This window comes from Lissotriton vulgaris, chromosome 4_1 (assembly GCF_964263255.1).
Source record: "Lissotriton vulgaris chromosome 4_1, aLisVul1.2, whole genome shotgun sequence".
Classification (NCBI taxonomy): Eukaryota; Metazoa; Chordata; class Amphibia; order Caudata; family Salamandridae; genus Lissotriton; species Lissotriton vulgaris.
The window spans coordinates 263,031,032-263,103,120 of record NC_141691.1 but is presented as its reverse complement, the minus strand read 5'-3'; positions in this window follow the sequence as shown (position 1 = coordinate 263,103,120).

Genomic DNA, 72,089 nt, shown 5'->3' with positions numbered 1-72,089 from the left:
ATTCACAGAAATGCTTCCTGACAGTGATGGATAGTTTCAGAGAACGCATATTTCCAGGGGAATGCCCTTCAGAGGTAAGGCAACGACCTGATATTTTCTGTTGATTTTGAAAGATGGATTGCACCGCATGTAAATATCTAATAAATGAATTAGCTCCACACAGAAAGTTAGCAGCAGTGCTTAAATCATTACGGGTGCACAGGCAAAGGAAGACTCAAAAACAAAAACAAAATGGAAACAAATTCAAATCAGGATGAGAAAAATAGGGAATTTCCATTTCTCCAATTATCATGCTGTATCATATCCTCAATAAGGCATGCATACAGAGAGGAAATTAAACATTTCAATGCACGGTATGTGCATACATGCTTATCAGTCAGGTGCTCAAGAAGCATTCAAACTACAGGAATGCACAATGTCATTTTCGTTGCATCTAGGGGTGTGATGCACTGCTCCGTGGGGTTTCCACACTGCTTTCTCTATTAGATTTATTTCAACTGGCTGTGCACGATATGCTTCTGGAAATGGACCGAGATGCCCCCATAGCATATTTGTGCAAGGAGACCAATCTGCAGGTAGTTTTATGAGAGTACAAACTTAATAAACAATTGAAGGATGCTGTTGAACCACAATCTGGTACCCGTTTAAAAAAAAAAAACCTCAGCTGTTTCATTGAGTTTATAGTCAAAGCCAACCCACCTCTATAGCAGTAGTTGTTTCAGTGAAATACATTTTCATGGCAACGTAGCGGGACTGCCGGAATTTTGTCATACCTCCTGCCATGTGAGAATCTTCGACTATGATGGGCAGTCTTTCAGGAAGAGAGCAGAGGTCATGCCGTTTGCTGAACTCACAGGCCAGCCCTTTGTATGAAAAAGTATACATAAAGTACCTACCTACTCACAAAGAGTTGTAAGAACATTAATAAAGAAAACTAGAAATAACAGCTCTTTTTTATTACATTTTCCAACTAGTCTTCAGTCTTCATTTGTACTCACGAAGAATATGGGTAGTAGTGTTCCCCTAGGGGGAAATGTCAGCACAGTCGTAACAAAAATGTCTCTGAAATCTACTAACCACGTCAAATAAAACTCTTAAACAATATATTGGCCACAAAAAAAGGGTGCTCAAATAGCCCTCTTGACACCCACCACCCAAGGGTGTTACCTAGCACAAACAATGTGCAACAAATTGCTATAAACAAAGAAGAAGGCTAGGCCGGCACTCCTCTAGTGGACTTAGCTATAAAGTATCTAGACAGTTCTAGAACTCCAGGTGGTACAAATTTCCACCTATAATATCACACACCACCTAATGCAAAGTCCATAACAATAATGGCGCTCAATGTAGAGACAATGATCCAGTGCAAAAAGCAGTCTTCAAATTCTTTATTTCAAATATTCATCATGTATAAAAACTTCACATCTCACACCGCCAACACATGTTTCGTCTCAATCCTGAGACTTTTTCAAGGCTGGAAGTGTTAAACAAATACAATAGTGAGTAATGCATTCCAAAGTTGATTGAAAACCCACCATTATTAAACATGTATATCATGACACAAAGAAAAAGCTCATAAATAGATAAAAACCTCCATATCAGAATTTAACGCTAGAACAAACATCTTATAAAATACATAATGGCTAAATAAACATTAAATACACATAAAACATACAGTTATATACTTAGATACAGTGATTTGGAGCTCCGTACTGTATAACAACAGAACTCATGTCATAAAAACATATCTAATAGGGGGAATATGTCTAGTTGAGGAGGGAAAAAACACCACATGGGCAGAATGATTAAGGAGAAACAACAGACATTTGGTCAAATATATTGACCTAATATAACAACATAGTTCGACTGCATTCCAACTGTCAGATGTTATAAGATACTTATTAGATGGTCTTTCACAGCAACAGAACACGTTCAATGATACCGGCCAGTATATTAACACACAAATCAACTGCACATACCATATAATGTATTGTGAATCTTCTGTATCTAAGTCTAGTCAGTCTATCTGTCGATAGGATCAGTATAACTGTTGATAGGATACATCTTCCCAGGATAGTGGACTCTATATGTCTTTATGATCACACAAACTACCTGGGGAGTATTCAAAAAAGAGATACATGAAGTGCAATAATTAGAATGTCGATGAAAACAGTAAAAAATATATACAGTGATGTCCATGGTCAAGAACATAAGTATCCTCCGAGATACAGCTGTTTAGAACACCAAGAAGCAAAATGGATTATAAATATGCATATATCATGTTACGATCAAGGTGTTATTCAGAGCCTGTCCACAGCCTGTCCACATTTGTATACACTTCATGAATGGGACTAATTTTCCCCCATAATTTTCATAGAACACTCCTCACTTCTTAAGACCCAGCAAAAAAGGGGGGTCCATCAAGTGTATTGCAATTATCAGAACCTGCAAAGATTTAGATATACAGGTCCATATCCTATAGCTGATTCAGCTCCTCATTATACAATAAGCCTGCCATACATATAAGTAACAAAATGGCCAACAGTACCAGAAAATCTCACCTCCAGAAATAAGGTGAGATAATATGAAGTAGATCTGATTTAACTGGGGTAGTCACTTTTTCAGCTTTAACAAGGCTGTTGACCTGTAACCTGTTAGGAATGGCAATGCGCATTTTTTTAATAAAGAAATGTACATCATATCCCTGTTTCCTGCACAAAACCATCAACAGTTAACGAAAACACGACTTACCGTGTAATAACACGGTGCCCCTATTGGAGAGCTCCTTCTTCTCCACTAAACTAGGTAGCCGTCCCTAAATAGTATGAAGAGTATGGATCAATTGCCTGTTGGAAATCACGATAGAAGTGGTAATAATAAGACACCAGTGTCTAGTGCATTGTAACCAAAATAAAGCTCTGGATATAATTGACCACATATTAACAAGTTGTCATACTTAGTACATACCGTCTTCTCCTAGTATCTGGAGTGACGGTCCCCGTGCTTTCAATAGTTTCCCTTCAAGACCATAGTAAGTCTGTATGCTAGTCTGCAACAATGACATTCAACAGAAAAAGGGAGCGTATCAAATATATTGCAAACACTATATTTGTGGACAGAATCCTGATTTATAGTGACATACATCGTACACGTCTTTTCTCCTACGAAAAAGTTGCAAGCTGACTACATCATGTAACTATGCTTCATGTATATAAAATAACAAGTCCCCGCGGCTTCGTCCTAACAATAGTAAAACAGATACATATACCATACATTCCAGATCAACCCATTTCCTTCCCTTGTTGGCCACTTAGGAAACCACCTTGCCATGCAAACGGACACTCACCGTAGCGCTTTGTATTAGCACTTAGGGACAGTAGTAGTGTAGCACGCTGCCTCGGTGGAGTCTTCATTTAGAGTGCTGCAGGAGGACCTGCAAGTAAGTTAAATCAATTCTTACAGTTTACACTGACGTTCACCTGGCAGTGGCAATATGCATACCAAATCAATGTACATTCTACTCAATGTTAATTACTGAATAACAAAATGCCGTAGTGATACTATGTTAGAATTAAATTTCTGTTCTGGGCATCCGCACCGCACTTAGCAACCACCTTTAAATGAGGACAACTGTATAAAAATAGGTATTTTGTGAAAGAGAAGGGTTGGGTGCAAAGTAAACATTTAACAAAGTTACTTTTAAATCTAAATTTATGTAGGTCAATTTTACTATACAGAGGAGCCTTAAGTTGAATCCAAAGAAAGCTTCACCGGAAGTGTTTGAAGAACAGGAAACTGCTCCCAGTAGGAGAAGATGCCTTACTATTACTGATGCTACATAGCATGGCTTTGGGTTCACTGGAGATGTCTCTCAGTCTGTTCCTCCTACGAGGAGTTGCTTGGGCTTGGGCTTGGGCCTGGAGCTGAGCAAGAATAGGCGTCCTGACCGTTGATTCAATATTGTTAAAATACATGGAGGACAGGATTTGTGGAACTTAAAAATTTCAGTCAGGAACAAAAGGCTCAAGATATGTGGGAGCTTTACTTGGGCATTGTGCTTTGCCTCAATCTTCCTACAGATGTTCTAACAAGTTTCAGAGGGATAGATGTACAAAGAATTTTTGAGGTCGCAAATGGCCCGATTGACAGAAGCGGGCTGTTTGCAACTGAAAAAATTGCTTTTTGGGATGTACAAAACTCAAATTGCAATTCAGCCATTTTTACCAAATCGTAAGTTCAGGTTTTAAGATTCGGTATTTGAAAGGGCCATGTTGATGGCGTCCTTTCCAACTATTGAATTGGAATTGTATGTACGAATGTTTGCGACCAAAATGCAGTCGCAAAACATTCACAATTTTCTACCAATTTAAAGTTAGTGGTAACCCATTCGCAAATGGGAAGTGTTCCCCAAGGGACCCCTCACCCTATGAGAATAGTTAGTAAAATATATTTTCAGAGTAGGCAGTGGCCCCACGGACCACTGCCTACTATTAAAAAATGTAATTTCCATATTAATTTTTTTTCTTTTTAAATATATACTGTTTTCCATGAGGGAATACTGGCTGCATTTTAAAATGCTTTATTTAAAAGCAATTACAGACATGGTGGTCTATTGACCCCAGCAGGCCAAAAGTCCTGGGATGGCTTAGATTCATAATGGGTTCCAAATTCCGACCTCCCTCATTCATTTTCAAGAGGTAGGTCTATTGATGACCCACTAGGACTCGTTAATGAAAATCAAAAGAGTTTCATACAGCTTGAATAGAGATTTCCTAATTGCGCTTCACAGGAAATCGCAATTAGGAAATCGCTATTTATGACTTTCATATGCCTGGACCAAAGTTCTGTACATTGGCTTTTCTCTGCAGGGCCCAGAATCCTGCATATCAGGGGTACCTACTAAATATTGAAGTCAGAATATCAGTGGTGCTACCTATCGGGGCCTATTTACGAGGTGGTCTGATTCGCTCTTGCACCACACAACATTGTGCAAAAGTGACACAAAACTCAAGTCCGATTTGTGAAACCATGCAAGGCCACTTTCCATAAATCTGGAGTAACGCTTTGCAGTCAAATTGCTATGTTACCTTACTCTGCCCTGTGAATGCATTCCATAGGTATTTTCCTACATAAATTCCATTCTATATTTTTTCTTCCTAACTCCACATATATGTACGTACATGCTCATATATCTTTAAGGTGCATAAATGTAGGGCTAGGAATAGTAAATATATACTTTCCTATGTGCACTTACCTATCAGTATTTTGGGCCATATGTATCAAGCTAATTAGCATTCGCAAAGGCCGAAATTCTGCGAATTTCGGCCTTTGCGAATGCTAATTACCTAAATGGTATGTATCAAACATTTTTGCATCAAAATAAGGAATCGCAAAATTTGCTATTCCTTATTTTGCAATTGCACTTAAGGAATCGCAAATTTTGCGATTCCCTAAATGCAATGTATCAAAGAAAAAAAATGCAAAAAATGCCATTAAGGAATCGCAAATTACCACCAACTCCTAGTTGGTGGTAAGTTGCGAATTCTTTTAATAATGCTTTTTTCCAAAAAAACAAAGGTGCCATATGACGCCCATTCATGCCCTTAGGGCATGTATGTGCGCCATATGCCCCCAAATGTCTTTTTCAGGGGTGCAGCAGGGTGTTCTTGAGACACCCCTGCACCCTTGAAAAAATTCCTAATTTGCGAGTAGCAATTTGCTAATCGCAAATTAGGAATGGTAAGGAATCGCTATAAAATAGCGATTTTGTTCATACATATCATTTTGTATTTCCTAAATAGCGATTCCTTACAATTCGCTATTTAGGAAATGTAAAATGTTTTGATGATACATATGGGCCGTAGTCTCTCCTAAATCTTGCGTTTCTTGTTCTTCATGTCGATATTCAGTAGTACAATCTGCTAATCAGAAATAAATCTTTAGTCTATTTTCTTTTTTTACCATGACTTAGTACAAAGCGATGATATTGGGTTTCAGAGTTTTTTGTACTCTTTCTCCTTCTGTACACAGCCATGACTTCCTCTACATGTCACCCTGCCTTCTCAGATCTGTGTAGCTCCAGAGCTACCAGGTTGTCATGATTCTTGGCACTTAAGGCCTCAGAGCAGATTGATGCAATGGGAACAGCTGGCAATGAAGCATACTATCACTGGGAGTAGTCTGCCCTCCTGTTGTGAATGCAATATTTCCTGACAAGAGTTTGGTGCAAGAGAGAACAATTCTCATGGGATCTTGATCTAAGAATTCTGAGACATTCTTCCATTGAATATTGTGCTGCAGGTTTGCAGCCATAGCATGTAAAAAAAAGTGGAAATTCTAAACATATAAATGCAATCTTACAGCCTTTGAGACTTTGACTCTAGATTATGGTAACATGCCAAACTCCAAATAGATTCTCAAGCCATACATTTCCTCCCACCAAAAAGAGCAATCAAGTATCTGCTTCCTGCAAAGAGTCACTTACCCTCCCTTTCTTACATTAAATAAAAGCCTGGCTGCCATTCACTAAAGAGTGAGATAAAATCCCATTGAACCAATAGCCAGTGGTTACATCTACTTCCTTCCTTTGAGTACAACACCCCTGGCAATTGCTAATGTGTTGCTTTATGTCCTATGTTGTGCTGCATTCTACAGTACACATAGAAAGAGAAAAAAAATCGCCTCCCAAGGATTGTTTTTGTACAGGAAGGTGCCCCCTCCTGCACAAAAACTGTGGTTGTATCCAAATTCAGAGTTCAGGTCATTGTGAAGCTGGTGGTTGCTGTGGTGGTCACTGAGGAATTAGTTGATTAGTTTCTCTAAGACCTTTACCGGGTATGCTAGGAGGGTGACGTATCTGTAGTTAGACTGCATGGCTGGGTCAGCAGGTGGTTTCTTGAGCAGAGACATGATAGTGGCATGTTACCAAATGTCCAACAATGTGGTTGAGATGATTGTAGGCATTGAGAATGGGTGTTGGTGTTTCACTGATCGGTAGGAGTGTTTGGCTAAATATGTGTTAGGGACAAAGGCCGGATGGAACCCCTGAGTGGATGGTTTTCATGGTAGCAGCAATTTTGGTAGTGGTGACCGCAGGCCACAGGGTCAGTCTTGGCAGCAATGTGAAATTGCAATGGTAACGGGGTCTGGTTGAATATTGAAGTTGCTGAGTATGCATGAGATTTTGTTACAGAAATGTTCAGTGAGCATGTTGAAAAGGTGTTGTGAGGGGGTAATGTTGCTGGAGGTGGCAGGAGGTACATTGAATCTTTGATGTGGCCAAAGACTTCCTTGCCGCTGGCAATGAAGTGGTCTGCAAGAGCTGTGTGTTTGGTGCTTCAAATCTGTAGGTGGAAGCATCTTAGAGCTGATTTGAAGATGCTTTTATCTGTGGTGTTGTGACGTATTCTTCATTTGTGCTCCAGTTACTTGCAGTGGCTTTTCGTCGGCCTGAGTTCCTCTGTATTGAGGTTCCTGTAGTGGGTTCTACCCTTTGAGTTGTGCTGGAGGGGAGCAAAGGTGCTGGCATGTGTGATGATCCAGCTGTTGATGTTTTTGATGGCTTTCAGAAAGTTACTAGTGTGCTTGTGCCACCCTCATCTTCTGCGATGCTTTTCAATCTGCAGTAGACTGTTCTGGTAGTCAAAGGACTTTGAAGGTGCAGGATGGGTAAACTAACCTGACGAGGGTGTGATCTGTCCAGGTCATAGTTGCTAGTTTGTTGGCTGAGATCTTGTTGATCGAGTGGAAAATCAGACCCATTAGGTGTCCAGTGGTGTAGGTGGGTTCAATAAAGTACTGGGTGAGGCCAAGGGGTCTGAAATATAACTAGCAGAAGATATACAATTTTCTTTGAAACTTGACAGAATATTCTAAAAGAAATAGAAAGTACTCTGAGGTAAGATTTCTTCACATTCTGAAGAGAACAGGATAAAGACATTGGTAAATTCCTGACTAAGAATGTAATGAGAAAAGACAATGTAGTATCAAGGTGAATGCATTGAATAAGCTTCTCTAGGGTGTAAATTGCATGCACGTGTCATAAAGAAGATTTGGTGTTGCAAATCGTTCTCTCTGTTCCAGAAAGGTGTAGCCTAAATAAGCCTTCCATTCACCTTTAATCCTTATCCAATAACCTCTGTTGGGACATGGCCGTGTCCTAAAGTTCTCAGCTGTAATTTACCATTGAATTCTACCTAAGGTAGGCAGAAGACAAGCTGAGAAATCAACTTATTCTGTCAACAGCATCTACTGCCTGATATCCACATCCATAAATTCCTTCCCCCACATCCTGGGCACAGTTCACCTGTGATATTCAATTATTGGCTGCTAATAAGAGGTGAGGGCGTATCGTTTTCGTTCTGTTCCCAAGTAACTATGTAGTATCTGATAACATCTAATTTGCATTAATGTTTGGGGATGCTGCGAATTAGGAGTAATGGATGAGAGAAAGTAAAACTGAAAAGTGTACAAATATGGCTAGTGTGCTAGGTAAACAGTTTTTACAAAAAAAAGAGCAAGAATAAAAATGCTGGGTCATTATTCATCAGTCCATCTGATATCTGTACCCAGGGCAGATAGCGTAGTTGCCATTGCATACTTCCTTTATTTCAAACCCCGTTAATGGTTTAAGCAGCAGATGCTTTGGCTAACATTGAATCTAACTTACATTGGGTCATATTTTTCTACCCCTTTTGTATGACTAACTAGAAACCTGTCATCTTGGTAAGGATCTTTTGTATGGTAAATTACAACAATGCAACAGAAAATATGCGTACCTGATTACTTTGAATGTTATCTCAAACAGAAATGGCAGTGTTTCTTCCTCTCTATAAATCAATCATTCAATCAATCAGGTTTTTTTTTAGTGTGGTACTCACCCGTGAGGGTCTCAAGGCACTGGGGGGGGGGGGGGGTGCAAGCAGTTCCAATTGTCCTTTAAAGAGCTAGGTCTTGAGGTCCTTTCTAAACTGGTCAAGTGTCGTGCTACATCGGATGTGAGGGGGGAGTGTGTTCCAGGTCTTGGCTGCAAGGTAGGAGAAGGATCCGTGGCTAAGGCAAGGTCGGCATAGCAGAGGTTTCTCTTGAGCGTTTGGATGGAGACTCGTTCATTGATTTATTAGGGTCCGGTGTTATGGACGGCTTTGTAGGCATGTGTGAGGGGTTTGAAGGTTATTCTTCTTTTAATGGGGAGCCAGTGGAGGTCGCAGAGGTGTTGCATGATATGGTCATGTCGTGGGATGTCGAGGATAAGTTTTGCTCTATCATTCTTGACGGTCTGGAGTTTGTGGTTTCGTTTTTTGTTGATTCCGTAGTCCAGTCTGCTGGTGATAAGTGTGTGGGTGACGGTGTTCCTGGAGTTGAGGGGATCATTTTGAAGGCCTTGCGAAGTATGCAGAGGGTGTTGAAGCATGTGGAGGACATTGTGTTGATCTGGTGGTTCATGGTAAGTGAAGAGCCGAGCAGGATGCTGAGGTTGCGTGTGTGGTCCTTTGGGCTGGGTGGGTTTCCAAGAGAGGGGGACACCAGGTGTTGTCTCATGCAGAGGGGGTAGAGCCGTGCATGAGGACTTCTGTTTTCTCAGAGTGAGCTTCAGGCAGCTGTTGCTCCTCTATGTTGCAACATCTTTCATCCCTTCTTGGAAATTGCACATGGTGATTCTGGGCTCCTTGGTGAGGGAAAGGATGAACTGGTTGTCATCGGCATATGAGACTTGTTGAGGCCATGGTTTTTGATGTAGTGTGTGAGGCTGAGGGAAGATCCTTGTGGTACTGATCTCTGTCGGTTCGGAGAGGAAGAACAGGAGTCTTATTCTTTGTGCTCTGCCTGACAGGAAAGATCAAATCCAGTCTTAGTCTGTGCCTTGGATGCTGGCGTCATGAAGCCTGGAGGCTAGTGTGTGGTGGGAAATGGGGCCGAAGACAGCTGAAAGATTCAGGGTATGAGGGCTGCTGTGTGGCCTTGGTGAGGAGGACGCAGATTTCATTGGTGGGGGTTTCGAGGGTAGTCTCAGTGCTGTGGTTGCTGTAGAATCCAGATTGAGAGGTGTCTAGGATGTTTTTGGTTTCTATGAAGTATGCTAGCTGGGCTTTTCCGATGACTTTGGAGGCACAAGGGAGCAGTGAGATGGGCCTGAAGTTCTTCAGATCCGTCGGGTCTGTGGAGGACTTCTTCAGAACGGGGGTGACTTCAGCCCATTTCCAGTCATAAGGGAATGTGGTGGTATTGATGGAGCAGTTGATAGTTCAGCGTAGTTCGGAAGCGATGGCAGTAGTGGCCCTGTGAAAGATATGCAGCGGGCAAGGGTGGGTAGGTGTTCAGGAGTGGATGCTTTTCAGTGTCTTTATGGTGTCTTCTGTGGTGAGAGGGGTCCAGGTGGGGAGGGTCTGTTGGATAGTGTCAGTGGGGGTGGTAGTTGGGGCAGTGCTGTGGTCTTGGTCATCGAAATTGTTGTAGAGCATCTTGACGTGAAAGAAGGAGCTGAGTTTGTTGCAGCGATGGGATGTCTGGTGTTTCGCTGTTGGGTATGGTGAATTCTTGTATGATGGCAAAAAGTTCCTTGGAATTGTGGGAGTTGGATCAGATTCTGTCTTGGATGAAGTTTCTCTTTGTTGATTCGATGAGTTGGCTGCCTTGTAGGTGGAGCTTGCTTCCGGGGGCTTGCTGTTTCTCCACATCTTCTCCAATCATCGGCACGTGCGCTTGGATTCTTGGAAGTCTGTGGTGAACCAGTTGGCTTTCTTGGTCAGTTGTCTCGTGGTGTTCTGGAGGCGGGTTAGAGCGTTGGCACAGTTGGCGATCCATAAGTGGAGGTTGCTCGCCACTGTGTTGGCATGTGTCGTAGTTGGGGTAAGGGTGCAGTTAGGGGGGGAGGTGAGGTGTTCTTCAGAGACTTTGTTCCAGCTTCTGTGTGGGTGTGGGGTGTGCGCTTATGTGTGGCGTGTTTCGAGGAGAAGCAATGGATGCAGTGGTGGACTGTCCAGAGTGGTTCTGTGGTGTGGCTGAAGCGAATGTTGTTTCCTCTGGTGAAGATATGGTCAAGTTTGTGTCCTGCTGTGTGAGTGGGGGTGTAGACAAGTTGCTTAAGTCCTATGTTGGTGAGGTTCTCCAGGAGGGCGGTGGTGTTGGGATTGCTGTGGTTTCTAGGTGGAAGTTCAGGTCTCTGTGTAGTATTTAGTCTGTGAAGGTGAGTGCATGGGCAGCGATGTGATTTGCGATGATGTTGGTGAAGTGGTTGAGGGTCTGAGAGGTCTGTAGGGGAGTGTTCAATGGAGCATCGTTCTAGGGTTGTGCTGGGTCTGGAACTGGATGTGTTGAATGAGGGGTGAGGTGTCGCCTGAGAGGGTGGTTGTTAGTTGGATGGAGCTTTCATGGACGAAGGTGAGGCCTCCTCCTGGGCTGTTGGGGTGGGCTCTCCTCAGGATCTTATATCCGTCGGGGATGGTGGTTGCGATATCGGGTGCAGAGCTGACATTGGTCCAGGTCAATGTGAGGAAGGCAACATCGGGCGGGTCAGTGTTGAGGAGGTCCCAGATTTTCACAACATGTCTGTGCAGGGAGCGTACGTTAATGAGGATGTAGTTCATTGGCTTGTGTGTGGTGGTGTCCAGTGGTTTGGGGTTGGCTGCCTTGGTCCGGTGGTGGGTAATAGTGCGGCACCAGGGTCAGCACGAGTTCAGGGCCTGGGTGTTGCTCGGTATCAAGAGCTGGCAGTTGTTGTTGCATCCGGGGTTGAGGGCATGGAGAGTGCTGGGGTTCTGGTGGTAGGGGGTCAGGGGACTCGGGTTCCTGGCACTGATCGTGGACGGGTGCAGGTGGTCTTTTCCTTGGCTTGTCTTCGACATGCCAGCGGCACGGCTGCCATTAAGTTGGGGGTCAGTGGAGGGTGAGCAGCTGGGGGGTTGGAAGCGGGAACATGCATGGGGAGGGGCCATGGGGGCAGCAGCGGCAGGGAAAAAAGAGAAAGGCAAAACCAAAAAAGGCAAGAAAGAGAAAGGCAGGACAGAAAAAGGCAAACCAGAAAAGGCAAAAACAGAGAAGGCAGGAACAGAAAAAGCAAAAACAGAAAAGGCAAAACAGAAAAAGATGACAGACACAGAGTGGACTAGCAGAAGAGCAGGCTCTTCCACTAGACCACCAGGGAGGAGGTGCCAGCTGGAGCCTGCGGGTGGAAGTTGGCTTCGAACACCTGCCTGAAGCTGAAGACGTCGCTAGTGGTGGTGCTCTAAAGGTGGAGCTGTGCAGGGGAGAGCAGTGACTCCGATCAGGTGATCGGTGGATTTCTCATACTTTTCCCAGACCCCAAAGTCAACTTTACGCCTGTGATGTAGGCATTGTTTAAAAGTATTTTAGTTGCTGCTTTACCTTTGCAATAGCACCTCTAGGTCGAGACTCTGCAACTCACTTTGTGTAATTTCATATCTACTTAGACACATTTAAATATGCTTAGAGCATGTGGTTTTGGACCTTGTTTCTTTAAATGGTATTTGTTGATAAGGTTATTTGTCTCATTGTGTTTTCTTCTGACCCCGTAGAAAAGAGGCCATTAGTAGCTTTTTACCATATTGAGTTGCAGTCCTGGCCAGCCTCTAAAGATCAGATGGCAGTAGATTTTAGGAGGCTGTGGCATTGTTCAAAACAAAATGTAAGTCTTCTGATTGAAATGGTGATAATACATTGGACCGAAATTTCAGCTCCATACCATATAGTACACCCTACTTTGGCTTGAAGTATTTCATTTAAGGAAGCAAAAATTGAATACCCACCGGGGTTGCGAAGTGGAGAATTTTCTTGGTTGTGGTCTCTGCCTTGAAAGACTCCTTTTCCATATGATGTTTCCAGAAAAGAGTGTTAGTGATAGCCACCCTAAGATATTTGAATATATTTTATTTTGTGATTGTTTGGCCTCCTAGGAGAAGTGGCATGGTTAAAGTCAAACAAGTTACAACAAAAGTTGTTTGAGAATAAACTCTGCACAGAAAGGCTAATACATGCCCCTACTCTCACTTTCATGTTAAAGATTCTGGGCCTCATTTATGAGGTTTTGACGTAGGACAGCACCTCAAGGTATCTTGATGCGCTGCCCTCAATCAAAGGAAAAAGACATGAATACAACATATCTAGGTGACACGACGTATTCCTGTCCTTTTCTCCAGTGCCGGCGCATAATGGGCTGCTGTGTACCAATACAGGCACCCTTGGACCATGGTGTAAAGGGTGCCTGTGTTGTGCGGCTTATTGATTTTGTGCAGGAAGAGCACCTTTGTGCACAAAATCAATCAATTCAGGCGATTTCCTTTTTCTGTGTGTCCTGCACTGAAAAAGGAAAACATGAGGAAAAATTAAAACATTGCTCCTCGTTGTACCTCCCTAACGCCACTCCTGGGGTGGCATTAGGTTCTGATGCATTCCCAGTTTTATGATTTCTCGTAAATCTGGTAATGTGTCTGGTTCCATGGGTGTTGCTTGGGAACACCCACAGCAACATCCACGGAGCACCCCTTTCACACATTTTCCTGCATGAAAGGGGAACATATTTATAAGGCCTTGAAAAGCCACGTAAAATGCCCTTATAAATATGCAGTGGAACGTTAAAAAATTGTCATTCTGGCAGTGCTAACCTGCCGGCAGGGCCTGATAAATGAGGCCCGCTATATCATGAGTTTGTTAACCTCACCATCAAAATAGAAAAATCGGGATAAACCCTTCAATTAGCATAGGACATTCTAAGCTTGTGTTCTACAGTTACATTACTCTATAGAGGCCAGTGCTTAATTTGTGCTTTCAGGTGCTCAGCACCTGCACAACTTTCACATGGCCGGGCTTCAATTTCTGAACTTGCAGGTGGTGGTCTCAATATTAATTGTTCAATTCAAAATAAAAAGAATAACAAACATTGCATGGTGACTGGCTGGTAAATGTTCCTAGGCAGGCCAGCATACGCCTGTCCAGGCAGGCATGATTTTGTATCACCATGTTAGTGATGATGTCATCACGCTAATCACAAATCCAAGAAGTCATCGACACACTATGGCTTGCATTCGATTCCCCTAGTTTGCTGCACCCTGCCACTGCCTGAGCCTAAACGTCCCATTGAAATTGTAACTGGGGTCTGGCTCATGACAGAGTTGAGGCAAGGAAGCTGCAAGAGCGCATTTGGAACTAGGGAGTGAGGGCTCTTGAGAAAGAATACATTAAATTAAGTATGAACTTTCCACTTATTGCGTAGCCAGAGTAGCATATTCCACAGCCCTACATTGCTGCTATCCTCGATGTGCTTGATGCGGCTGTGGCCCAACACAACCTTTGTGCGCCATGGCGTCACCAGTAGAATCTGTGCACTACAACCCAGCATGGTAATTGCTGAGCGTGAGTGAGTCCAGTAGACACCACAGCCATACTTACCTGCATTGGCAGCATTACTGCTAGGGACAATGCCTGTGCTGTAGCAGGCAGGATCACAGCAAGCTGAGCAGTGGATGTCGATGCCAACGCCATCGCTGGACCTACTAATTACAGGCAGTACTAGCAGTGACATGACCTGCTGTGCTCAAGCAGCCGCCTGTTCCGCAAATAAACCCAGTCATACGACACTGATTAATATATGCAGAAAAGCATTTTCATTTTGTTTTTGCACTCAGTGTAGGTAAGAAAGTAAAACACGTCATCTTCCGCTTCATTAGGAATGACTTTCACCAAAATCGGGGGTTTGCCCTGATAATCCGTCTGCATCTGTGCAAGAAAGACCAAGAAAAAGCAAAAACAATGCAGGGGAAAAGATACAACGACAATTATTTCAAAAAATGATGGAGAACTGAAGTAGTCCTTCAATGAGAAACCATTCTCTAGCCAGCCAATTATCTTAGTTAACAAGTAAATTCACACTGGGTTGTAGATCCGATGTGAGTCGTTATACATCCATTTCTTTTATTTTCTTTCCACGATTCCCGGTTGGGTTGAAAAGCAGTCTTTGGGCGGTCCGAGTTTGGATACCGAGACTCCAAACAATTATTTCAGCGATCTTTTCTTATATCAAAAGATACTCGGACACCTTCCTTCTGCAAAAAACGATTTATTGCGGCAAACAAACAAGGCGTTTCGGCGGTTAAGCCTTGATCAGGTTCGAGAGCCTCAGTGCACGTAATCAATTTAAATAAAACAGTGTACACAAATATCGACATAAACATAGGACTCTTGGAAAGGTGCTGTGCTGTGTAAGAGTAAACATGTCGGCCATTTTAGAAAGGTCAAATACTCGTTTAACCCAGTAATAATAATACCAGTGGTACATTACTTGTGTCTAGATTGAGTCGTACAGTTGAAATACAATCATTTCAGTCTTCAGTCCATGCACTTATATGGGCTATTGTTTTTAAATAATGTAAGCCCCAAAATTTTCACATTTAATAGCGTTCTACCACTCCTATCGTCCCTTCAATAATGTGAAGACCTCCTACGTTTGCAGCTGTCATGTTTCATAGCAAGTATCAATACATTTCATGTCTTAATGGCTGCATGTTCATAATGAGTCACAAAGAAGGATGGTTTAGTGACATTCATCCAAAATTTAATTCAGCCCAAGTGGGCTATGCATACGTAAAGCTTCATATACATTGTTGTACCGACATATGCACTGGTAATGTGCAAGCAAGCTTGTTATTTCAAAAAAGACAACATCACATATATGCAGTCCAATAGTTCCGCCCCTGTGGGCTTGATCGAAATATTGCCAAGAAACTTTGTTGATAGTGGAAACATGTCAAACAAAATGGAGCTTCACCATCCGTCTGCATAATCAATGGCCATAATATTCTACTCCCTACAGCACCTATAAGAGTAAAAGATTTAAAATTATTGGATACTCTGACTGGGATATTGTTTCAAATACAGCTCATAACGTTCAAATCAATGGAGATGTACTGCCAATTCCTCCGTTACATTCAAACCATAAGGAACAATACTGTTAAATTCGATAATGTACAATGATTCCAGATTACGTAACTACAATTCTTGATCACCACCCCTGATGCCCAGGTCAACAGAGTCAATTACAACCCTCCGTAATCCATTTGCATCCTGGTAGTGGTGTGAACAAAAATGTCTAGCTATTGGATAAAGTGTGTTATTATTGACAATAGCTCGACGTTGTTCAAGAATCTTTTTCTTAGCCTGATGTTTGGTACTCCCCACGTACCATTTGTTGCAGGGGCAGATCAATAAATATACACAGTGTGTAGTGTTGCAAGTCAGATGCTTCCTAATAGTAAACTCCCTGTTAGTATTTGGAATTGACAGTTTTTTACAATTGGCACTGTTTTTACAGGCTTTGCATCTGTTGCAACATTTAAACCCTATCTGAGTTTGTTGGATGTTACTGTTTAGCTGTGTTATATAGTTATGGCTTAGCTCATCTTTAAGTGATCTGCTTTTTCGGAAAGTTATTTGGGGGTTACTGCCAAGGTCAGTTTTCAAATGGTCATCACTTAAAAGTACATGCCAATGTTTTTTAAAAATTTGCTGTATTTTATGGGCTTGTCCACAATATGTGGTGATGAACCTCACTGTCTCTTGTGTTTCAGTGTCTTTTGTGGGAAAGAGCAGATCATTCCTCTCGATTACACCAACCCTTTTACAGGCTTCACTTCCATTTCTTTTATGTATATATTTTTCATCACATGTACACTAAACAATTACTTACAAAAACATAAAAATATACATACAAACAATACAATTATGTATCTGAAAACAGAACCCTTGGGACCCTAATGTAGGTTGTGCTGCGAAACAGACTATAAGGAGCAAAAATAGGCTGGAGACCCCCAAGCGGATGCCATAGCAGGCATTCCGGCAAGGTTTCCTTTGGCCCACAGTCCTGATGAGGCCCAAATTAAACGGGCTGAAACGCATCGACCAGACATAAAAAGAAGACCTTTATTAGTCGAACTCATGTGTAAAATAAATAATTGTAACACCTGTTAACACCTTGGATGCTCATGACGAGCTCACGGTGCTCCGGTGCTCATGACGAGCTCAGCTCGTCATGGTCGTGGAATGCTCAGGTGCGGGGAGAATTCCCCCGCTGTGCTGAGCGTTCCACGGGAGGCAATACACCTGTGACGAGCTGAGCTCGTCAGGAGCACAGGAGCCCCGTAGCTCATGACGAGCTCAGCTCGTCATGAGCATGGGGTCGCTGTGCACGCCCCCCTTCCCCCAGCACAGCGGGGGATTAACCCCCGCAGCAAAGGGGTTAATAGTGTAATAGGGTGTAGAGACATATACCCTAAGAGGTGATGGCACAAGGGCGATCTTGATTAATGTGACCTGCGAATACCATTTTTATTCCTTTTAGAGAGGAGAGAGATAAAACGGAGCAAAGTAGAAGAAAAGGAGCAGAGCAAATCAGATACAAAGAGAAAGCAGCCATGATGTGAAGAAGAGAGCATTAAGAATAGAGAAGATAGAATGAATGGATGTGGAGTACAGGACAGAGGAAAAAAAGTAGATAAATGATAAAATGGAGACACAGGTAATCACTGCTAGAGAGTGATAGTAAAGAGCCAAGATCGAGGGGAGAGAGAGCAGAGCATGAATAAAAGTGAAGAGAAAAAAGGGCGTGGCTAAAATGAATAGAGGGCAAATCAGAAATACATTGTTTGACAAAGGTGATAGAAAACAATTAGAGATGTGAGAGGATAGACTCTTAGAGCAAAGACTTAGGGGACAGACAACAGAACAAGGTTAGAAGATAGAGACTGAGGCAGTGCGAGTGAAGATAGAGACTGAGGCAGTGACAGTGTTGAAAGTGGGGCTCACCTGAGGAAGACGTGAGCGGTGGACTCCTTGGCAAAATTTTCAGCACCTGCACTTCTTTTTTTACAAATTAAGCACCGATAGAGACATTTGAATCATCTTAGAAGAGGTGATGTTCCCTCTTCATCTGCATTAATAATCTCATTGGTCTGCTCTTACTCTTACATTGTGATATGTGTGCCTAATTTATCCGGAGTAGGGCCTTCATTTAGAAAGTGCTAGGGCGTCGAATGACCTACCAGATCAGTGAATGATATAGTCATCACTCTCCTGCTGGAAGATTTAAAGATCCTCACCTGCCTCTAAGTTTTCCGGGCAACCACAGTTGCAGCAGTCGCTCTGAATGCTGGAGAGTTTGCCAGATGGGTATAATGTTTGCTGTTTCCACTGAGCAAACGTGTTTTGTTTTTCAAGAATAAACTCCTAAAGCAGAAGTTTATTCTTGCGAAAGAAATCAATGGCCCTGACATGATGCAAAATGTTTCTCTATACATCGGGCCATTCTCTGATTTACCTTTCCTGACGTTTTTAAGTAAATATAAAAGCTTGCTGCTACTAAATATAGTGGTGAGAGTTGTCAGAGTTAGATGATTTTTGTGCCATTGTATGAGTTTATGTACATTTTTCAGCCAGTTTACCAATCATCTTGGTTCTTCAAGAGTGTTCACTTAGCTTATAATTTCTAGGGCAGAACTATAAATTGCTGCAAAAAGTCTAGGCAGTCCTTTAGGCAGGCATGATAACTAGCAAGTGCATAACAGCAGATATGAAGCAGTTACATTTATATATGATAAAGATTTACATTTGCCATAGTTTTTAAAAATAAATTAAACTTCTTGTGTTGCTCTCATATTGGAGAGTGTGATGTGCTATTGCCAAGGCATCCAAGGTGTCACCTTCTTAAAGATAAATTCGATTCATGCATAATATAAAGTTAACAGGTATCTTGGCAGAGCAAACCTTTAATTTCTGGAGAGACCTAGGGTTGATGTAGGTAATTAGTATTTACCGATTCGTAAATACCGAATTTTACCGATTCGGTATTTACAAATCGGTAAATGCTATGTAGGTATTTTAACCGAATTATTTAACGAATCTGTAACATTCGGTAATTACCGATTCGGTATTTACTGATTCGGTAATTGCCATTGAATCCTATGGGCCTTGAGGCCCATAGGAACCAATGGCAATTACCGAATCAGTAAATACTGATTCGGTAAAATTACCGAATTGACAAGGGGGACAGGGTGTCACTTTGACACCCTGTTGCACCCCTGATTCAGGCTTGTGTGCCATGTGGCACACATACATGCCCTAATGGCATGTATGTGTGCCACATGGCACAGGTGTACATGCACAGATGTGCATGTACACAGGAATTCGTTATTTACCATCAAATAGTATTTGATGGTAAATAACAAATTCTGAAGGGTCTGTGGCACTGTTTTCAGTGCCACCTACATCACAAATTACAGATTCGGTAAATGTACAGATTAGGTAATTTAGGTAATTTACGGAATCTGTAAATTTACCGAATCAGTAATTTTAAGGCCCCCTACATCTGGAACTCCAAATACCGGTCGGTAATGGCCGAAATCGGCCGTTACCGACCGGTATTTGACCACCTACATCTAACTAATATGACTAATCAGTGCCAATGTATATACTAAACACAACACACAAAACACAACACACAAAATTCAAGCATACAACAAAATTATAAGAGTGTAATTATTGTTGGAAATATTATTAAATGCCAGCCATAAATATTCGTCAAACTGCATGGTAGGTGAGGCACCACTTGTACAAAAACTAAATGACATTGGAATTATCTTGCTGTAATTTCAAGAAATGTCTGGTGACATAGTACCCCTTAATAAAAAAGTATTCTCTATTTTAAGGTAGAAGATGAATGTAGCATCATACCTAGAGGCATTGTAGACTTTTCAAGAGTTATTAGACGTAATAAATATATTGAGAGTAAGAGTGGCTTAAATAGATTCCTCCAAACATGAGACTCTTGTATTTAAAATTAGTAGTAAGTTGTTTTGATGAATATATATAGCTAATGAAAACAAAATTGAATGATTGTATAATGTTTATGACTATTTTGAAAATATCTTAAAATGTTAGCCTCAATAATACGTTTTACATATAGAACAATATTTATTTAGAAAATGCATTGGTATATGTGTTTTAGCATAAATCAAATAACGATGAAATGTCAGTGTGACATTTTTAATAAAAAGGATATCCTTGTTTATGTCTTTGTCGGCCTAAAGGACTACCTAACACAAATAACCAGGTGTATAGGCTAAGCCCACCTGGAGTTATCTGTGATCAGTCCTCCGACCAGTCACGAAACGTTCAGACCTGGCTCTAGTACCACTAGGTACCCATCTTGCTTCTCAGTCTCCTTCTCACTATCTCTCTCTCACATTCTCACACTGTCTTTGACTCTCTGTGACCTCTTGTGCCTATTTTCGTTTCTGTGGCTTCTTTGTGCAGGTATTCCCCTTTCTTCGTGACCTTATGTGACCTCTTTGTGCCATTTCATCCCTTTCCTTTTCACCTCTCTGTCCCGTCTTTCACTGTGTCTGACCGATGTTTAAGCATTGGGTTTCGCCGACACTTACTCATCACCAAGAACCCCGTATACATCTCAGGTGGATGGATCTTTGTAGTCAGCTGAGACTTCAATGTTAAATCTCAGCATAAATTATTACCAATTATCATAACTTTAGTTTAGTCAATAAAGACAGTTTATTTGAGTTAAAGAGTTTTATTTTAAGTCTTTTTGTTATTTATTTGTTTTCTTAAAGTATTATTCCCCAAAAATCATTAGTAAAGGTTAGAAATCAATCAAACAATCAATCAATATTCAGCAATAAGATGTATCAATTCAGTAACCAAAATAGGCATTACAAATGTAAATTGGGTTCCATTCAGAAATGTCCCTATTCTAAGCTAGAAGTGAGATAACTGCAAAAGGGGTTGCAGGTGTCAGCTCAGAAACACATGAGGAGTGTTGATGAGAGAACAGAGCATAAGCTTAAAGCTTTAGCAGAATAAGCTGGAAGGTGTTCTCAGATTTAGGTACAGCAAAATATGAAATAAACTAAAACTTCTCATGAAGAGATGTCGAGAAAATTCTGTGTAAGGTCTCCTCTCAAAGAGGAAGGAAGTCGAGGAACTCTTATCAAATATGTCTAGCTATTCTGGAAACATACACTAATATAAACACATGTCAGCAAAATAAATGTTCTTTCTTCTTCATGTTGATTAATAAGATTTGAACACACTCCAGGGAGCAGATGTACTCCCCCCTCTTCTTACCAGAGTACAATTGTCTTTCAAACATGTATCTTTGAATGTTCCTGGCAAGCCCCTTATTTTATTTTTTTTTAAAACCTTTATTATATCGTTCAACACAGGACACAAAAATAGCCCTGCAACAGCAGGGGCCGGTACCATATGTATGCAACACAGATCAGTAATGCCGATAACACAGCTATTCAGCTGACAACCCATGGGTCCGGCAGCGGTAAAGGATAGACGGTGTATCGGAAACAATGCGAATCAAGGATATGAATAAGGTTTCATTTTATATTTAACCCCCCCCCCTCCCAAGAATAAAATAAGGAAGAAAACACAGGATATCCGGAGCTACACATTCGGAGGTACAAAAAATGCAGGTAGGTGTTAAGAGCAGTCGTGAATCAAAATAGGTCAACAATATAGATGCAAGCGTCAGTAAGTTCACTAAAAGTATAGAACAGAGCTACCTATCTATCAACGCAGCCACCCACCCCAGACCCCGCCCACTTGTTTAATTCAGGATGAAACCGAAAGTTATCGCTACCGGACCCTGCAAGAAAAGAAGAAGAAAAGGGGCCATAGAACACAACAAAGGCAAAATAACAAACTCCCCTCACACCCCCCACCCTGCTGCCCCTCAATGGCTACGGCCTACTCCACTAGCAGCGCGCCTGTCGCCCCGAGGAAAACCCGAAAGGTAGAAGAGAGAGAAGAAAAAGGGCCATAGAACAAAACAAGGAAAATTTATAAGCCCCCCCACCACCCTGCACCCCTGCAATGGCTACGGCCTAACCCACTAGCAGCCTGTCTGTCATCCCAAAGCATCCCTAAAAAAGAAAATGGCGGAGGAGGAGAAATAGAAAAACACACTCCTGGACTCCCCTATCCCTAGCCAGATGCGACCCCCCAGACACAAGTTCAAAGTAAATGCAGCAAAATACACTATCGACGCGGGGAAGCACCAAACATACCACCCGACTCCCGCAGTTAACTGGTCACAATCCCAACAGCAGAGTAAATTGATGTCCCGTATCCTGAAAAGCCCCACAAGTTAACCCTGGCCAGTACGAACGTTCACTTGAGCACTTATAAACCAGGCCATAGCAACAATGAGAGCGATAATGCTTGCATGAAAATTCAAATCAATACGAACAAGCCACGTAAAGGGTAAAAGTTCACGTTCCATCCAAAGCAAGCGAGAAAAAATGTGGCAGACTGATAAAACTCTCCAATAGTCACAGGTGATCTTGTTCAGGCAGTCAAGGTTGTCCATAGCGAAATGCAATGAGATAGGGTTCAAGCAAGGAACGCAGACAATGTTCATGGGCGCGCGAGCTGTTGTATAGGAATCCGCAGCGCCAAAGGAATCCGGCGTCTGCACGGGGACCTCGAAGTCAGATAGACAATGTTCCGCTGGCGCCAACGCTGGCTGCAATGAAGGCAAAAAGCCGCTGTCCGGTCTCCGGCAAAGATCGTCTACTGTTGCCGACAGTGTCTGGTAGTTGACGGTAAGCTGTGAGTGGAGCGCTCTAATGGCCGCCATTACGGCGTGCAGCGGTGGCGAGTCTTCCGCCCCTCCATCTCCCCTCGCAAGCCAAAGATCAGGGTGCAAACCCCGGAGGCCGGCTTCTCCGGGGCAGCAAGCAAATCTGGAGCGGACACCGGCAGCGGGCGCTCTCACCTCACGACGTTACTCCTTTGCTGCTGATTAGGGCTCCCGTCCTCACTCCCACGACAAGCTTATTGTGTCTCAGGACATAGGATACGGGGCCACAGCTAACGATGTGGCACGCCATAGCGTGTGTGTTGCAGGCAGGATATGAAATCACTGTCAAAAACTGGAAGATTACATCTCCGTTCGGGAGACCGGACAAAGCCCAGGGTTCGCAGCCGATGTTGTTCAATTCCAACCCGGATGGGTTGGAAATCGAGGCCCCGGCTTCCGTTCTGGAGTAGGCCGAGAATAAAACACAGCATATCTCTGTCACCCGGTATGATAGAAAGGTCGGGATTGCGCCTTCAGGACCAGTTGCTCCTCACACACATGGGAGCTCGGTGTACAGTCAGGATAAATCACAGGATATACGAGCTGCTGGCGGAGGTCGGCGGAGCCGGGAGTTTACGCGGCCATCTTGGTTGCTAGCGTAGCTCCTCCCGGCACGCCCTTTATTGTTTCTAATATCATCTTCCCATAAATCATTCTCCCAGTTGTCTACATGTTCTGTGGTGTGAGCCTCATTAGCAGTTGTGTTCTACAGCAAATGTCTATTTATTAAATAATACATTGTAGCTTCTGAAAATGTGATGTCTGCAGCAAAGAGAAGAAAAGCTACTTGCACAATTGTCAGTTAAAGTGAAAAACAAGCTTTCAATATGCATGGGCCTACAGGTTGAAACATGGTTTGATTATAATTGTCAACCTATGAGAAAATACAAAGCTCTTTACTAGGCCTATGAGTTCTAAGTATGGTTGTCTGTATCTGGTAAATAATTGCATTTTCATTAGCACCTGCCTGTGCAGCTTTTCCTTTCACCCTCCCACTCCCTTTGATTTATTGTGCCATTTTAGCTCTCTCTATGCGACTTTACCGAGCTCTTTCTCTCACCCTTTTGTGCCATTTTGTGTTATTTTTCATCTCCCTCTCGTTGTGATCTTTTATGCCATTTTAGCTCTCTCTCTTTCTTTTGTGATCTTTTGTACCTTTTCTTTCTCACTGTCTGTAACCTGCCAGCACTCTGCTCTGTGTAAAACCCGTTGTGCCCCTTTTCTGCACTCTCTGTGCCCCCTCCCGCCTCTCCCTCCTCCCTACCTGATGCTTGTGCCTCTCACCCAGTCCATCTCTCCTGCCATCTGCACTCTTCCCCAGCCCTCTCAGGGCTTACTTAATGGTGGCTGCAGTCTGGTCTGTCAGATCCCCAGCAATAATCAGAAGCGTTCCTCTGGACCCATCCCAGGATGTCAGTCTCTGCACTGCTGCGGCACTGCACAATGCGGAAGGACTCTTCTTGTGCACCTACTGGGTTTTCAATGCAGCAACCAACCCACTATGCAAGCACCACCCACACCCACACCTGCAGCACCCAGTGCACAACCCACGCCCTCTAGCAAACATGCACCCCAAGACAAACTAACATGCGTGCTCCTTAACCCCTGCTTGCTCAGCAAGCACACCATAGAAATCTGGGTACCACACTTCCTCTTCTTTACAGAGAAATGGCTGACCTCAGCTTCAGCGCCTGACTTCATCATGGCCATCCTGGCTGGTTGCAGGATCGCCAGACAAAACAGCCAACAAAAACACCAGAGGAGGAATCTCAATAATTTTCAAGGAAACCATTAACTACACCATCTCTGCACAACACAAGACTACCTATATGGAGCTGCGGCACTTCGAACTATAAATCTCAGCAATCTTCACCCTAAACAGAACTCGAGTCTACTGCCCACAAGGAAACTTCACAGACAACATTTCAGATTTCATTGCCCCTCTTACCTTTGACGCCAAAAACTTCATCCTATAGGAGACCTCAACTACCACCTATACCAACCCCAAATCAGCCAGACTCCTTGAAGTCTAGGGAACCACGGACTGACAAAACATGTCAGTAGGACAATACACACTGCCGAACACACCCTTCACCCCATTTTTGCCTCATTCAAAGGTTTCAAGTCAATGGCTTTAAGGGCAGCACAGCCAAGCAGCTCACGTGGCCCAACCAATCACACCATCGTCCAATTCCAGATCACCACCTCACACATCAAAAGAACTGCCACTACAGGTCAGGCCCACCAAAGCGGGAACAACATCATAAAAATCGACTGGTCACAAACCCAACATGAAAATCAGCCAAAACACAAGGGAGTCCTAGCCAGAGACATAAGCTAATTTTACAAATGGATCTCAGACTACAGGCACTCACCAAACAAAGCCACTAAGGGAGAACTTGAAATCAGGCTAACTGTTACACAGAGAAACTCAGATGAACCAAGAGACATTGCAGACAACTAGAGCAAAAATGGAGAGTCGATCATAATGAATATGACCTGGGTTTGTTTCAACTCGTTGGACCTGATTTACAAAAGTAAACCTACACTTTTATTTACTATTTTTCTGATATTCACAAACTACAAGTTAAATTTGACTATTTGTAATTTTACTTCTACCGAGACTCAGCACTCATAACGGAGACTTCACACATAAAGATAGGCCTGTCCTATCTTTCTATTTGAGGAGCTCTCTGCCCCCAAAAAATAATTAAGACTTTAGCAGTCGCAAATGCAGCATCAGGTCATTTGTGACTGCTAAAATGACTTCTGGCATGCACTAACCTAATTGTGTGCGTTGGTAACCTATTACCAACTAGTAAAAAAAGGTTTGCGAGTCGTGGTTAGTAAGGTACGTGACAAGGGCACCCCTTCCTAATAGTGAGTAGCAAGGGCTTGTATGATTGTTTTGAGACCAGTATGCAATCACAGTTTAGCGCCTACTTCAAGTAGGTGGTAAACTGGTCACAAAGGGGAAGGGGTCTCCAAGGAACCCCTTCCTGACTGGCAGCAAAAACGTTTTTTAAGAACAAGCAATGGCCCCATGGCTGCCTACTCTTGAAAAATGAAAAAGAAATGTTTCATTTTTTTTTTGAAACACATCCCATTTTCCTTTAAGCAAAACAGGCTGTACATTTGTTTTTAAGTTGTTTTATTTAAATGCAAGCACAGACATGGTGGTCTGATGTCCCCAGCAGGCCACCATCCTTATGTTATTGCCCATTCCCAATGGTCCGCAAATTGCGACCTGTCTCTTTACAACAACATTCTCACATTACAAGTTACAGATGAAAATTGTAGGTTTTTAATAATTTGTACATAGAATATTCTATATGACTTCATAAAAGGAAATCCATAGGATTTTGAACATAGGAATTCCCATCCTTTTTTTGCACAAATATGGAAAAGGCCCAGCGTGTCTTTTCCATATTTGTGGATCCTTTGGTGCCAGAATTAGGCAGGATTTCATATTTAATACATTCCTATGCTGACCATGATGGTATATTCAATCCAATTTATTTGTACAATAAGTTCAATTACAACAACTAAATCCAGGAGGAAAATAATGAAGTTGAAAAGCAGTCATTCTTGGGGTTCTTGTAACATCCCAGTTGCAGTAATTGTGCGAAATCCAGAACTGGGGGCACGGTAAATGTTATGAAAAGATGAACAAAGAAATTTGTAGCAGTTGTATAGAGGTGCTTCTCAACTTTCAAAAAACACAAAGGATATGCAGGAACAACCGAAAAGGCAAGTATACTACACAGCCTGAACACTATGCCACCATAATACTGTACTACATACAAGAACAAGTATATAATATTACTATCAAGTATACAAGTGATGCTTTTATTAACTGTAACACCAAATTTGTGGTGCATTGTATCTATATGCAACTGTTCATATGTAGGGAGCACTATTAAACCACTTAAAGAAAGAATATAAGAGCATATTCGTGCTATCAAGAATCAGAACAGCAACTATCCACCATTCAACCACTTTAAAGCACAACATAGGATTGGGAGAATTGGCAAATATAAGGTTTCATGGACTAGTGGACTAGGAATGATTCAGGAACACCAGAGAGGCGGTGACAGGACCCACGAACTCAGAAAGCTGGACATTTCCTGGATTACTAATCTCAGGGTGGTGGATCGTAGACTTAATGTAGATCAGTAGTTATATGTATTCTTAGATGAACAAATACCTGTTCCCCTCAATTAAATGTTAAGCTAGAAATCCACATAATATGAACATTTTTTATCTCTTATTGGAGGGAAAATCTATTGAACAAACACCAAGTAAAGCAAGTTGACACAGAAATATGGGTTTATTACAATACTGCAGTGAAGATCAGTCACTACAGGAGAGATCAGTTCACCTCTGAGGAGATACAACTTGATGTTTGGATCTTTAGCTCAGGAGCTCAGGAGCTGCCCTATTTAATCGCCCAAACCACAGAGCAAAAGGTCATAAGTTGATCACTGGTGTAAGCAATATTCTCACAGGACATAGAAGATAGTATCAGTAGATGTAGCAGTTTCTCACAAACAGAATAGCAGATAGGTGGGCCTAGCCTCACATGATGAATGTGGAAACCCCCTAGGTGGGTTTCAGTTCTTGGAATTTAGGCGGAGCAAAGATATATTTATCTAACTGCACAGTGCCTGGTTTTGTCCTGCTCAACGCTGAATGACCAAGCTTATGTGACCTTCTGTATGTGGTTTCTTCCATCAAGCCATCTGACCGGTTAGGTGTGAAGCTATAGTTTCCGCAGAAGAGAGTGACCAGCTATCTCATTTGTAGGTGTGATCTCGGCAGAAGGGTGCACATGTGCGTCAGTATGTACTAAGGCAGGATGTGCACCTGGTATTTCTTCCAATGTACGTGTTTAAAGTAAAGTTGAAAGATACTGCAGTACTTAAGAGGAAGGGGGCACTTATGTGATTGGTGCATTTGGCTTGTTCCTCTAGCAGAATGAAATTGGGGTAACCTAATTGTGCAGATTCTGCACTTAAGCACTACTGGTTTCCTGAGTCTGGAGGGTGATATGATCTAAGTTTCTTGCTGTAGCTCAACTTACTGACTGCAAGCTATTTCCTAACATTTTAATGAACAATGTGACCTATTTAGCTCAACTAAACATATTGTCATTGGTATCATGGTATTTCTGTGAAGAGGCCTGTGTTCTATAGAGGCCTCAAACTGTTTCTAACTTGAAACCTTTGCAAAGAAGTCTCAGGCTTTATATCGGTTTGGGTCTCTGTATAATGTATCCCATTTTTCCCTCTACCACCCTTAACAAAGAAAAATTCAATAATGTAATTATGGTGTATATCCCATGACCCATACTGTTTGTATACATGAGAAAAAGAGTAATTTTTTCTCCTGTCTAAGATTGCATCCACAACTGTGGATTGTTTCCTAGAGCAAGGTCTCCAAAGAAACAGATTGTTGTGTATATACTTCCTTTTGAGTTCATAAATCATCCAGAAATGTTCTCTATCTGTATTTGCTGTTAGAGAAAAATTTACAAATCATGTGAACTGGCTCTCTAATTTACTTTGCATGTAGACTGACGATATCAACTTTACCAAGTTTTCCCTCTTTACTTTGGTTTCCATCTGCTACTTCTCTTTTTTCTTTTGGGTTGAAACTGCACTAATATCCTTCAGGCTCTCAGCCGTTCCTCTTAGCAAAATGTCAGCCTTCTAGGATGGCACTTATTTTTATTGTGCATCACTCTGTTGCAGATGTGCTTCGGTATGCTGCCTCTGTGTTCTTAAATGTTATTTTTTTCTAAACAGGGATACAGGCCCTGTATAAGACTTATTCTAAGATTTGAAATAATTTTAAGGCCAATTTTGGTTTCACCCAGTCTTTAAATAGATGACAAATACCAGAACAAATGAGGCCACCAGCTATTTGTTATTTTTTTTATTTTTTACTTGTTTTTTTCAATAATTGATATTGCTAATCAACTCACATACAGTGTATAAAAGGATTGGCCACTTTGCCCTCAAAGTAATGTTGCCTAAACTTCTTTAATATGGCTTCTGCTATGGGTCGGTTGCTTACAGCCCTTTGAGTCTATTCCTGGATTCTATGAATTTTAGCCTTTAAACAATATGAGGTGCCCAGAGGGTCGTACACTCCATGAGACACACATTCATGCTGATACTCCCATAAGTTTGGCACTATGATTTTACATTCACTTGATTGCTGATATTCTCACATGTATGGTTTTTGGATGGGTTATCCTTTTCCCCTTTTCCCTCCTCTTTCAGTTTTGTGCGATAGAGATAAACAGGCTTATTATGGCCCATATTTAATCTAATTATTACTTGAAAGGCAGTTACCTATTCCGGCATTCATGTATGTGGTTCTCTACGAACCCCATGGATTTGTATTAAAAACGTATGGACAATACACTGGGTGTTACCATATTAATATTAATGTATGTTCATGTTTCCTTTTGAAGGTATACTTTACCAGTCCCCTGAGGGTTTGCTGACTTTCCATATAGCCTTATGTATCCATGTATTCTACCCACATTTGCGGACTGCAACTTTTATATAACACAGACTGGGAGTCTTGCGATTACATTTGTAATGGCTGAGTCACAACTTCATATCCTGAGGTTTTATTTCATCACTGTTTGATAGCACCGTGCTCCTATATTTTTCTTCATTGGTTCTTTTATTACTAACATTGGGTTTTATGGGTTTTCACTTTATTGAGGTATTTGATTTTATAATCTTCCCATCACACTATACTTTGGTCATATTGCACTTGTTCGATTGTACTGTGGTCTTGTTTATACACTTTGTTAGCTTTGACAGGTCATGTACAAGGTCTAGTATGAAGGCATGTGGGTGGCACAAGGACACCTCTCTGGTTGAGAAAAAATATACACTGATGTATTAATTGTTCTTGAAAAAGTAATCTAAGACGAAACACGTGTCTGCTGTTTTTCAACTGTAAAAAATGAAAGCAATACTGGATCCCTGAACTCACACCAATAATATCGGACATGCTTCTATTAGTAGACTTTCAAAAAAACCTACAGTGCTCTGAGTGTATCTATTCAATGTTGTTATGTGAAGAAGTTCTCAGTAGATGGTCGCCCCTGTACTAATACCTGAATCATGGTGTAGTACATTAAGAAAGCTAATATATTAAAATTGATATTACAATGATGCAGCTAGTGTATTGCAGTGCAAAAATATTTGCTAACCCGCTCTTAATGCATTAACAATTGAGGGCTGAACAGAAGGCTGTAATTCCATTAGAGTAAGCAGAATTTCAGAGTGAACAAAATCATTGTTTAGCACTAATGCAAATTGTTCAGTGGAAGACGGAGCAGGCTGCCCATTTCTAATGAATCTTCATTAACTTTGGGGCAGCATTTGATATAGTGCACTTGGAAATCCTAAGCAAACAATCTGAGTATTGGGGAATGCCTAAATATCTGCTTGCGGGTCGACACATTCTTAACACAAAGATGTTGATTCAAGTGGAAGTAGACAGTAGTATGACTTTAAATAAAGAAAATTGCTGACTTGCACTGGCCTGTGTCTTAAATATATTTGAGAAGCCAGGCACATTCCCAACAAAGGTGGAACCCGGCAATTTTAGTAGTTTGCTAAATGCCAAGGAACCAGCTATCTATTTATTAATTTTTTTATGTAGTGGGTACTAGGTCGTAAAACACAGGAGTGGAGTCGAACTTCAACAATATAACAATTTAACACAGGCAATAAACAACACTCTAAGAGAGCATTTTCTAGGCGAAGTGAAGATCAATGCTCAGTACAAATTTCAATATCATGTGTAAAAGGAGTCATGTAATGTAATCAACTGTGTACCCCTCCATCTTATTCCTGGCACGGAAGAGGCTTCACATTTTCCAGCTGTGGACAATAATGTGCAGTTTTAGTGGAGGTTCATTCAAGCTTGTAACTTATTGTAAATGTATTGTTTCTTTTGTGTTTATGCTTGAAGAATGCTTGCACACATTGAAGGTTCTTTATTAAATATTCTTTGGGAGTCAGTTGGACTGTTGGTCAGCTGTCGTGGTGACCTCTTCTGGCTATGCTCTTAAATAAACCTTACCGTATACCTGCAAGAGCCTGGCGTCATCTATCTTCAACAATGTTTGGCGGCGATGTCGACACCAGTTGACCTCTGAAGAGCAAGAATTCCGTCAATTCTTTCCAACTCCACCATCCACAGCCTCCGAGAGTCGCCCGCGCAATGAATCCTGTTAGCGTTCCTGTTTCCTTGGATCTCCTGCTGTGCAAACGTCTCTGCAGTCTTCATGTGGGTTAAGCACAGAATCGGCATGGAGAAATTAGCCAAAATCCTGTGAAGAAGAGCCTGCTGACGTCATCCGCCTTAACTGTAAGTGTGCGTCGGCGCATGGGCACTCTCTTACGTCCTCGTTTCTTGGCTTGTCACGACTCTTCATCCAGCGCGTAATTACCAGCTTTGTTAGACTTGCCTAGCAACGTTAATTGAGAACATACGCAACCGCGCAGACCTCATGCTGCGTTTCCAGCTTCACAAGCATCAATCAGCAGCACGTATTATCATCGCGGCCATATTAATTTTATAGTTCCAGCGTTGCCTAGCTACCCCAAGCAATTTTACGCTCATTCTGGAAACAGGAACACCGCTTCACTTGTTTAATCTACGGTGAGGCGCACACCTGTCTAATTAAGACACAACTATTGTGCAACACGTTTTTTCTTTCTCCACGGTGATGCGCACACCTGCTCAACTTTCTGACTGCTCTATTTGTATTTAATGAAATACTCATGTTCAAAGTACTCCTACAATTGGTGTGTGTCATTCATTTGATGATATGCACGTCTCATTTTTGCACTTTATAATTCTCTAAGTCATTCTCTAACATCAATTACCATTTTCATGTATTTTATCTGCTTTACTGTTAATTCATTGTAGTTTTGACATTCTTGGTCCCAACTAGGTGTTTTGACATTCTATTTTCAAGAAGTCTTACCTGTTGATTTATATCAAAACACAACAGTGTGTTATGTCTCAAAGAATAACAGTTACTCTTCCGTCACCATTCTGAAATGAACCTGGCACTCCTCCTGTTTCATGGGAAGACTGGATCATTATTTTTGACCACTACCTTGACACATTTGATGGTCAAGAATTTTCAGGAAAGCATAAAAAAGCATTACTTCTTAGCACTTTAGGAAAAGAAGGTCAACGCATTTTCAGATTTCTTCCTCCAGCACTACAAGCCAATGATCAGCCTTTACCTGATGAATATAAGGAAGCTATTTGTAGGTTAGAGACACATTTCTCAAAAGAAGAAAACTTAGTGATGAACCGCTATAAGTTTTATTCACACCGTCAATGGAGTGAAGAATCTATTGATGACTTTGTTGCTCGTTTGAGAGAACTTTTCAGTAAAATGCAAATTTGGTGCTATGTGCAATGAACTAATCAGAAACCAACTAATAGTGCAGTGTAATAACAAAAAAATACAGAAGCGATTATGGGCAGATAAGAACCCTACTTTAAAAGTAGCAATTAACTTGGCGAAAGTCATTGGAGAATCAGAAAGTTGCATGATAGAACTACAAAAGAAATCCAGCACTCAACAGGAAGTGTCAGAAGTTTCTGAGAAAAGTTTGAAGGAGGAATGTGATTCAGACAATGAAGAATCTGTGGTTGTAGTAAGAAACAAAATTAAACCCAGCAACAAAAAGAATTCTTCCTCCAAGTTTCCAATTAAAGTTTGTTCACCTTGTGGCAGCAATGGTCCCACAGCCGAGTCAAGATTCAGCTTTGCACCCAACAAAGAATGTTTGAAATGTGGCAGACTGGGACACTTTTCAAAAATGTGTAAAACTAAGAACCGTCCAAAAGTAGCAGTGGTTCAAGATACTACTGGAGAAATTAGAAAACAAAAAGATAAAATTCTAGTAATTGATGATGTTGATGTTGTTTCTGACAATGATAAGAGACTAAAAGGACCAAAAGCTCAATTCATAATTGATAGCCATGAGGTCTCCCTTATGGTAGACAGAGGTTCTAGATACACTATTATTCCATTATCGTGTTACGTGTGACCTATTCTTAGGACACCCCTGCACCGCACGGCCACCAGCTGTCGCGTGTGTTCCCTGCCTGCCGCTGCTCTCAGCCTCGCTGAGCCTTCCTACTGGCCACGCCCCCGCCATCGCTCGTTCTTTCTCCCGCATTTACTGTTATGTTTTTGTAGTTTAATTGTAATTTAGTACCTACTTTGTACCTTTTGCCTGTGTTTTTTGTCCCCCCCTTTGCAGTTTTCCCCTGCAGTGCCCCCGCGCCCACCCGCCCCGCTCCCCGCTTCCCGCCGCCGGGAGTGCAGACACGCCCCCTTTCCTTCTGTGCCCTCCCCGCTCCCGCCCCCCAGCTGCTCCTCCCTCCCTGCAATTCGCCATAAATGGCGACCGTGCACAAGCGCAGCATTGACGCTATGCGGGCACACCGATTGTGCACCGAAGGCGCGCCGAAGGTAAGCCCGTCTGCGCCCATCCGCGCCTGGACCGCGCCCAGCGCCAGGACCCCTGGCCCCCACCACCGATGCCAGACTTCACGACTGATATACGACGCCGCCACTCTCAACGCACTCAATGCCGGCAGGAACCCTGCCTGCTACCAAGCCACCACGAGACGCACCAACAGACCCTTCGCCTGCAAAGCCTGCCGCTTCACCTGCACCGCCCCCGCCGACTCCAACACTAACAGCAACCATCTGAAGTGCATCCTGCTGAACACCCGCTCCATCCACAGGCACGCCGTGGAACTCTAGGACCTGCTCGACGCAACTGCACCGGACGTCGCCTTCCTCACCGAAACCTGGATGAACGCCTCCTCAGCGCCCGACATCGCAACACCCATCCCGGACGGATACAAGATCACCCGGAAGGACCACGTCAACCAGACGGGAGGAGGCATCGCCATCGTACACAAGAACACCATCTGCATCTCAACTAACTTCGACAAAACCTTCTCCGCTGCCGAGCACCTGCACTTCCAGATACACACCGACCCCAAGACCAACCTCCGAGGCACCCTCATCTACAGGCCACTGGGACCGCGCACGCAGTTCAGCGAAGACATCGCAGACTTCATCAGCCCGCACGCCCTTTCCTCCGCCGACTACATCCTCCTAGGGGACCTCAACTTCCACCTGGAGAACAAGAACGACAGAAACACCACCGCCCTGCTGGACAACCTCGCCAACCTCGGACTCAAGCAACTGGTGGACACCCCCACCCACAATGCCGGACACACGCTGGACCCCGTCTTCTCATCCAGCAAGCACGTCTCCTTCAGCCACGCCACCGGACTCCACTGGACAGATCACAGCTGCGTCCACTTCAGCTTCAGTAGAAATACCAGCCACCACCAACCGCAACGAGTCCCCCACCGCAGCTGGAGAAAGATCATCGCCGAGCAGCTCACCGCCTCCCTCAGCCAGAACACTCCCACCAGCACAACGGACCCCAACGTAGAAGCCAGCAACCTCACCAAGTGGCTGACCGCCTGCGCCGACGATCTCGCACCACTGAGGAACCCCCCCAGTAGACCCGGCAGCAAGAAAACCCCCTGGTTCACCAACAAACTCAAGGAATACAAGAAGAACTGCCGCACCCTCGAGAAAGCCTGGCGGCTTGACCACACCACAGAAAACTGGACCACCCTCAATCACGCCACCCTCAAACACCATCAACTGATCCGCGCCACCAAGAAGACAGCACTCAAAAAACGACTGGACAACAACGCCCACGACAGTATGGAACTCTTCAGCATCGTCAAAGAGTTCTCCAACCCCAGCGCAGGAACCAACGACATCACCCCAACTCAAGACCTCTGCGACTCCCTCGCCTCGTTCTTCCACCGCAAGATTGCCGACATACACAACAGCTTCGACTCACAGACCACGCACCCTACCACCGAACCAACGCCCGCCACCACCACCCTCTGCAACTGGACCCCGATCAGCACCGAAGACACCACCCGCACGATGAACTCCATCCACTCAGGATCACCAACCGACCAGTGCCCACACCATGTCTTCAACAAAGCCGCCGCCACCATCGCACCCCATCTCCGAGACACCATCAACTCCTGCTTCCACACCGCCACCTTCCCGGAGAGCTGGAAGCACGCCGAGCTGACCACCCTCCTGAAGAAAACAAAGGCGGACCCCACCGACCTCAAGAACTACCGTTCCATCTTGCTCCTCCCTTTTCCGGCCAAAGTCATCGAGAAGACCCTCAACAATCAGCTTGCCGCCTTCCTCGAGACGAACGGATCCCTCGACCACTCGCAGTCCGGATTTCGGGCCAACCACAGCACCGAGACCGCCCTGATCGCTGCCACCGACAACATCATAACCCTGATCGACAACGGGGAAACAGCGGCCCTCATCCGCAGCGTTCGACACGGTCTGCCACCGGACCCTAGTGAAGCGCCTCAGCAACATCGTAATCCGAGAGAAAGCACTGGAGTGGATCATCTCGTTCCTCCCCGGAAGAACCCAGAGAGTCCGCCTCCCTCCATTCAGATCCGAAGCCACCGAAGTCATCTGCGGCGTACCACAAGGATCTTCTCTCAGCCCGACCCTCTTCACTGCCTACATGAGCCCCCTCGCAGCCATCGCACGCCAACACCACCTCAACATCATCTCCTACGCCGACGACACCCAGCTGATCCTCTCCCTCACCAACGATCCCACCACCGCCAGAGCCAACCTACACGAAGGGATGAAAGACGTCGACGACTGGATGAGGAACAGCCGCCTTAAACTGAACTCAGACAAGACGGAAGTCCTCATCCTGGGATCATCACCCTCCGCCTGGGACGACTCCTGGTGGCCCCCGGCCCTGGGCACCGCCCCCAAACCAACGGACCACGCACGCAACCTGGGCTTCATCCTGGACACTTCCCTGTCAATGAGCAGACAAGTCAACGCCGTTTCTTCCTCGTGCTTAAACACCCTGCGCATGCTCTGCAAGATCTTCAGATGGATCCTGATGGAGTGAGCTTCAGAAATAATTTTATTCTGGCTTGTGATGTCATACTCTCATAACTTGAATTAATATATTAATGAGTTTTTGCATGATTTGTTATAATTAAACCAATTTAGAGTAAGATTCCACATCATTATACAGGACTAATGTACTTTATGTTGCATTTGCAAATCTGTTTTGTAACACATAACTAATATTGTTTTGTTTGTCATGTTCGTCCTATTGTCTTTGTCACTATTAATATGCGGCTGATCATTCATGGCATGTGCTTTATTATATGTGCTTACATGTTTGTCCTATGTTGTGATTGTCTGTCTGTGTATTATTTAATCATCTTTTTACTCTTTCAGAAACATAAAGCTGGATTACATGAAGAATGGTAGATATTTTATGTGCTGCTTTATTTGTTTGCTTTTGCTAGATGTCTTTTATTAGTGGGTTAATTAATAATTAGCAATGGTTGGGTGGTACAGAAGGGTTTGCTTTACCTGAATTAATCACTCTTTTTGTGTTTGTTTAAATATTAGCCCGAGAGTGGTTTGAGGCCTAGCCTCTGTTTCTGAAGAAAAGTTGGTCAGCCTGTACGTGAGCAGAGTTGGAGCCAAGTGCAGTCATCTTGGAAACTTTCCATGGAACTTTGCTTTTGCATAAACTTTGAAAAAGACTGTGGCTCTAACAAAAGAGACTTATTCACGAACTGCTCTGGATGTTCTTTTTACAAGGCCGAGGAAGTGACAGGCATGATTTTGCCGAGCTTTGGTGGAAGTCAGAAAGGCAACTTTTAAAATGTTGCGATACGCTCGGAAGTTGTTGTCACTCCATGAGAATGAACAATAATGCAATGACGTTTTCTCCCTGGAAGGAGTGATTTTGGTGGTCAGACAGCCATCAACCAATCAGAGTGCTGAACTTTTAAAAAGAAATACATTTAGTTAAATTAGAGAGCAAAAATGATATAAAAATTGGGCCTCTTGAAGGGATTGGGGCTGACTGTTTCCTGAGGGCGAAGTGCTGTCCGATTTCCTATGGACTGTAAGCATTCAACTGTTTATTAATTTGTTTTCCTTTCAGGTCAGAAAGCTAACTTAGGGAATAAGATTTATGTTTTTCTTGATTCATTATTTTGAGCAATGCTGAATTGACAGTTATTTTTGAGCCAATGTTTAATGCATTAAACTGAATTAATAAAGACTAAATGTTTGATTCTAATAAAGAGAGTTATCCAATTATGAATTTTAAATAAACTTTTAAAATGACAAGCTGGTCTTGTTTATTGTAGTTAGCATCAAATCAACATATTTGATCCATTCACCTCATGATTCAGCTGCTCTGTTGTTTCTTATGGGCCTGGTATTGATTGGTAAGTGTGGTAGTGGATTGTGACATTATTTATAAAGAATTTTAGTTGGAGCACTGGATCAATCCCCACTGAAACCAGGAAAACCGTCACCCAGGCACTCGTCACCAGCCGACTGGACTACGGGAACGCCCTCTACGCCGGAACCACAGCCAAAATCCAGAGAAGACTCCAACGCATCCAAAACGCCTCCGCACGACTCATCCTGGACATCCCCCGACACAGCCACATCACCGGACACCTGAGAGAACTGCACTGGCTCCCCGTCAGCAAGAGAATCACGTTCAGACTCCTCATCCACGCACACAAGGCTCTACACGACCTGGGCCCCAAGTACCTCAACGACCGCATGACCTTCTACACGCCCACCCGCCAGCTACGATCGACCAGCCACGCCCTCGACACCGTACCACGCATCCGCAGAGCCACCGCCGGAGGAAGATCCTTCTCCTACCTGGCAGCCAAGACCTGGAACTCCCTCCCCGTTCACCTTCGACGTACCGAAGACCATCTCTCCTTCAGGAAGCAACTCAAGACCTGGCTGTTCGAGCAGTGACACACCCCTCTCCCCCAGCGCCTTGAGACCCTCCCGGGTGAGTAGCGCGCTATATAAATGCCATGATTGATTGATTGATTGATTGATTGACATGAGCATTGGGGGAATAAATCTTTATTGAAGAGTGATATTAATCCTACAGGGTATTAAGGAGAATCAATAGACATCTTGGGCTATTTTGAAACAAATATCATATTTAAAAAAACAACTCATGGTAAAGTTTATGTCTCTATTGATGGACCTCCCATACTAGGATGGGTTCATCAATATGATCTAAATATAATGATCAAACCTAGGGCACCTTCACAAGTCATGGTGGTGGATGACCAATCCCTAGAAGACATATTAGTAAAATTCAAAAATGTATTTACAGATGAATTAGGTGAACTCAAAGGATAAACACATATGATTCAGTTGAAGATTAATAGTATACCTATACCACACAAACTAAGAAGAATCCCTATTTCAGTGAGGGATGAAGTTAAGTCCTTATTAAATGAAATGTTACAAACTGGGGTGATAGAACCTATTGAGGCATCCTCTTGGGTATCCCCGGTGGGTATCACAAAGAAATCAGACGGAACATTGAGATTTTCTGTAGATGTAAGGTCACTAACAAGTATGTTGTAACAGATACCTTTCCGTTACCAAACATAAATGAATTACTAACTACATTACAAGGTGCCAAGTACTTCTCTAAGTTAGACCTAAAGAGTGCTTACTACCAGATTAGACTCCATGATGACTCTAAGCATCTCATTGCGTTTATAACTACAGAGGGTACTTTTCATTTCACACGTCTTCCTTTTGGCCTACTTTTGGCTGCAAGTGTATTTCAAAGAATGGTTACTGAAATTTTCACAGAGATTCAGAAAGTGGTCTACTTTCAGGATGATATTTTAATCATTGGAGATTCTGTTGATAATCACAATGTTATACTAGAAAATGTTCTCAGCAGAATCTCTGAGTCTGGTCTTATTCTTCGTAAAGACAAATGTTCCTTTTTAGTTGAAAAAATTGAGTATCTTGGTCATGAGATATCAGCGTCTGGAGTTGAACCAAAAAAAAATCTTTTGAAAGCTATCCACTTGTCCCCATGTCCATCTGATAAAGACCAATTCAGATCTTTAATGGGGTTGATAGAATACTATTCCAAATTTGTCAAAACAAATTCTGACAAGACAGCGCAACTAAGGCTTTTGTTAAAAAAAGGAGCAATATGTGTAAGGGGTGCTGATCAAGATACTTTTTTAAAGTATATAAAAAAATAAATATGCAAGGCCAATGTTTTAGCCCCTTTTCACACCAAACGCACTTCAGTGGTTATGGTTGATGCCAGTGCCACTGGTTTAGGTGCTGTGCTGTTACAAAAACTAAGGGGCATATTATCAAGGGAGGCGATAATGAATTATTGCCACTTCAGCAACCGTTTTCAGCCGCTAAGCGGTGATAATTCCCATTAGCAAGCTGTCGCTAACAACAGTTAACGACAGCTTGTAGGCGATAGCGAGCGGTTTGGGGCCCGCTTTGCATGTCAGCGATATTTAACGCTAATGACATGAAAAGTGGGCGTACCCAACCTGTTAGCGACTGAAAGCAGTCGCTAATATCGCTATCGCCTATTAGCAAGGCAGGTGTAGCAATGGAAATATTTGCACCAACTCCTTCTATATTGTCATTCCTTGACTGCTATTACTTCTTATATGTCATGTTGTTCATTTGTCAGTCTCTAACTGTAAAGCGCTCTGTTACCTTCGGGTCTTGCCAGCGCTATAGAAAACTTCTAAATAATAATAATAATAATATTTAAAAATGTCTCCAAACACTAACACCTGCCCAGACCACTGCTTAGCCATGTTATCCAATGGGAGGTGGATAACATGGCTAAGAGCATTTGGTAGCTAATGCAAGAATCTCGCTGTATTCTCAGTGATATTCACGCATTTTGCTGCTATCACCGGAACATATATCGCTTTGGAGATAAACATTGCTAATAGCACCTTATCTCAGCGATTAATTCCGGCGATGCTCAACGATATAGTAATCGTGGCTAAGCCTATTTAGCGATAAAATTTCCCACTTGTTGGTAATATGCCCCACAGTGAGGGTGAACAAACTATTGCATTTGCTTCTCGTACACTTACTTTGTCAAAACAGAATTATTCTCTCATTGAGAAAGAAGCACTTGCAGCAGCTTGGGGTTTTCAATATTTTCACACCTACTTATTGGGGACAAAATGTGTTTTAAAAACTGATCATGAACCGTTTGTTCGCATCTTATCCCCTGGTGGTGCTGTCAAAACTTCTCCAAGACTAGCTAGATTAGCTTCTAAGCTTCAAGACTACCAGTATGAAATATCACATGTACAAGGATGGCGTAACATTCAAGCGGATTGTCCCTCTAGATTATTCGTTAGGTTGGGGAATCTTGATGATAAATCCTTTAGTATGGAGAATGATGACGATTCTGTTGCTTCTATTCAAGATGTTCTTCAAGTTAGTGAATGCACTTTCACTTGAGAAGAATGGTGCAAAGCCATGGATAATAATCATACTCTCAAAGAAGTTATTCTTCCTATTAAGTTGGGTTCTAGGAGAGAAAGTTGTGTACGCATCTCTTCTTGACCATTCTTAATAATTCTGGACAAATTATCTAGGCGATATGTTCATTCCTCTAGCTAGCTTGGGACCCAGAATAAGTTGTATTGCTCATGAGGGCAATTTAGGTAAAACGATGATTCCAACAGATTAAAAGCCAACTTTTGGAGGCTGGGTTTAGATTCCCAGGTTACTTCTTGGATTGAAAATGCCCTTCCTGCAGAGACAGTGAAAAGAGACTTAAAATTGCCGTTGGGTCATCGTCTGGTCATCTAGCTAGTCCTGGTAGTCCATGGCACAGCATTTGACTAGATTTCATTGGACCCATAGAAGAACTTCTGTTAAGTCAATGATTTGCTTTTGTATCTATTGACATGTTTTCAAAATGGCATACTGTCAGTTTTGTGAAAGATATTAAGACTGAAACCACCATACGTTTCTTGAAAACACTTTTTCAGGAAGAAGACTACCCTAGTGTACTTGTCACACACAATTGCCCACAACTGGTCTCCCATACCATGCATTAATTTTTATCTAATAGTGGTGTTAAACTTCACCGCACGTCCCTTTACAATCCACAAGATAATGGTTTGTGTGATAGAATTAACAGATTAGTTAAAGGAATAATCCAAATGTCTTGTTCAAGTGGCAATTTTAATCACAGCATGGTTTGTGATATGGTTTGGGCGTATCGCATTACTGTACATGGTAATAATGAGAAATCTCCATTCTAAATGATGCGTAGAAGATCTCCTGGTACCAAACGTACTACTTCATGGATTAAAGAGTGGGTTTCTCATGATGGTCATAATCATTACAATCCCTCAACCACTCTTAATGCCAAAAGTACTGCCTCAATGCACATTTCAAAAGGGGATCTCCCCATTGACGCAAAGATCCACTTCAAGATAGCATGTCTGACACATAAAGCTATACACTGCAATAGCCCTATTTACCTGGCAAAGAGACTCGCGCTCCCTGGTTCTAGTCGAAACGTAGGAAAGTCCAATACCTTACTCCTGAAACCACTAAAATTCAACAAAAAATGAACGTTCAATCGCACTTTCTCAGGGTTGACTCCAAGAATCTGGAATGCTCAAACGACGGAAATCAGAGCCAACCCCTCAACTGCTTCTTTCAAGAAACAAGTCAAATGGCTACTTTTGGAAGGCCTTCAGCAGCAATAGCTTCTATGTCATGTGATAATCACTTCCCTTGAGTGCTTGACAATCATTTTTACTTTGTGCATTGTAATTTATGCCTGAAAATCATTTTCTCTATGTGTTTCAAAACATGTATTCGATTTGATATGTACTGTAACATTCTTGGAGCATAGTGCGCTGCTTAAACTGCACAGCCTCGTCTAGTAGGGTCTTCACCTGGTTCCTCCTATGCTACCATTTTGTATTGTACTTTGACCGTCTCCTCATGGCAACGTTAATTGTCCTCTTTGTACAGCGCTCTGATACCCGATATGGGTCTTGTTCGCGCTTCATAAAACTTTTCAAATAAATGAATTCTCTGGGACCCTGTACATTCTCAGGCACTCATATTAGCTGAAAAACATTTGTGAATATCATCCCCCACCACACACATAGGAACCACATACCTAGGCAGCAGGTCTTAAGGGATAAATAACTTTTTTGTTTCTACTTAACAATGTGTTGTCACCTCCACAATTTCTGATTGACTCTGACATTTGTTTGGCTTTTAGGTCCAGCTCCTTTAGACTCACTTGCTGATTTTTGTCTTCCAGGGTCCTGTCAGCCTCCTTTTCAGCCAATTTCAACTTTGTCAGCTGTTGTTGAAATGCCCTCTCAGCTCTCCTGTCCTACAGTTACTCAGGGAACAGGTTGTGGGAGGGCACCCAGTAGGGGATTTCACTCCTGAAGACCCTCCTCGGCCATGGTCATGATGTTTTCATCCCCTCCTCTGGCCTATCCTCATCCTCTTCCTACTCTTGTTTTATAGATAGCAGGATCTGGGTACTTTCTGGAACTCGTGTTTTTTTAGCTTCTGCTTACCCGTAGCCTCTTCTCCTTGTAAAATCATTTCAACTCTGCCACAATGTAGCTTTCCATTTTTCCATTTCCATGCTTGCAGGTAAGAGTTGTGGGTGAATTGAAAAATAACCTATAAAGGAGAATTCAAATTCAGATTTTTAAAATGGAATTTTAGTTTTGCACAGATCATTGAGTGCCACTGCACAAACACATATTCTGGATTCCACCACTGAAAACCAATGTAAGAAATTGCGTCATTGGTTTATGAGGATGACAGCCCTACTCAGGCAACAATCATTGTCATGATTAACCACAAAGTCACTAAATTAACCTGTGCTTAACACTCTTGACACCTTGACACAAAAGCAGTTAAGTATAAGTTATTGGCAATGTGTAAAGTATTGAACAGCACAACAACAGTAATGAAGTGAAAACACAAGTAAATTCCCAAACTAATTTAGCAAATAGAATAAACTTTCAAAAATACAATGTAACTAGAATCACAAAAATCCAATTAGTAGAACTAAAGCCATTCAATTTTAAGATTTTAGGTGAAAGTTGCACCAAGAGGAAGAAAGTGCCAACTGTGGTTATCTGGTTGCACTATCCCAGAACAAAGTCACAAGTTCAGGCAAACCATGGTGGAGCATGGGCCTAGTACAGGATGGACCTCAGGCTGCTGGGAGTTGAAATTTAGTGTTGTGGGTGCTGAAATGCAACGTCCTTAGTTGGTCTGCGGTGGACTTGGTCAATTTCAATGAAGGTGCTGAACCAGAGTTGTAAAGTAAATCAATGCAAGGTCCTGCATTGGGTTGTGCCATGCTAAGTCAAGTACAATGAATTCACCAATAAGAAGGTGCAAGGTGTTGCAATGTGAGGCCCTCCATTGTGGAAAGTAAAACGACAAACATGAACATTGCCTGCGCCATCTTGCTTAGCGAGAGCCTCTGCGTGCTCGCAAGCTGCAACCATTTTAGACATTGTGGCCATTTTGTACTCTGCTGGTCACCTATGTGTCACCCTGTCATCCGCCAGCACTCTGACTAAGCCTGAACAAATGGACTGGGGTTGTAAAACCTTGTCATCATGACAAAGCCCCGGAGTCAATTCCCGCACCATTTCTGTTTGTCCTTTCATCCTCCATGCACGGGCAAGCCCTTTTGATAACCTCTCTCACCGCACCTGGCTACTCAATCTGGTCCCAGGCACTAACCGACCCCTGCGGACATGGTTTATTACCCACACACGGCGGGACTTGTTTCACTGACAGAGGGGCCTGATTTAATCAATGACACGAACCCTTAGATCTGACCGATCCCACATGTTTTTAGATCCTGTCAGAATGTCCAGCTGCGAGATAACGGTCATCTGTTAGATCTGGGTGGGGGATGATTGCTGCTGGGCTTGTGTGGGAACTTGCCTGAGGCAGGGATTCCAAAGATGTTTAACCATGCCAATAAACTGATGCAAATGTGTATAAAAGACCGAACCACGGAAATGCAGTTAGAGCACCTCCCGACGACATCACGGTGTCTGAGATGATGTTTTCTCCTCTGGAGTAATAAACCTGTTTCTTGCCTTCTGGTTTCCGGCGCCTGCCTCGTTATTTTGATATATAATTGTAAGGTGAATCATCGGTGTTTTGCGCCGGGCAGCATTGGTGGTCTTAGGAGATTCGCTGCTTTTCACAATTGACGCACCAACGTCGTGTCCCATTAGTGACACATGGGTCCGGTAGAGAGGTCCTAACGATGGAGTAAATGATTGGAGTGCACCTCGTCTGGCTGCCAATCGACTGAACTTCACTGGTTCCGAACGGACCTCTCTCGAGTGACCTGCGATCCTGACTGGGACCTTACAGGAATGCTGCACTGATTGTTGGACTAAGAGGACAAACGGGTGCTGGAAGGGGAAGATGAAGAACTGTCCATACGGTCCAGGTAAGGTCGTGAAAAATCGACTTTTTATTGTTTGATTGATTGTTTGAATAGTTTGATCAAATACTAGTATTTCCCATTGAAGTTATTTTAAGACATTCCCTGATTGCAAACAACAGAGAATAGGAATATTCTAAAAAGGACAGGTAGTGCGGGCTTTTTGCCTAAATTGATTGTTTGAGATATTCACGTTGACCGTTAATACGTCATGCCTGTTTTCTCTAGATTGTTTGGCAATTGTTTTGGACCGGACCGTTTATTAGAGGTCAGTCATCCGGCACCGCCGGAGGGCACCCCTAATAAGGACATGTATGTAAAATATGGATTAGCCACTGTAGCTTAAAGTGAATTATGGCATAAATGCACTAGGAAGGACCAGAAAAATCAGTGGCCACTGCCGGGATCTTTCGACCCTGATAAAATAGAAACGCTAGAAATAGCTCTTCACAAAAAGAAAACTACGCCAGCCATGCTTGACAGTTTTGGATTGTGGCAGAAAGAAGCAACCCAATGATAGAAAAGAAACAAAGCTAGATTAGATAGAGAGATGCGAAAATCAGCTCACCAAGCTTGTAAAAAGTTAGAAGACATAAAAGAAAGAGAAACTGATAGAAAGGAACAAGAGTCAAAGATTTCAGGTCAATACCCTGCTAGAACGCCCTCGACTCTTTACCCTGAGTTTCCAACTAAACAAAAAGTAGATGAGGATTTGGTATTAGGTCCTCCGATCATCTACATGCAACCTCCTTATGCCCCCACTCATCCTGTAGTACAACATCGGGAATCCCAAGGCATAGTCGAAGGCAGCACCATTGCCTTGGCCCCCATAGCCTCTGCACCGACGAGTCTCTTTTGCCTAATGCCTCATCAAAAGACGCGTCAGTAGGAGTTGAATCAAAAGAGAAAGGGTTGCCGAGGAAATAGTTAAAACACTCGTAGATAGGAAAGAGACAGAAGAGTATATAACCAACATATGCAACTCCTATGCTGAAAACCACAAGCAACACTTCATTGTACGTCTCTGCTATCACACACTCACTGCTTACGAAGAAAAGTAAAAGGATGTAGGGCCCGAACGACTAATGGCTTTTTATAGGAAAGTAGATACGGGAGATGAATATGACTGTGATGTGGCAGAACTCTTCTCGTACACACTAGAGGTATTCGGCCATCTCATAGAACAAGGACGGGTAGTTAAGGATACGGCATCTAGAATGACAGGGCCCCCGATAGAAAAACCAGATAACATGATGCCAATAAAAGAGGCTGCCCCTTATTGGGTCCCCCCTAGAGGACAAGGGAACAATGATGATATAAACCATCAGGATGATAAAGGAAGGGTGATCTACAATTGGGTATATCAGCCATGGGACAGACATGACATTCTAACGTTCCGTAAATCTTTGCCGGATTTATGTAAAAATCCCACCGCATTTTACAAAGAATTAGGTACCGGTCTGGGATCAACCTTCATGACACTCGCCGATATCGACTTATTCTTTGGGCTATGTCTGCCAGCGGATGTGTGGAAACAAATTAGGAAAATAGACCACACAGACCTCCTCGGCCATACCTGGGAACAACCCGGTGTTCTAGACAAGCAGCGAAACCCTGGTCACAAACGGATAAAAGCTATATTAGACCTCCCCGACAAGATAGTACAGAAAGTAAAAACTATGATCCTGGAGAAAAAGATTGAATGGTCCATTGTAATTGCGTGCCACCAGAAACCACAAGAGGATGTCTCGGAATACTTCTCCAGATTCGAAACAGTGTTCTCCGATTACAGAGGGCAAGACATGTCCACCGCAACGGGACACCACTTGTTTGTACAGAATTATGTTAAGGGACTGCTGCCGGAAGTATCACCGGTTCTGCGAAGGAGGCACAACAGGTCCCACGCCGGTGCTGGCCAGAAATCCTGGCCACCCCTTGCCACTTCAATAACCTTGGAGCTAAAGCAACCCAAAACTAGCGTGATCTTGAGAAGGGAATCCCCCCTCTTACAGTTATATACACTTTAGGGCGTGTAGACACATAGACTACACTACACAACCCCTAATTTTAACTACACATATTTTTATTGTCCTGAAGAAAGCCAGATTAGTAATAAGGCACTGGCTGAAACATGTTGACACTCCAAGGACGTAGGAGGTCGTAACCCGCCTCTAACGTCCCACAGCCTTATTTTTAACCGCTGACGGAGGCCCATTTAATAAAGTATGCTCACCCCCTGGGACCTCCGCCAAGCTGTTTTAAACTCACGAACTCAACACCCTTCACCGCACGCACAGTGACATACCTGCTCCGCTGTAATCAGGCGTCGTAGCACACCCGGGACACGCTAGGTGTCACTGGGTGGGCCCGATGATGAAGCATGCCACCAACTAGGTTGGTGGGTGAGGGCTTTCAAAAGACACCCAACAGGTGCCACCACCAATTGACAAAACAATACTGAGTCACAATGACGGTTATAATATTAATGTCATGCTAACCCCATTCCTAGCTAGTCTCTTTTTGATTTATTGACATATAAACCGGGGATCTGGACTAGCTATCTGGTCCTCTCTCTCCCTCTTGATTCTCGCACGGAAGTATTGCAGAACCTGCAGACCAGCGAAAGCAGCTGGGCAGCCTCTAAACCAGTGGCTATCCTCCAGATGGCCCAGTACTATGAACACCAGAACTATGAAATTGATAGGGCTACAGAAAAGAAAAAGAAGAACTTGAAGGAAATGGTAATGATAGCACAGCCTCAAGGGGTGAATACAGGAAGGGAGCAATATAAGGGAGGATACCAGCAGAATACCCCTAGGGCACAGCCGCCCAGAAGTAGTTCATCAACACCATATACAGGACATCAAGACTTAGGACAGGATCAATGCGCGTTTTGTAAGGAGTACGGACACTGTAAAATCCCAATGCCCGATTCTGCTAGGAATCGGTAGGGGCAGAGGGGCGAGGGAAATAGTAAACGGACAGAAAGGAAGGGGACATGGGAGAGGGTACACAAATGAAGCTAATGAGGAAAGGCCAGGAAGAGCGAACGCATTTGATCATCCCAGAGAGAATAAGTACCAACAGTCAGATTACGGCAAAACGTACGTCTTTGCGTAGGACAGCCAAGGGCAAGGGAGGGATCCAGTTGAGCTCTATTTTGATCAGCAAGGCCCTTATGTTAGAGGAAAGGTCCCGGGCACAGAGTCACCATTTTTGGTAGACACAGGAGCAACACGTAGTGCACTATCCAAACGACGTATTCAAAGGGCACCCTTCTCTGGCTCACATGTGACTTCAATAGGATTTGACTGTACGCCCTCCACCAACCCTTTGTCTAGACCGATCCCTTTTAATCTTGAAAACATTATTATCGACACGACATTCCTTCCCTCCACCAACACCCCAGACGCCATTATGGGCCTCGATCTGTTGAAACATTTCTGTGCAACTATCAGATGTTCACCAGACGGGGTACGGGTCATCGTATATAAGACAACCACCAACACCTGAGAAATAATCCTTCCCAACACATATATCCCATTTCTGAGACAGACATATCCCTACTAGACATCACATCTGTGGGCTAGGGCTGATTCAGACGTAGGACGAATGATGATTGACCCAGTACACTTGGCAATACGACAAGGCGCAACTTTACCGAAAGTACCGCAGTACAAGATATCGCCAGAGGGTGAGAAAGCACCGACCGAAATCATACACTTACTGGCATAGGCAGGGATGGCAGAAGAGGTAATGAGCAATGTTTGTAACAGTCCGAATTTGCCGATCATAAAGAGATTGGGAAAGGGAGAGAGGGAAATGGGAAAGACTACTATCATCGACCTGCGGGAGATAAACAAAATTGTAGTGCTACAGTACCCAGCAGTTTCTGACATCACCACCATCCTGACCCTAATTCCGTCCACTGCTACCACCTTCACAGTCATTGATCTAAAAAACGCCCCCTTCTCCATACCTATTCACCAAGACAGCGGCCACCTTTTTGGATTTACTCTAACATCCCGCTCATATAGATTTTGTAGAGCACCCCAGGGGTACACAGAGAGCCTGAGCATCTATAGCCAGGCGCTCAAAAGACAGTTGGACGCCGAACAATTGCCAGACGGGGTGGCATTGATGTAGACAATATCCTTCTAGCAGCAGACACCACTCCAATACCTGTCACAGACACCATCCAACTACTACATTTCCTTGCAGAAAATGGTCACAAAGTTTCTCGAAAGAAATTGCAGTTCTCAAACCACAGGTAACCTATTTAGGTCACCTCTTATCCAAAGAAGGGAGGAAACTCACACCCGACAGGATCCAGACAATATTAGACACTCCCATTCCCAAGAATCAGAAACAAGTCCGCTCTTTGATAGGCCTCACCTCATACTGTCGACAATGGTTGCCAAACTTTAGCCTCATTGTCAAACCCATTCTCTCCCTCCTAGCCAAAGACATCCCCTCACCTCTCCAATGAACACCCGAATGCCAGTCAGCATTCAAAGAATTACCAGATGCCCTTTGTTTGGTATCTGTTCTAGGAACCCCAGACTACTCCTAACCATTCTTTCTCTACACACATGTAAGGGAGAAGTGTGCATTGTATTTCTTAGCACAGTCAATTGGTCACAAACTTCGCTCTTGTGCATATTTCTCTACCACCCTTGACCCAGTAGCTAGAGCGCTCAGGCATGTTTACGTGCTGTGGCAGCTGCAGCAGTATCCATACGCCAGAGGAAAGGAAAAGTGCTCTCCAACCCAATCACTGTGTTAGTGCCTCATGCAGTCAAAACATTACTCAACCAGACCAAAACCCAACACTTGACTAGCGCCCGACTGACAGGATACGAGTTGACCCTGCTGACAACACACATCACCCTGAAGCGATGCACCACTCTCAATCCAGCCACATTGCTACCCCTACCCGAAAATGACCCTAGTGTGACTCCACTGCATGATTGTGTGACACTCTCTGACGAACAAACAAAGAGTAGAGTGGATCTCAGAGACACTGCCTTTTCAGAGCTAGAAGGGAAACTATGGGTAGGCTCCTCTTGCATCAAACTTTTCGACGGCACCACTTCAGCTGCATATGCTGTCACCATAGCGGAACCATTCAAGAAACAGCCCGCATTGCCCAACGATCCGCTCAAGCAGCAGAACTCATTGCCCTCACACGAGCATGCATTTTAGCAGCTGGCACGACAGTAAACATCTACACCGACAGCCAATACGCCTTTGGTTGGTTCACCATTGTGGGCTCCTGTGGGGAGAAAGAGGGTTCCTGACTTCACACAGCACACCCATCCTGCATAGAGATCTAGTCTCCAACTTGACAGAAGCAGTCCTCCTCCCCAAGCAGCTAGCAGTGATTAAATGCCAAGCACATAAGAAAGTGAATGATTCATTGGACAGGGAAATGCACTAGCCGACGTTACTGTCCAAGCCACAGCCAAGGATAGAACCACAAAACGAATGTATGTGACCAAGTCAAAAGTTGAATAATGGACTGACGCTAGGACAACTGTAAGGGACATACAAATGACAGGCACACAAGACGAACTGACCGAGTCGGCATGGGTGGGACTAAAAGACGAGGAAGGCTGCTGGAGGACAAAAGACGGAAACAAATGGCTGCTTCCCAATGCCTATCTGATCCCCATATTGACCATGGCACGTTTACCTGCGCACATAGGGTCTGCCCCCATGACCAAACTAATAACTAGAGTATGGCATACCGGCAAGATAGCAGAATCTGCAAAATGCCTTTTACAACAATGCATAGTATGCCTGCAACGCAACCCAGGGAAAGGGACAGTAGTACCATGGGCAGGGTTTGGAGTCCCTGACCACCCCTTTGGAGTCCTCCAAATGGATTACATCCAACTAGAGAGGTGCCATGGTCTAAAATATATTCTAGTGATCGTGTGCGCCTTCAGCAAATGGGTGGAGGCATACCCCACCCGCGACAACACCACCTTAACTTTTGCAAAGATATTACTGAAGGAGTTCTTCCGCCGATATGGCCTTTGTAGAATTTTATGGAGCGACAATGGCTCCCACTTCATAGCAGAAATCATACAGAACATAGTGAAGGGGTTGGGGGTAAAACCAAAGTTCCATGCCGTCTTCCACCCCCAGTCAGCGGGCCTGGTAGAAAGACACAATGTCACACTAAAACTGAAACTAGCAAAGACAGTCGCCACAACTGGGTTGAAATGGCCCAACGCCCTCCCATTGGCATTGCTATCAATACGTTCCAAACCAACCAAACATCGACTGACCCCGTATGAGGTGGTCTTCTGCAGGCCTATGAACATTTGAGCGGCACCGAAACCAACCTCCATTAAAGATGTCCCGGACATACTAATGTCCGATTATTTGTATAAATTGACGAACAAACTAACACTTATCCACCAACAGGTGCAGCAAGCCATTCCAGATGTATACAGGGGCCCAGGACATGATATCAAGCCTGGAGATTTCGTGCTGATGAGAAATTTTCAGAGGATGAAGAGTTTTGAACCCAGGTGGACGGGCCCCTGGCAATTCTTGATCACCACCCAAACTGCCCTTCGAGTGGAAGGAAAACAAAACTGGCTGCACGTTCATCATTGTAAGAAATTATCCCCAACACTGGCAACCCACGAAGAAGTGGACGTACAAGAAGAACTGCTGACCAAAGATCAACCGGCCCAGAGTTGCTACCCAGAAACAGAGACACTTGAACTGGCAGAGTTTCTCTACCCCACGGTACCTTCCAAGAAAGGGTACAACTTGAGATCGACGAAAGAGGGCGCTCCAATGAGCAGGCCACTAACTGAGTCAAAGGTCTCGGATCGGTAACTAAAATCTAAAAATGCTACCAGAAAAAGCACTAGACAAAAGTATGTGGCCCTGCCAGTCATTGAGCCCCTTGAACATGATGGAAGAACCCGGACGTCCGAAGAACAGCCGCAAAGACACCAAAACTGCCAAATTGCACAGCACAAAGACAATCGCACTTATAGCGGCATCTTTCACCTGTCTCTTGCTAATGGTCACAGTCTGGATCGTTGAAGAGAGTGCTCCTGCTTACAGGACAATGTCACCCACTATGCAACCCACCACCAAGAAAGAACACTATCTGGTGTCACTGTCACCATGTCTCCGAGAACGACGCAAAGAATTCTGGAATAATTCTTTCGTACAGCTATTGCACCAGCACACTCTTTCCACAAATGTCACCAACTGTTGGGTCTGTGGTTTGCTACTTCATGCCACTGAACATTCCATTCCTTTCAACCCTTCACCCTTTTCTGTTAATGGATCCTGCCTCGCCTGGTTCATGCTCCTACAAGAAAGCTACAAAGACAATGCCGCCTTCAATGAGACAATCAAACAATTCTACAACGAGTTCTGGCTGAATAAAACAGGAAGAACAACTGCTCCCTTTTGCCCTCACACCTCCAATACAGACTTCCCAATGAACATCCCCTCCAAAGAGCGAGTAGAAATGCAAGTGTTCAACAACCCAGCCAGACCTATCTTTTCCTATCTGAAGAAAAGAACTGCCGCAACTCTGACAGTGGCCCTATCGGTGGTAAACGTCTCTGGCCTTGTCTGCATTGAAGGCCACAGGACCAAGATCGTGGGTCACAGCACATGTCAAATAATAAAAACTCTGAACACTGCTGACCCCCCCTACTTTTGTTGCATCACCCAACATGTATTTCATCTGTGTTACCAAAGCCTACACCTGGCTCCCAAAAGGCTGGGGGGGGCACGTGCTACATCGCCTTTATTCTACCTCCAACCTACACAGCACCTGCCGAACAACAGCGAGAAAGGCGTTCCAAAGACACAGACCAAGCGGACTCTGCTGCATCACAATTCCTCAATGCAGCAAAAGGACTCGTCCCACTATGGGGTCCGATGGCAAACAGCCGAGCCATCAGGCACCTTTATCAAGCAGTTGAACCAGCCTTGAACATGACTGCTGGCATCCTTACCAACAACACTGCTGAGCTTCAGGCGGTCCGCCTGGTGGCTTTACAGAACCGCATTGTTCTAGATGTGGTACTAGCTGATCGTGGAGTAGCATGCCGCATCATCGGTGCCAGTTGCTGTACTTTTGTCCCTGACAACTCACCTTCTGTTTTCAAAGTGATCGAACATCTCCACAGACTGGTGTCAGATATCCATCAGGAATCAGAGAGTTGGACACTTGGAAGCTGGTTTTGGGGCACTTTGAAAGAATGTGGCTGGAAAATAATAATGATCCTCTTGGTTCCAATATTAACAATATGTGGCTAATGTTTGCAGATACATTGTATACCACTTTTGTGTTCTCTCTGCCTAAACTTTTTGCACCCTAAGACTATGGACACTAAACTCAAGAAGATGAGAGGAATGTACGATAAAGAGATACAGGACATTATGGACATTGAAATAGACTAACAAGCTGGCTAAGTTATGTTCAAAGGGAGGACTGTGGAAAGTAAAACGACAAACATGAACATTGCCTGTGCCATCTTGCTTAGCAAGAGCCTCTGCGTGCGCGTAAGCTGCAACCATTTTAGACATCCCGGCCTTTTCGTACTCTGCTGGTCACCTATGTGTCACCCTGACCTCACTATCATCCCCCAGCGCTCTGACTAAGCCTGAACAAATGTACTGGGGTTGTAAATCGTTGTCATCATGACAAAGCCCCGGATTCACTTCTTGCACCAACACGTTTGTACTTTCATCCTCCATGTACGGGCAAGCCCTTTGATAACCCCTCTCACCATACCTGGCTACTCAACTCAGTCCCAAGCACTAACCGACCCCTGCGGACATGGTTTATTACCCACACACGGCGGTACTTGTTTCACTGACAAAGAGGCCTGATTTAATCAATGACACAAACCCTTAGATCTGACCGATCCCATGTGTTTTTAGATCCTGTCGGAATGTCCAGCTGCGAGATAACGGTCATCTGTTAGATCTGGATGGGGGGATGATTGCTGCTGGGTTTGTGTGGGAACTTGCCTGAGGTGGGGATTCCAAAGATGTTTAACCATGCCAATAAACTGATGCAAATGTGTATAAAAGACCGAACAACGGAGATGCAGTTAGAGCACCTCCCGACGACAACTCGGTGTCTGAGATGATGTGTTCTCCTCTGGAGTAATAAACCTGTTTCTTGCCTTCCAGTTACCAGCGCCTGCCTTGTTACTTTGATAGATAACTGTAAGGTGAATCAGAGGTGTTTTGCCCCGGACAGCATTGGTGGTCTTAGGAGATTCGCTGCTTTTCACACCATCAGTTGGCATCAATCTGCATCAGTGAAGAAGAAACTTCAGTTGCACCAGGAGGAGTACACTCCAGCCTAGGGTCAGGACCTGCAAAGGCACCTATTGTGAATCAGGACTGATTACTGCAAAGGTCAGCAACAGGGCTGAGGCAGGTCCAGATGCAGGTCCAGTTGCAGCAGGCCAGCTGGGCAGTTGCAAAGAGGCATCTGAAGCGTGATGTATCCCTTTACTTCACACAGGTCAGCCAACTGACCCTTGGAGCCACTCTGCAAAGCCTGGGAGGAAGACAAGCAGGTCTAATCTCCCTTCTTCAGACAGCAAGGCAGTCCTTCAAGCAACACTTCTGTTGTTCAAACAGCAGGGCAGTCCTTCTGAATCTTCTAAAATCCCACAAGACATTCATACCTGGTTGAAGCCTCGGTCAAGCCCTTGTATGGAGGCACTCCCTATCCTACTCCCAGTTCTCATTCTAGAACGTTCTTTCCCTTCCCCTGGAAAGGCTCTGAACTGTCTGGGGGTGATAAAAGGCCAGCAGGTCTTTGTTTTTGTGTTTGTATAGGCAAAGCCCTGTGATGTGCAAGTGAGGCCCAAGCTGTCCAGACATAAGCCCCATTTCTGTCACTGTCTCGAAGCAATACAGAAACCCCAACAGCAGAGCTATTAACAGTCATATGACCCCGGACACTGGAAAAAGGCAAAGATGGTTGGCCAAGAAAATGCTAACTTTATAAGAGTGGCATTTTCAGGATTGTAACCAAATATCCAACTTCACTAACAAAGAAAATTTAAAATTACAATTAATTCGAGTGTGAACAGCAAATGTCTATCCAAAGTTACCACTAATTAAAAGTAGTAACCCAGTGTTAATCAATAGGCGAGCCATGCCTTACAACATTAAGAAATTACTTTAGGAGTTTTCACTGCAAGGACATGTAAAACCGAAGCACACATTCTACTTTTTAAATGGAATGCAACCTGCCCTATGAGCCTTTAGGTTTATTTTGTCAAGCTCAAATGTAAGTATAAAACTGTTAGGCGTTTGACCACAAGGTTCCAGTTGTTTCCTTTTTGATGATGCTTGCTCCCAACTCCTCCGGAATCTAATCAGTGAACCAAGGTTAAGCACTTGATGCATCTGAATAGGTCCCAAGGGAAAGGGGAAGTGGATAGAGAAACATACAAAACACTGGATCTCTTCTTTGAGATGACAGTCAAGGTTTCTCTTTGAAGTGTTCAGGGCTGCTTGAGGTTGTGACACACTTTGACACCATCACTGTATAATTAGAAGTTTGACAATAATATTCAAATAACTAGACTTCCTACACTTCGATATTTGTTAGGCGATGTAGATTCAGTCTTTGCTCCTTCACAAAAACAAATACAAAATCTCAATATTAAGGAAGATGTAAAAAGTAAACTAGAACTGATTAGTTATTGTGTTAGTGAAAGGAGAACTCAAAAAACATATCACAAACTCTTGGAGTTTGTCTTACCTTACAAATATTCTTTATGTGCTGCTATTGGATTCTGAAAGTAAGCAAATATAAGAAAGAATACAGCATACAATTGTAGCTATATGTCTTTTAACCAAATTCAACAAAATGTGCAGTTATAGTCACTACAGTTTTATACCACTTAGTTAAGGAAGTCGCTGAGCAAGGAATCAATATTGCAGTTAAACTCACTGCTTTACATAATTCGAATTTTCCTTGGAATTACAAACTGAGTCAATACTATGTAGTATTTAGAATAAACAAAGTCTTTTACGCGATGATCCTGGCTACGAAGATTATATGTCCTTTGAAGTTCGTTTTGTTCTATTTGAGCGCTGAAGTTCAATTATTGCATTTACTGTTACCAATGCTTTTTTATTTCTGTGCAGAGTCTTTTTCAAAGATTAAATATTCTTGGTTTTCATCAGTCTGTAGGGTACCGGAAGTCCTGGAACGAGAAGTACCGGAATTGCCTTCGTTGAGTCCGGCAAGAGAAGGCCTCCGGTGGATGTCGCGAAGAGAGAAAGACCAAGAAGCCACGGAGTGAGCAAACTGGGTCATGCGGAGGAAATTGTAGGTATGGAACTGGGAAGTGAACGAGGGAAGGGAATAGCTAATGAAAGCTGGGGAGGTTTACCGGAGATGGGAAGGAAAGAAGACAGGGGCTTGATCACGAAGGCTGAGGCACTCGATGGCTGGAACGCTCATGGTGACGCCGCAACTTGAAGCGAAGCGTCTCTGTACGTGGAGACGAGGCTTTTATAGTCTCACTGGGCGTGTGCTGTTCCCTCTTCACGTGTAAGGCCAAATTTGTTATACACGTGGATGGAAAGTCTAGGTGGCTGAACAAGTGCTGCCAAACCCATATGTCAAAGAAAGAAGCATTGCCAAAACCAAATAATGAAACACATTTGTTTAAACAACAAGACCATTACATGATATTCAGTGATGTAACTTATGAATCATTCGGTGCATATTTAGTTCTTAGACACAGCATCATGTACCCATAACAACAACTGCACTACAGGCTGCAGTGGCATTTAAAATTTGACTTTAGTCAGTGGCACAATGCGTAGCATTTAATTTATCGGCCCTGTGTACATGTAGCACCACTTACTAGGGACTTATAAGTACACAATTAAATATAATGTGGCAATTATGTGCAGGTCAATTTTACCAAGTTTGAATGAGTGAGCACAAGCACTTTAGTACTGGTTAGCAGTGGTAAGGTGTACAGAGTCCTACATCAATCAAACACAAATAGTAGGGGTGTAGGGAAAGGTTTGGGGGAATACCTCATCAAGGATGTCAGGTCTAACACTAATAATGAATTGAAAGATATGGTCCATAATGGAACTTACAGTTTGACAAAGATACATACTGAAGGTATTGATAGTGATATATGCATGCGTAGATGTATCTCTAAAACTCTTGCTCCTCCAGTTAATTACCCAAACCCCAGATATATATGTGTTATTGTTACCACATACATTGTAGGCAAGATATGCCAATGACGGCTAGCAAATTCCAGCTCCAAATCAAGCTAAAAATAAATGTTTTATAATTGCAACTGCTCATGCTATATATAAGGACATGCAAAAGTACTTGGATAAAGAGACTGCTGAGAGAACTAATTAAGCAGAAAAATAAATTTTACATAATGACATTTAATGTTATTGACAATGGTATGAAAATACTCTATAAAAGAGTGCATTCTTTAAATAAAGTAATCTTTTGGGAACCTGAGCTTCTAAAAGGAGATTTAAGTCTTCTTCAACAAGAACAGACTAAGTTGTGACCAATTATACAGCTAAATTGGGCACTGAAAGAAATGGTGTTATTAGTTGTGCTGGATGTGAGTACTTCACAGGTAATAGGTCCACGAATTGGCTCCTTACTGTAACCAAGTACCTTATTGTAGTACTTGTCTCTCTCTGGGTAGTAAAGGGGAGCAGTCCAAGGACTAGAAAACTCAATTCCCTGGCACTCACCAACACCACTCAATAAATGATTGTCCAGCCAGTGTTCTAATTCATTAAAAGAAAATTACATTTATTACACTCACCCTACTAAGCACTATACATTAAATTTCAAATATATTCAGCAAGTAGATGGAAATACCTTTGGTATTTTCCATGTATCACATTAGGCGCCTAGTCGGCCATAAACCTCATAACCACAATACTCTCCCAACTATCCCTGATGTGACATCACAATACAAGAGGGTGTCATTATATATAAGGCAGGCCATTTGGCTTTGCCAAAGGGTCAACACATTAAAGCATAAGGCAGGCCTATTGTCTTTCTCAAGGCATCGCCACATTAAAATTTAAGGCAGGCCTATTGACTTTTTCAAGAAGTCAAAACATCAATATATATAAGGCTAGTCTACTGTCCTTGCCAGGGTGTCACATTATAATTCAACAACAATCACATAGTGAGTTTTCTTCGTTAAAACAAATAGAATCAATAATCATATGCAAAGGCATTCATTATTAGTATAGCATGGCAATGTTAATCAATAACACTTATCAGTGATACTGCCATCGCGGACTTGTGAGCGCATTGGAGAACAGATCGGTGATGGAATAACGTGAGGGAAGCTAGGAGATTATAATGTGGGATTTGTTAGTGAATGGAGACAAATTACCAGTGGTGTGTTGAAGATAGTGGATACATTGAACTGATTGAAGCATAATACGAAATTGAGGAAGACGAATCTACGTGGGATTATAAGTGAATGGGTGTTTTAGATGCGCTAACCAAGAAATACATTGGAACAAACCTAGTAGGGATTAACTGCTGCATTTTGTGAATAATTATTATTGAGATTTGGAATCTTTTATGCAATGTGAGGTAACATTGTGTTTATGGAAGGATAACAGACAAGTCCTGAAGAAGTCGATTGCCAAGACGAAACATGTGTTGGCTGCTTGATTTTCTGAATTGAAGCTGTTTACGTTGGAAGAAAATATTTATCTCCAGTACCAATTGGATCTTGATTTGAAAAGAAGAAATTCATAATACAGTTCATTACTGAATTAGAGTGCTCGGAGGACAATTTTGTAAATTCTGCTGATCCACAAATGTGGATTTACCTTGGGGTTGTGGTGAACGATCTCTCACTTCCTGGAGCACCATTACTGACTGCATGTTGTTACTCTCCCCGTATTTGCTGTGCGCCTTGAGTGTGGATTGGTTACCTGTTTAATTTTGTTAAATGGAAAAAACCTTGTTTTCTGTAGAAAAAAAACACCAAACAATTGACTCCTTCATAGAGTAATTTTCGTTCCTATGAAAACTTTCCACTTTCATGAGTGTTAAAATACAAATCTTTGGGTTTGTATTAAACCTAAAGATATATGTAGGGGATTACCATTTGGATATTCCTGCTTTTTTCAAGATAGTCCCACATTTATAAAGACATCTGGATGCACAAACCCTCTAGGTTATTCCTTCGTAAATTATTCTATGACTTTGAATGCAGTCTGTAACACTTTGAAGCAAGGTTTGAGCAAAGTTGACATTATCGGTTGCACCTGCTTTATTTACACCAACTCTTCACACACTTCTGAACAATGGTTTCTATTTTATACTCACTAGTGAAAGTTGCTGTGACATGGCCCAGGGCCAACTATATTTGTTAAATGTATCGGAGATAGTGAAATCTTGGTGAATAACCTTGTATCGCCCCCTTCAGTACTCAAAAAGATAATTTAGTCTCAAATTGGAAGAGATAATATTTGTTTTGATAAGTTGAATACATTAGTTGAAAGTTTAGGACATAAAGAGGATACTTTAGCCTTAGCAGCAGACACATTTGACATACAGATGGCTTGCTCTGCATTTTGAAATTCAAAAGTTCCTGTAGATGCACCACCCACATTAATTTTGCACACCTTGTGCATTATGTCTTCAATACATCAAGCTCTATTGCCAAAGTGCACCTTTCTCAAAACATCTGATCTGGCGTTTTGGCTAGATGTAAACATGATGTAGACTGGTTCCTTCAATCTTTCATTCTTTGTTTTCAAGCCTATTTGTTGTATTCGGCTATAATCATTTTGTTCTTTGGCTGTAGCATTCTTATTTTTCTCTTACGAAATTAATAAATCAGTCCAACCTCCAACATAGAGCTCAAATATATATTGAAGAAGAAATGCTGAGAAACCCGGGCAGTCTATCTTTAAATTGCTGGAAGTTGTACGTGAGTACTTGACTCTAGCCTTCCACAAAATGAGTACTCTAAAAGTGAGATACCCTTTGCTGCTTACATTATATGCAAGAAATCATCCTAGAATTGCCACTGGAAGTACCCCCTATGTCCTCCATCAATGCAAAACAATTGTTATTAGTACTATATTTGCTCTAAGCATATTGCCAAGCACTGCTTCTGCCAATCATGAAATACGCTCAGTATGACGGATACATTTCAGCGTTCTAGCTCTCAACCTCTGTGATGCTAGGGTAACTAATTCTAACTCTGATCGGTTAATGTCATCATCCTCAAATGCTTCGTAGCTACATGTTCTATTCCAGAGAATCTACCCATTACCTTCACTGTCAGTTAGTGTCAAATTAAAGGAGAAAAGTCACTGCATTGAACATTCAGAGCACTCGTATGCAACTACACCTAGCCAGGAACTGGAGGAAAACCATCACCAATTGGGAAAACATTAATACAATACTCAATCATGTTTCAACAAAGAAGGAAAGCAACTGATCCTGTTTCTCCAAGACAGAATGATGAAGAAATATGTGGACAGTTTATACCCATTTTTATCTCTTTTTATTTTTTGCCCCAACCAATTAGCTAGAAAACAAATATACTACATAGTTTGCTCATTTAGCAACATGCATATATTACACAAGAGTTTTTATACAATGGTTTATGGTTTTATATGCAATGATTTTACTTATTGATTCATAAAAGATTTGTCATTATGTTCCAGATGTCTAAGGACCTGCGTGTCATTATGTTCTTGTTCTAGAGTTTAGAATTCTGTTAGCGCAGTTACTTCTACTCGCACTCTGTGGGTAGGGCGTTTATAGTTAGAGACTGATATTAGTAAATAAATAAAAATTCATATACTATCTAATATCAGTGTTCCAGCTTTATTGCGCTGGCAACGAGGATGGGATACAAACCCACACGTGCAAAGCACGATTGATTATGACTTTGTTGTACATCATATTCCTGGTATCCAAAACTAAGTTTCTGATTGTCTTTCTCGCCTGGTCAATAATGATCCCATTCACTCTCCAGATGTCTCTGAAGGTTTGTGGGATGAAGATGATTATAAACGCCATGAACTTTCTGTCTCTTCTGGATTACTTTGGTGAGGTACTAAACTTGTTCCACCCCTTTCTATTAGATCTAAGATTGCACAACAGGCTCATCAAGGTCATCAGGGAGTCTCTAAGACAAAAGAAAGAATTAGATTACAATTTTGGTGGCCCGGAATTGCCCTTCTTGTTGAGCGCTTGGTGAGAGACTGCGCTGAGTTTAACACCTCTGATAGGATTTATAAAACAAGAACTCAACCCATGGTAGTACCTGAAACTCCTGTTCGATGTTGGCAAGAGGTAGCACTGGATATCTTGGGTCCCATTTCTAGTAGCTCAGGTCAGTCATATGTTCTGTTCTAATGGACATTTTTTCTAGGTGGCCAGAAATTAAGATCACTTTCAGCATCAAAACTAGGAATGTCTCTAAATTTCTTAATGAGATTTTCTCTCGAGAGGGTTTCCCTGACTGTCTCCTTACTGATAATGGAGTTCAACTAGTCTCGAGGAAAATGGAAGAATTTTTGTCAGTAAAGGGTATAAAACACAAACGTTGCGCTCTCTACCATCTCGAAACCAATGGAATGGTGGAAAGGTTTACCCGGCTGTTAAAAGATTCCATCCAACTTGCTAAATCTCAAAATCGAGATTGGATGTCTGGAGTGGCAGAACGTGTGATTGTATATCGCCTTACCCCTCATTCCATCAAGAACAAAGTCCCGTTTGAGCTTTTTCGTGGGCGTAAACCTAACCCTTTGATGTTCCAAGCTTGGATGAGGAATTTAAGTGAGACTGTTGATGCTGACATGCGTTCTACTCCAGATTCAAAAATAGTTTCTTCTGACACAGGTCCTGATGTTAAACAAAATTTTAAATTTGAGAAGAGGAAAGAATATTTTGATTCAAGACATGCTGTTACCCACACTGTGTGAAAGTTGGAGACATAGTGCGTGTGCGTTTTCCTCAGAGGTGTGTGGGTGTCTCTAAGTTTTCTTCCCCATATATTGTAAAAAAACTTTTTCCAGAAAGCTGTTAATTTAGAGGAAGGTCGTATCTGGAACTTGAACACAATTGCTCCTTTGCGGGGAAAAACTCTCCCAGTATTGTGTGATCGTTCCACAACATTACCAGTGTTGCTAAAGAGTTCTTGCACTGGGAGAATTCCAGCAAAACTACATGATTTTGCTATTCATTGATTTTGTTGTGTTATTGTTTATACTTTTTTTTGGGGCGAGGGTTAAAAATGGGAAGATGTGTAATGACCTGCGTGTCATCATGTTCCAGATGTCTAATGACTTGCGTGTCATTATGTTCCTGTTCTAGAGTTTAGAATTCTGTCTGGGCAGTTACTGCTACTCACACTCTGTATGTAGAGAGTTTATAGTGGAGCTTGATATTAATAATTAAATTAATATTCATATACTATCTAATATACAGTGTACCAGCTTTATTACAATGTCTCTTATACAAAAGCTTTATGGGGCATATTATCAAGGAACCAAGTTAAAATTATCGCAGCTTTAGCGGCAGGAAACTGCAGCCGAAATGGCCATAATGGGCTTGATAATATGCCCTTGAGAATTCCAATAGAAGCCCATAATTTTAACGCGGTTGCTTGATAATATGCCCCTTAGGGGCATATTAGCAACAAATAGCGATAATTATCGCTAAATGAGATTTGCGATTATTTTTATTCACACTTTTTAGGCTGAATTTATTCCACCATTTATTTACGGTACCTGCTGGTTTCATGGCACATATAGACTAAAGAGGTCTCTGTGGCTGCGACAATAGGTCTCCACATGACACCCTACATTTTGTTCTCCTATGCCCGTACTATTCATATCCAAGAAGAGTGTTTCGTAAGGGGTTTTTAAGGAAACTAAGATTGAAGCAGGCCCATGTTGCTCTGTTGTTTTTAAAATTTTCTTCAGATTTTTTACACTCTTATATGTCTCAAACTCGCTCTAAAGTTTTGAACTAATAGGGGAACATAAAGGCCCAAGGCTCCTGTTAACTTGTGTATTATGTATTGGGGCTTTTAGAGCCTTTTAATGTTTTAGTAGTTATTTTTAAAATCGAAGTAATGATTACTGGCTATTTGTGAATCTATAAGCCCAAGAAGGACAATTGCATTGTTAGAATTTTGTTCTGTTTTTACCTGTCTTAATGCCTCCCTGACTGTCTTTAGGAATACTGTTTATATTTTTTTGCTGCTGAAAATATCTCTTTTATGATCATATTTTATATGCCGAATGAAGATTATTATTATTATTATTATTATTATAATAATAATAATATACTAATATATACCAGTGTTAACCTATGAAAGAGCCAGCCTTGTCACAGTGAAAAACGAATTTCTAGGTTTGTCAATGCCCGGACATCTAAAACATTAAATATACATAGTTTTAAATACAATGCACCCTGTTATATGGGCTTTTAAGCCCTACCTTACAGATGTATTTTTGTCTTTGAAATGGAAATACAAAATGAATTAGTCTACTGTTCACTCATTCTTTCCTTACTAAAGGTTCCTAGGGGCATATTACCAACAAGTAGCGATAATTATCGGTAAATAGGCTTAGCGACGATTTTTTTATCGCTGCCTATCGCTGGATATGTTAGCGGAGAAAACGTGCTATTAGCAAAGTTTTTCTCCATTGTGCTAAAATATCAAGCGATAGCGGCGAAATGGGTGAATATCACTGAGAATACAGCGATATTCACGCATTAGCGACAAAATGCTCTTAGCCATGTTATCCACCTCCCATTGGATAACATTGCTAAGAACTGGTCTGGGCAGGTGTTAGTATTTGGAGATATTCGCGCTTAGCGCGAATATTTCCAACGCTACGCCTGCCTTGCTAATAGGCGATAGCGACGTTAGCGACTGCTTTCAGTTGCTAACTGGTTTGGTACGCCCACTTTGCATATCATTAGCGATAAACATCGCTGACATGCAAAGCGGGCCCCAAACCGCTTGCTATCGCCTAAAAGCTGTCGCTAACATCAGTTAGCTACAGCTTGCTAATAGGGCCTTTGAATTATCGCCGCTTCGCGGCCGAAAGCGGCAGCTAAATCAGCGATAATTGCCTATTGCCCCCCTTGGGAATATACCCCCTAGTTTTATCTTTCACAATTGTTCACCTACTATTGGCCACCGAGCTCTGTGGTGTCACTGGCGCTATCTCCAATCATAGGGTGTCAACCACCTGCATTCTGAGAGTTGTCGCTTTGGGTTACATCCATTCGTTGCCTGGAAAAGTGAGACAATTCTCTTAAGAAATAGAACTGACCTTGGGTATGTAATTTATTAGGAGAAGCTGCGTACTGGGTTCTCATATGCATGAAGTCATGAGTTTGTAAGGCAGTCAAATCAATACGGCTGGTATACAATACAATTCTATATTAACTGACATGGACCAATTCAATACTGATTTTTGCATTAGCAGGATGTGTCATTTTTCCTCCTAAGATAGGATTCTGTATATTGATTGGCAGAAAGACATAGCTAATAGGAGCGGGGTAGCAACAGAATAATTTCAAACTGCACAAAGGTTTTTTGTCATGTTGCAATACCGCGGCATCAATATCAGAAATGCAGAAAAAGAATGAATGTTCTCAATGCTTAATCACTTCTTATGGAGTTATTGCATGCAGGATTTTTATCGAAGGAGAACATCGCCTGTTCTTTTCCAAATTCAATTACATGACTGAAAGAAGATATACAGAGTGAATAGTATGGTGTACCTCATTTTATAAAAAGAAAACGGTGAAATTGTCAATCTTTGCCTTTTTGTTGAAAATAATGAAACTATTTATTGCACGGTATCTGATGTTGGGTACGCCCACTGATGTGTTCGTACCTGCACCAAATCCTTCATGCATGTATATCTGCTAGGCATTCTCCCCCTATTTAAATTACGAAAGGATTGACATGCTAAAATTTTATGCGGTGCTATCTTTACCACACGGAAAACTACCAGGTGTGATAAAAACCTCAAAATGCATTATTGTGATACCTGCATAATCAACCTTTACTCAGTTCACGAGGCCATTCAGAATTAAAGCCGTAGGTCCCAATTCACAAAGGTAAACTTAGACCTGAAATCTAAGTTTAGGCTTGAAGTCTAAGTTTAGACCTGAAGTATATTGCCCGGTTCACAAAGGTAAGTTTGCAATTTTGTGAAAGTTTATGATTGTTTGCTATCAGAAATGGATTTATGAGTAGTATCTTCACATGAGTAGTTTCTACACATAAAAAGATTGTGAACTTACCTTTGTGAAGTAGGCCCTGAGTTTAAATGTGTGAATTGGCCCTCTAGACTTCTGGTCTATGTATAGACTTCAGGTCTAAACTAAGGGCCTCATTTATAAGTTTTTGGCCCAAGTAAGTCCCTTTGCTAAGCTGCCTGCGTCAAAAGGAAAGGGCAGGAATGCACTATATTAATGATGTATGGCTCATTCCTGTCTTTGCCAACTGCCCTAGAGCCATTTTGGCTGCCTTGAGCCAATTCAGGGACCTTTGCACCATGGTGCATGGGTGTCTGCGCAGTTGGCATGATTCAATCGGCTCAACTCACGCTGCCATGCGGTGTCCCCCAAGGCTCATCCCTCAGTCCGACACTATTTAATATCTATGTGTCGGACCTTGCCAATGTTATCAGAGCATATGGGATGAGCCTAACATCTTATGCGGATGACACGCAGCTGGTACTGGCTATCAAGGGTGATGGAGGACAGGTTGCCCAAAACTTCAAAAATGGATTGACCGAAATAGGAGCATGGATGGCTACAAACTGTCTCAAACTTAACTCAGAAAAGACTGAGGTAGTCATCTTTGGACCTCTTCTCCCAGAATGGCCTTCATGCTGGTGGCCACCGGCCTTTGGTACACCGCCCATTCCAACTTCAAAGGTCAGGAACCTGGGAGTCATATTCGACGAAGGTCTCAGTTTCATGGACCATGCAAATAAAGTTGCGACAACGGCCCACTACAAACTAAAAATGTTCAGGAAGATTAGCCCCTTTCTTCCGGAGAGATTAATCAAAACACTGGTTTGCTCCTTAGTCCTGTCTTCATTAGACTATTGTAATGGACTTTTCCTTGATGCTCAGGCTAGGGTCATAAATAAGCTTCAGTCCATACAGAATGCGGCGGCACGCTTGCTTTCTGGAATAGCTAAATTTCACTCCATTTCAGAAACTATAAGACAATATCACTGGCTCACCATCAAAAATAGAATAAAGTTCAAGTCCTTATGTTTAGTTTATAAGGCACTCAACAACCAAGGACCTTACTCTTTGAAGGATCAATTGAAACTTTATATTCCCCGCAGACATCTCCGATCCTCTGCTCTGCACCAATTAGTCATTCCACGGTCGAAGTCGGTGCCCTGGGGCGACCGCCGTTTTCTAGTGGCTGCTCCTAAACTATGGAACACTCTTCCTCAACACATCAAGACGAGCCCTTCACTCCTCCAGTTTAGGAAACTTGTAAAGACATGGCTGTTCAATCAATGAGTTCATCCGCACAATTAAGTAACATATGATCTGTTTAGCGCCGAGACGCCTTAGAGTATTCGTCGCGCTCTATAAATGTTAAAAATAAAATAAATAAAATAAATTGTTTTTGTGCATGTAGGGGCACCTTCATGCACAACAACAGTTTGAGAGGTGTTTTTCTTATTCTATATATGAATCAGAATGCAGCACACATGGAAAGAGGAAAACACGAGGAGAAATTAAACCATTTCTCCTAATTTTTCCTGATCTGCGGAGGCATAAGGTTTTGGCGCTGTCGTAGGTTTACATGATTTTGTAACTCTGGGGCAGTGTCAAAATCCATGGGTGCTGTGTGGGAACACCCACGCCTTGTCCATGGAACTCCTCCTTTTCAAAGTAAGGCAATGGAGCCCTTTGAGCTGCATTGCCTTACTCCATATCTATGAGGCCATGCAAAGCAACGCGGTGTGGATTTTCATCTAAACATAGATATGACCGAGAGGCCTGTGCCACCGAAGCATAAAAAAAAAAACTTTGCTTTGGTGTCTCAGGGCTCTTGTATATGTTCCTCTTAGACTTCCGGTCTAAGATTATCTTTGTGCATGGGCCCTGAGTCGGGGTCAGACTGGTCCGTAGGGCGACCAGGCAGTTCCTGATGAGCTGGTCTGACAGGTCAGTGTGGGTGTTTTTTTGTTTTTTTGTAGGCCTGTATTGTGGTTTTCTTGGCTGGTTTCACTGTTTATTTCCCTGATATTAAAACAAACATTGCCCGCAGGAAGCTCAAATCCATGCAGCCTTCCAACCATGCAAACACATATACAGCATGTTTTTACAAGTTGAAAACTACCACATTTTAAAAATGGACCGATTTTTTAGGTGTCTAGTTCATTAATGGTGGTCACTTTTATTTTCATGCCTTGGCCTATATTCTATCCTAGTCCGACCCTGCCTTAGTGTAATTGTTCATAGAAGATTCCTGGCTGTACCCAGAGAGTAAAGAATTATTGGTTTAGTTCAGGATTCCCCATGGGTGGGATGTATTGAAACCGTGTTTCAGCTTCACTAGGACATCTATGACCCAGAAAGTCGGGTGCCAGACATTTTCTTTTACAATATTTATTTACTGGAAGATGTTTCTAAAAGCATCTGAACAAAACAACAGACTAGTGGAAAGCGGATGGCACCGGAGAATTCAGGTGAGCACATTTATTTTAACATCTTCAAAGCATGTTTGTCTGTTTACCTTCAAAATGACAACCAAACAGCAGGGGCACACAAAACACACATGCAGGGCCACCGACATAGATCTAGCTTGAACTTGCTGTCAGAGGTGATATTGAGACATATTAATTGAAATGTGCAACGTGAAACGGGTGTTTAAAGTGCGTGGGCTGTCAGTGTAATGTTGTGTTATAGATTCATATGTATTGATTAATTCAGTGCCTCTAATAAACAAGAATAGAATTAGGTTTTTAATACATTGATCCACGTTTGCACCATGAATGTCAAATAGGGGTCACCAGGGTGATCATCTGCTGCCCTTGACTCCACGTTGGAACATCTGGAACTGACCTTGAGAACTCTGTTCTAAAGTGCAATGAACGCAGCTACATAGAGTTGAATGGACTCTGCACACTTCCTGTACATTGCTCTGCTTCCATAGCCCTCAGCAGAAAACACGAGGTTGTTGAAGGCTTCGGGTGGTTCAGGCCTCGGAGGTCACTAAGGTTAAGAGTTCATGATGTCACTGGTGTTGCTTCCTGGGATTGTGGTGAGTCGACGTCACTGCGTTCAGCGGCCGGGGTGTAAACGTGTAAACCTCCTTACTTTAAAATAGATTCGTTAACTGCAGTATATTGGTAAATGAAGGTAAAGGTTTCTATACTCAATTTTAATTTAGTTGTACTCCTCGATAATGATGCTTTTAGCAGAAAAATTACGAAATTAGAGAGAGGCCCTTTGTGAATACAGCATGAGACGGTTCATATTGCATTCACTGTCGTCTGCCATACATAGGCGTACTACTATACACTCAAAAAATATAAGCATTTAAATGTATTGTTTTGTTAACACTGGATCATTGAGAAAACAAATAGATTCCTCTTGACGGTGATATTTTACATGCCCGAGAGAACAACACAGCTTATATTCTTCCTGCTGCAATGATAGGCTTGGTATATAGCTGTGCTGTGGTTAATTTGTGAAAACAAAAATAAGCGCCAGGGCCCTCCTGAGGCGGCCACTGCAAATTGGTGAAGTTGTCAATGATGCTGAGAAAAACTCTGATTTGGAAAAGCTTGATTTCCAGGCCGAGGAAGTTGATGATGGGGAACTAATCATTGTAGAACCTGGTGAAAAGTTTTACCTTCAGACTTTGAAAAAGTTTTAGTAGTTGAAAATCTCCATTGGACCAAAGCTGCAGACTGGCTCCAAAGAAGGCTCCACTAAGTCGGATACAGCTGGTGTGAAGTCTAGATGAACAGGATTTGCTGCTGTGGAAAAGAACATAGCGAGAGCTACTGTAAAGTCAGGCTCAAGGGTGATGCACCTTGGGCAGATTTGCTGGCCTGTAGGTCCCAGGGTCCTGTCGGTTCTACAGGAATTTTGTTATTGGAACCTTGGGAGCACCACTTGAGGAATTAGAACTCACTCTAGCAGAGGTGAACAGCATGTTTCAAGTCCTCAGAAGCTTGTTAAATCACTGTAGCTAACACAGGTGGCCAGTCAAATGGTCCTTGAAGTAACTTTTGGTGTTTCTGGATTCAAGCATATGGTCCAGTTCTCCTTGAGGGAGCAAGAGAGTCCTTCAAGCAGCAGGTCAGTCCTTCAAGTAGCAATGTAGTGCTTCAAGCAGCAGAACAGTCTTTCTGAGTTCTTCCACCAGCCTAGGAGTACACTGAAGAGTTGTTCTGAGACTCCACTATTTATAACTGGTGCCAGACTTTGTATGTATGGGAACAACCTATTCTACCCCCTTTTCTGGTTCTGTAAAGTTCTTCCCTTCAAAGTGCTAATAAATCTGTGGTGACAAAAAGCTAGTGACAGGATCTTTGTTTGTGTTGGAGGCAAGCCTTATGAAGTCTAATCTGGGCAGAAACAGTTCCGCACCTGATAATCCTGGCAGGATGGCCCATCCTGCCCACATCCAGAAGGCCAACAGGAGAGCCATTCAAAATCATGTGACCAGAATTCTGGTAGATGTCGAACAAAGAAATAATGGCTCGGGATAAATACATCAAACAAAGGTCGGAAAGATACTCAAATAACCTTTCCCATATTTAATCTAAAGATCTAATCTCGCAATTTTAATACAACTCACTAACCACCAGTTGACCCAAAACAAATATCTAATATTGTAAATTTATAAAGCAAATATTTATTTATCAGTTTTTTTTCTTTTTTCTCTTCTGAATGTTCTTTAGAGTCAAAAATCTACATTAGTATGACATTTATATACATATGAACGTAAATTCGTCACACTGGCTGAAGCAGCCGCCCCAGCACACAACTTGTAAATGACGAAGGAACAGACCCAGATTGAGTGCTCAATTGAAGTGTTTATTCTCCAGGAAGCCTGCCGCCGCCATTACGCGTTTCGCCTTCTGCAAAGCTTGGTCACATGGCGAGTTGCTGAGAGCAAGTGCCGAGATTTAAAGTGACAGTGCGCGCGTTATTTTTTACAAGAAGTAAACAACATGAAAAAAATACTTTGTTTTACATGCTTGGATGCAAGAAAATAATATTGCATTATACATTACATTTGTGCAACCGTAAAGTGTATAAAAAATATATATAAATAAATAGGTATTTAAATACTTTTTAAAAAACGAACCAGTTTTCACATTGTATGTCATTGTAACTGTATGAATACTCCAGTAATGGGAAGTGAGAAAATATCAAATCCTCTACTAAATTCATTTTCGTTGCAGATTACTCTGCTCTCTCTCAAACACGGTATGCACAAAGTCAAATGTTATTATACATATATATACATTTATCACAATAGTCATATATACACACAATGTTTAAGCAATCAACATAAATAGAAACAAAAAGTTGTACGCTTCACTTTTCGTTTCTCTTAGCCTTTATCATTCAATAATGGATGCTCTACCCAAGGTTTCCCTGAGCATTCCTTATATGTTAGATCACCCTATTGAGCATTAAAGATTATCAACTTTAATCCTAAATTTTGTATAAATGCTCATGGATATATTTCCTACATTTTTAATTTTTGTTGGGTGTCTTCATCTGTATGTGTCTGGTGGAGGCACAAAATGGTTAGGACAGAAAAATGTGACATTTCCAGAATTGTGACTTAAAATGTGACTTTACCTTTGAAGAAGATTTTAAATTCAATTCATTTGAGTCTAAGCATGACAATTCTAACTGCTCCCAAACCAAAGTTCTGGGAAGGACATGGCTTTTGTAGTTCGGACTGGACTGTTCCCATGGGGCACAGGGTCAGAGCTGATTTGCATATCGCCATTGTCTAACCCAGGGTGGTGTGGAGTGCAAAAAAACGATGGATTTGGGCCCAGATCTTTTGACTGGGTTGAATGTGTGACATTGATCCACATTCGGTCCATCACCTGTTTTGTTTGCAATTGCCGCCATAAGTGTGCTGGGGATGCTCAGACGTGGGTCCCAGGCACTCCACACCACTGGAGTCAAGCTAGCCGGGCTGATGAGAGGTGTTACCTCGAAACCGGTCCGGTCCTCGGATGCTTGATTCCGTTCTGGGAAGGACATGGCTTTTGTAGTTCGGACTGGACTGTTCCCATGGGGCACAGGGTCAGAGCTGATTTACATATCGCCATTGTCTAACCCAGGGTGGTGTGGAGTGCAAAAAAACAATGGATTTGGGCCCAGATCTTTTGACTGGGTTGAATGTGTGACATTGATCCACATTTGGTCCATCACCTGTTCTGTTTGCAATTGCCGCCATAAGTGTGCTGGGGATGCTCAGACGTGGGTCCCAGGCACTCCACACCACTGGAGTCAAGCTAGCCGGGCTGATGAGAGGTGTTACCTCGAAACCAGTCCGGTCCTCGGATGCTTGATTCCGTTCTGGGAAGGACATGGCTTTTGTAGTTCGGACTGGACTGTTCCCATGGGGCACAGGGTCAGAGCTGATTTGCATATCGCCATTGTCTAACCCAGGGTGGTGTGGAGTGCAAAAAAACGATGGATTTGGGCCCAGATCTTTTGACTGGGTTGAATGTGTGACATTGATCCACATTCGGTCCATCTCCTGTTTTGTTTGCAATTGCCGCCATAAGTGTGCTGGGGATGCTCAGACGTGGGTCCCAGGCACTCCACACCACTGGAGTCAAGCTAGCCGGGCTGATGAGAGGTGTTACCTCGAAACCGGTCTCGGTCCTCGGATGCTTGATTCCGTTCTGGGAAGGACATGGCTTTTGTAGTTCGGACTGGACTGTTCCCATGGGGCACAGGGTCAGAGCTGATTTGCATATCGCCATTGTCTAACCCAGGGTGGTGTGGAGTGCAAAAAAACGATGGATTTGGGCCCAGATCTTTTGACTGGGTTGAATGTGTGACCTTGATCCACATTCGGTCCATCACCTGTTTTGTTTGCAAAAAACCAAAGTTAGCACGTATTTGATATAATAAGGTAATACAGTGCGCTCCACTTACCGCACGGCCCCCGTGTGCCTGGTCTCCACCGCTGCTTCCTGCTTGTTGCTGCTGCTGCCTCCAGGAACTCCACCCTCAGGCCTTCCCCCTTGCCGCCACCTCCGCTCTCCTTCCCGCCGTTTCCTGCCTTTCGCGACCCCCGCCACTGCTACCCTGCGGCCCGCTACCTTCCTCATCCCCGATCCCCATTCGCCGCCCCGCTCCCGCCTCCGAGCTGCTCCTCCCTCCCAGTTGACCACATATAGCTGGGACTGCACGGCAGTGAGCTGTGACCCTTCCAGGTCACTCCACCTACCGCACGGCCCCCGTGTGCCTGGTCTGCACCGCTGCTTCCTGCTTGTTGCCGCCGCTGCCTCCAAGGACTCCGCCCTCTGGCCTTCCCCCTCGCCGCCACCTCAGCTCTTCTTCCCACCGTTTCCTGCCTTTCCCGACCCCCGCCGCTGCTCCACTGCGGCCCTGCCCCTTCCTCATCCCCGATCCCCATTCGCCGCCCCACTCCCACCTCCCAGCTGCTCCTCCCTCGCAATTGACCACATATAGCTGGGACCGCACGGCAGTGAGCTGTGACCCTTCCAGGTCGCTCCACCTACCGCACGGCCCCTGTGTGCCTGGTCTCCACCGCTGCTTCCTGCTTGTTGCTGCTGCTGCCTCCAGGGACTCCGCCCTCAGGCCT